This window comes from Nelumbo lutea, chromosome 5, assembly GCF_056320005.1.
Source record: "Nelumbo lutea isolate HS-2025 chromosome 5, American lotus-T2T, whole genome shotgun sequence".
In the NCBI taxonomy this organism is placed as follows: Eukaryota; Viridiplantae; Streptophyta; class Magnoliopsida; order Proteales; family Nelumbonaceae; genus Nelumbo; species Nelumbo lutea.
The window spans coordinates 34,116,980-34,189,068 of record NC_142688.1 but is presented as its reverse complement, the minus strand read 5'-3'; the positions used below and the strand labels follow the sequence as shown (position 1 = coordinate 34,189,068).

The window sequence follows — 72,089 nt, the reverse complement described above, 5'->3', positions numbered from 1 at the left end:
TCTTGTCCTTTTTCCATGTGCAAACTCAGGAGATGCCAATTTATGTAAGGAAGCAATGTTCTGGAAGCCAGAGAGGGGGCATCAGAGTATCAGACTGCTAGGGTTTGTGTTTCCATCAATCGTGGTCCAAAAACGGTTTACGGTTCTACCGTTTTCACATCTGAAAATCAAAATCACTAATTACTAGAAGCACAAGAAGTCAAAACTCTTATGATATGGGTTTGGGTGAATCAAAATCATATCGGACTGGACGTTGACCCAACCTGGTTTACGGCTCCCGTGGCTGTTGAACAGTCTAACCCATCCGGGTCCGGCCCAGGTCCAGGTCTCAGAAGATTGCAAGAAAGTGCCAACAAGAAAACCTTAGAGGGAAGCACAAACGATTCAAATAAAAGGTTGAGAGATCAGAAGAGACAAATTGACATGGTTTGTCTCATGCATGGAAAGAGACTCAAAAGCTCTAAAAGTCAAAAGCTGAATATTATAAACTTCTTAGTTCAACCCAACCCAACCCAAACTGTTCTCAAATCTTCTCTCAATCAAAAAAAAAAAGGAAAAAAAATGTTAAAAAGATCCAATCCAACGGCTATGCTGACATCAATTTCAAAGGACCCACACTCAAAATCTCTACCCTATTGCCTATTGTCTCCCTATAAACACTATAAACCCATTTTGCCTTAATTAATTAACCTATTCTTCTTCCAACAGAAGAGCTGTTTGGCATTTTATTTACTTCTCATTTTTATTCATTTGTTTGTTAGTTTGCAGAACACGGAAGCGTGTGACATCCTGTCAAAGTGGCCACACCCCACAGGAAAACGCTTGTTGGTGAGGACTTCAGCCTTCAGCTATGAGAGTAGGAAAGCCAAACGCATCCTTGGGCGTTGCTTGTCGGGGACTAAAAAAAAGAGAAAAGAAAAGGAGAAAAACCAAAAAATCACAGCGTAGCATTAACTGTGTTCATCAAATGCGTGTTAAAGCTTATCCTTTTACTGCCACATCAGAAGTGGACGTGAGAGAGACGCGTTTTCTATAAGTAATTCTCTCCTACCAACCGTTGTAGGTTGTCATTTGTAGCAGCACATGGAAGCCTCTTCAGTCCATGACGCTGCCTAGGCCAAAATTGGGCTTTGATTGGCTTCACCATGGCCCATGTCGGCCCCATCCTACATTGACAACTCATAGACCACCCACACCCCCACCCTTGGACCCAACCCCCCTCAACCCAACTTGGCATGCTCACGTGTTGCTGATTCACTGGGCGTGACAGCGGCCCCTCCGGTCCCACCTAAACCCCCTTTTTTTGAATCTCGATCATTAAATTGGCATTTAGTCGTTCCCAACGAACAATCAACCGATCGGGCAATCGCAGCCATTGAAGCAAACATCCAACGGCCATAAGAGAAAGACACCTCGGCTGAGATAGGCAGAGAGGGAAAGAGATTCTTGTTATTGCCAGCCAGACCTAGGATTAGTCGACATGGATGACACATGATTAAGTGGGAAATGGGAATTAGGTTCCCCCCATAGACATCTAAAATTAAGGGGGGGAGTGTATATATACAAGAAGGGGGGGGGGGTGTCACGTGCTGACCATGTTACAGTACACCTTGTCCACATGTGGCTCATCAAATGGGAATTTGGGGGAGCATCATACGGCTACGAAAGTTCCAAATCACCATAGATTTCGTACGTTTTATTTTTTAATTGAAAATAGCTTTATTTTTAATTCCCAGAGACAGATAGGCTTCCAAGGAAAGATAGATGGTTAGATGCTTTTACCCGTTAAAAGGGAAAAAACATAAAAAGGAGAAAAAAAAAAGGATTTTCGGTGGCATCTCCTCTTCATCAACTTGAAAAAGCTGCCACCGAAGCTTTTTAAGGAGTCGACATAAAACTAACTGATCTAAAAATAAAAACAATAAATAAATTAATTAATAAATAGTTGGAGGAGAAACAATAGAAAATTATTAATTAATTAATTGTAACGTGCCACTCTGCCCTAAAAATAGAAATAAACGTGCCACTTAGGATTGACGTTCACCCTTTACCGACCTACCACTCCTTCGCTTTTCAGCTCAAATTACTGGAATGCCCTTGAGGCAAATGCATGCATGTTACTGCTGGATCGATAAAGCTTGGATCTTTTTGGTTGACAAATAAGCCCTTGAAACAAATGAGAAAACCCACTTTCAAGGGTATGGTTGAGCACTTAATGCACAATTAATTCACTCCTTATCATACTCTTGGGCACTAAATGAGGTGTCTTCATCATTTGGGTAATGAAATCAATGAATCCAAAATGCTAAATTTTGTTAAATTAAAAAGATAAGGTATAGAAATCGAAGAAAAGAGAAAGAAATGCCATTTTCATATATGCAGAAATAATTCATGAAATAACTGCACCACTAAGAAATAGTTTGAAAGGAGATCAGATCTACTACCCATAAAATGTTTTTCATATCCTATCCACAAGGCACTACAGTTGCTCATTGAGAATATCTCTCCGTTTGTATGTTGTCATTCATAAAAAAAAATTCTCGATATATGACTAATTTTTCGATCTGAATTCATCTGAAAGACAAGAAGGGAAATATCGAATAATTGGCAAATCACCCAAAAGGTGATTGCATAATTTGTGAAGACAATGAATTCGGATTCCATAATGTATTTTAGACAGCAGAGTAGGTTGCATTCAAACTACATTGATTACAGGCTTGAAAATTAGAAGTAAGATCTTGCAATGTCATTCAATACGGTAGCTCGTAAGTAAACTAAAAGCCGAACCCAATTTCTTCTATGTATATTCATGTAGATATATTTTCCAGTAAGCTAAAAAGAGTCCAAAACCCAAATGGTGGTCGACATCTCCGTAGGTCCTATTTGGCCTCTGTGTATGCACAAGGGCCACAAATTTTCACCCAAAGTGATTCAAGACTTCAGCTCGAGGAGCGAGGGCATTTTGGGTAATATGAAAAAGGACCCAGGAGATGAAATCACTCAAGCCCTCTAAAATTCAATGAATCGATGAAATTATCCCGCAATCATTTGGAAGAATTTGTCATAAAGGAAGGGTATTATAGTAATTGTGCACGAATGTGGCCAAAGCCACTGAAACCCAAGACGCTCTCAAAAAGCAAAGCTGACCTACATGGGCCGGCTTTAACTATATTTAGCTGGACAGACAAAAACCAACTTATTATCACCATCGTCGCTATCTGCAGCTGTAGCCGCTGATGACGAATTTCTCTCTTTTTTTTTTTTTTTTGATTTTTGTTTTTTTTACTTCCCTTCTGCCATTTTCATTACTAGTAAACTCCCAAGAGAACCCAAATCATGCTCTAGTGTTCTAAGAAAAAAAAAGTTAGAATTGAAGATTCGATTACTGGAGGCAGGAAAAGAAAAAAAGAGGTTAAGGGAGATTGAGAGGCTGAGCCCACTTAAATAAACCAACAAATTCACCCCACCCATCTTCACATAAACCTGTTAATTCACCTTCTTTCGTTAGATTTTTCAGCTGTAACTTCCGGCGAGTTCATGTTGGGGGTTTCAGGTTTGATCGGGAATTCGAGTGGTGGAGCCACCGACGGGAATCATGAAGGTGAGGTGGGTGCTGTTGGGTCGATTGCAGGTGGATTTGGACAGGAGGAGAGGGGGAGAGAGGGTGAGCGGAATTTGGCCGGAAATCGGTGGCCTCGTCAAGAAACGTTGGCGTTACTGAAGATACGGTCTGAAATGGACGTTGCTTTTCGTGACTCCACTCTCAAAGGTCCACTGTGGGAAGAGGTTTCTAGGTAATTATATATTCGCTTATCTAGCTAGGCAGCTTTTGATTTGTTTATAGAGCAATTTTCTTTTGGGTTTTTCGTCAAATGCTTGTTTTGAAATCCAACGTAGTGGATGTTTTTCGTTCGTTAGGACGAATTCAGCGACAAAACCCAAGTAGGAGAAGGAGAATTCAAAATTGAGGCTTTTGTTTGTTGTTTTCTGTACATTTTCCTTTTCTCTCTTCGATAAGATCTATAAAATTTTGGGTATCGAAAGATGGGTTTCAAATTTTTTTTCTTCTCCATCCCAATTTTCATTTTTCGGCAGTGGAATTCGAAGCAAGATAACAGAAAATTCAGTCCTTGTTGCATGGATTTCATTTCTTCCTTTTCCAAGTCTTCGCTTTTTATTTGTTTGTGAATCTTGGGCTGATTTATAGCAAGTCTAGGACAGAAGCAAAATTGTACTCAAGAAACCATCTTGGCTTCAGCTTTCTTCGCTTCTTAAAAAGCAGACTTGTCTCAGTCTTACAATCATAAGTTCATGGCGTAGTTTATGATGTTCTGATTTTTTAATCCAACCACACTTCTCTTTCTTTTGGGTTTGACGAAGTTATTTTATTTGTAAATCTTTGTTTTTAGATTAGATTTTATTGGTGGTTTCGAGATATAAAATTAAAAAAGAGAAACGGAAATGGAGTTTTTCGAAACTGTTGTTATCAGGAAACTAGCAGAGCTTGGGTATCACCGAAGTGCCAAGAAGTGCAAAGAGAAGTTCGAGAACGTGTACAAGTACCACAAGAGAACCAAGGATGGAAGAGCTTCTAAGCAAGACGGCAAGGCCTACCGATTTTTCGATCAGTTAGAAGCACTCGATAACCACTCACTTCCTCCGCTTTCGCCACAAAAAGTGCTTCAAACTCCTACTACGACGATGCCCACGTCGACGACGACAGCGACGACGACGACGACGACGACAACGACAACGACAACGACAACAATGCCGAAGGAAAACCCACCAAACATCACTCAACACATTGTCCCATCTTCTATCCAGAACGTTAGTACTACCGATTTCGTCTCTACCTCCGCCACCTCATCATCATCGACAGACTCCGATGAAGAATCGGAAGGGACGCGGAGGAAGAAGAAGAAATTAATGAATTTCTTCGAGAAACTCATGAAGGAGGTCATTGATAAACAGGAGAGGTTACAGATGAGATTCCTAGAAGCACTAGAGAAGCGGGAGCGCGAGAGGGTGGAAAGAGAGGAAGCATGGAAGATCCAAGAGATGACACGAATGAATCGGGAACATGAAATATTAGTCCAAGAGCGATCAATCGCCGCGGCAAAGGATACAGCTGTGATTGCATTCTTGCAGAAGATCTCAGAACAGTCGAGTCCGGTGCAATTGAGGGAAGTGCAATTGCCGGAGAATCAAATGCCATCGGAGAAAACCGTGGAGCCTCCACGAACAGATAATGTTAATAACGTCGTGGAGACATTCAGTCCATTGAGTTCTTCTCGATGGCCCAAGTCTGAAGTTCAAGCTCTGATCAATCTTCGAACCAACTTGGATCTCAAGTATCAGGAAAATGGGCCCAAAGGACCTCTATGGGAGGAGATCTCATCCTCCATGAAAAAGCTTGGTTACAACCGGAGTGCGAAGAGGTGCAAAGAGAAATGGGAGAACATCAACAAGTACTTCAAGAAGGTAAAGGAGAGCAACAAGAAGAGGCCGGAGGACTCTAAGACATGCCCGTACTTCCACCAACTCGACGCGCTCTACAAAGAGAGGACGAAGAAGATGGATGATTCATTCAATCCCGGATATGGGTTGAAGCCGGAAGACCTAGTGAGGGAGATGATGAGTCTGCCTGAACAAGCAAGACCCCTCCGACAGGAACCACCACGGCCGGATTCTGTAATGGAAGATATTGGCAGCGAGAATTTAGATCAAAACCAAGAAGAAGATGGCGATGAAGACGATGAAGATGAAGCAAGTGGGTACGAGATTGTTACCAACAACAACAACAACCCGTCCTCAATGGCCATGGTTGAGTGAGACAATGTGGAATAACTTTTATCAGAGCTCATGTGGGTGTGTCACTGGGTGTGTCTGATCTTTGGAAAGTGGGTCAGATTTGCAGAGGTTGTCGCATAGGTAAGTGGGTCAGATTCCGGTTGGCTTGAAATGCGGTGGACAAACTTCATCAATTTGATACATAAACATATGGAAATTGGGTGTAGCTTACGATGGGTATCTTATATTTTAAATTTATTTATTATTTTGCTTAAAAAAAAATGTTAGAGAGAGAGAGAGAGAATAAATAAAGGACTAATGCTACATCTATAGACTATAGAGGGGGAGAGACATTGAGAGGGGTACAGAATAAAGAAGGGACTCAAGTGTTAAATTTCTGTTCTCTTTGGCAACAATTTGTGTAGGCCACTGTACTGAGTGTTTATTTTGGTGAGTAAAGACCATTGTCTTGACATTAGTGATCAACAAAATACAATTAACCAAAACCCAAGTTTTCTAATCTACATTCCATTCATATGTGCAGTTTTCTTGTTTGGGGGATCCTAATAAATGCTTGTTCAATTATTTTATGCTTATGGAAGTGACTAGTGAGTGATCTCTATTCTGTGCTCAAGTCTGTCTGCATGGCTGCTCATGACAATCGGGTAGGTTATTAGAAAGTCTGAGAATCTGAATCGAGATATAGCTAGCTAGACCAGCTGCTAGGAAACAGTTACATTCATTTCCCAGGTAAAAAAAAATGGATTTCTTCACTAGGGTTAATTTAACTGATATTTTTTGAAAATGGGTTGGGGTGGGGCCAGGACATGACCATAATTTGATGGTTGTGATCATCTGATTAAGTTTCTGATCTATCCTCAAGTTTGCCTGCCCCCACCAAAGGAGATACCCTAGATAGGGCCAAATTGACAAGAATTGTGCACTTCAAACTAGTCTGCCATTTTCCAATGAGGATGCCTAGACAATGAAAATACCCCAATACGAATCAAGCAACAAGGAAGACAAACGTAGCACAGGTGTTCGACTGCACTTCTCACAGCTCTTAACCAAACCAAACCAAACCAATCCGTTATTGAGACTTGCACGCAAGTCTGATTTGATCAATTTGATACGGTGGTATTGGCCTTTGCATCGAAATGACGATCAATTAAAGATGGGACCCATGTGACGATTACTTCCGGGGTGGGTTTGTTGGTTGTCCTTAGTAATTGCTTGGAGAGATGTCTGATTAATTAATAACTTTAGATGTTTGGCTAATTCCTGCTGCTCTACACAAGGTTTCAGGGTACCCTTGACCTAATTCAGAGGCCAATTTCATCACCAAAGCAACAAGTTTTGGGATCATCAGATCATGGTTGTACATTTCTTATTGGGTGGCCGGACTGTTGCATGCAGGAAATTTTTCCTAGGGATTTCTGTGTTTATTTTATTCAACCATCTGTCTCCCACAAATGCTTGAATCTAATTGGGTTGTAATGTGACAGATTTGTATGATTATTTTAGTTCCTTACATGTGGTGAGTGTGAGGGCAACTTCTTCTACTGCTGCAGATTTACTGTTGGATTACCCAGTTAGGGTTTAGCTTCTGTTGGAGTCATGTGGGTTGTAATTAATGAAACTTTATCACTTAAAAGGATCAAAACTATATATAATATATATATGCAGAATATATTATACTGGTTTGCTTAATGTTCACAGTGGAAGCATATCATGATGTAAGGGCTGTTTGGATGTCATCGAAGTGGAATGATCTCATTATGGTTTTCCTTTGGATTTTAGCTTGCTAGTTCAATTTATGTAGTGGAATCATTCCAATTGTTAACAGATTATCTGAGAATTTGATGAATGGATAAGTCTTCGGGCGTTTTTTTTTTTCAAAAAATTTTAAAATATATATATAGGAAGAGATCATTTCGGGGTTTCAAGTAATTAATATTGTTATTATTTCCTAATTTTTATTTAAGGCGAAATTAATCTATTTCGAATGATAAAACCATTGACTTTGAATACTACTGAAAACTAAAATGAAAATATTTCATTTGTATTTGTATGAGTTCAAATTAATATATGATCAAAATGTTCCAAGTATAACAACATATAACTGAACTACTGTTAAGGTATGGGTCCATATTTAGTTTTTCTTTCGTGTTTTTTTTTTTTTTGGGACATGCATGGTGGTTAATTAAATTGATTGGCCCATTGTTACACATTGAATAAAAAAAAATTCTAACATTGAATGAAGAAATATATAATATTATATGAGTTTACATATCATAAGTAGTAGTTAAGGCAGTGTTTGGTTGCAATGCAAATAAATTTGCACTGATGCAAAACCATGGCTGTGCAAATGATTTGAGTGTAAATTCTGACCTATTTTTGTTTTAAATTTTATCTTGTTTTGTTTGATTGCACTACAAATGAGAAGTAAATTAAGTCATGAAGTAGAATAAAATAAAATCCAAAACAAAATTAAACAAGAATTTGCATTTTTTCATTTGCACTCCTATGCATTTGTGCTAGTGCAAATAAATTTGCAATGCAACCAAACACAGCCTAAACTTCCCTTGTTGATCTAAATGTGATACACAGAAGCTAGCTAGTTTTGCATGCAACCATATATATGCAATACTGAGAAAGCAAAGGCTGCCGGTTTATTTTGTTTGTCTGGGTGAGAGAGTGACCTTCTTAAGGACATAGCCAGTTTAACTATGGATCTCACTGTCTTGACTCTCTTAGAGGGTTGCTCATGTGCAGAAAGTTTGTGACTAAGGGATCATTTGCTACGTAGCTGACCAACACACCAGAAGCCCTTTCCTGGGGGCTAATATGTTTGAAGCCATAGGACTGATGGAATGAGATGTGGAAAATCTGGCTGTTTAGCCTTTAAGACTGAAATAAATTATCAGGCTTATAGCTAGCCAACATTTTTCTGGCTGTTTGCCTGCACTGCTTCTCAGAAATTCTGCAACTCGAGAAGAAATCTATTCTTTTCTTTTTTCTGGGGAAGGGGGACGTGTGTCATTTACCAAGAGGTCAATACACCAGAAGTCCTTTTTCTTGGGGTGTGTCAAAAGCCTTAGGACTGATGGATGGCAAATCAAGCTGTTTAACCTTTAAGACCGTAATACAAATTATCATGCTTGGCACTGGCAGCCAATAATTCAGTGGCTCTCTTCTCTTTCCAAGCGACTTTGGTATGTCAAAAACCCTGCTACTAATTAAGACTGATGGAATCCCAACAATTTAGGGTATAAATTGGAAAGGTCTACTCCTATAGGTTGTTTGGTTCAGACAAAAATAGGAATGAAAATTAAGGGAATGACTGGAGAGTGCCATTCCATCAAGAATGAGAATGAGATTCCGATTCGTTCAATCAAATGATTGAAATTGGAATAACTCTGATTCTGACTTTAGACCCTATTAATCACGCAAACCAAATGGGCCCTTAATTAATTGCACTGATTTAGTCTTTATGGTTATAACCAAGGAGGACCCATTCTCATAGAAGGATTGTCTTATTGCCTATAAATTGTAGATCAAGAAGCTGGAGTTGTGGGTTAGGAGAAGCAGGCGCGGCAAGGGCTAGAGAAAAGCTATTGGAGAAAAACAGACCCACCATCTCGACAAAGCTTTTGTGATTGTGAAAGAAATGGTAGATGGAGAGTTGGCAAACAAAAAAAAAAAAAAATGGTGGCAATTACGTTCCTGAACTAAGTTTTTTCAACCCACCAGCTTTAGGCCTGAGAATTGTCCCTTGTCATTTAGGAAATGCATTTCCATATGTCACTTTCACAGGAGTTCTCTATATATTCATCAATGGGGTCGTCTCTCGTCTGTATATATCAAATACATGCAGAGTGCCTAAGATAAAGACAGATGGCTAGGGCTAACAAGAAGAGGGTCATTCTTATATCAGCGAATCCCCTGAAGTCTCGGCTTTAATGCATCAAGTTGATGAAGTACCAGTGCTGCTGTGCACAGATGTGTGGCTTTCATTCAAAGCAAGGTGTGCAAAGGAGTGTGTATTAGATGCAGATCCGGGTTTAGCTCAATTTGGTTTCACCATGATTCTAGGGGCAAACTTAGCATTTGCTATTAATCTGTGTGGGGCTCTTGCTGATGAGAATAGGGTATATAGGGTCCAAGGTAAAAGTGGAAACTTCAGACAATGGTCATGGATGTTGAGATTTCATAAGTCATCAAGTGATTTTCTACGTAGATAGCTAGTGTTTTAGAAAATCATCAAAAAAGTAAAGTCCAAAAATGGTTGAACTAGGGTAGAAAAGGGTCACCAAATGCAGGCAGCTGGGTTGAAATAGGACTAAACAGACTCCAGCTTGGAGTACTTAAAACAAGTAGAGAACCGACAATGCTTAGGAGAGGATCAGTGTGGTTAACTAGGTCTTTTCTTGAACTGGCTTGGTGGGTTTATTCGGCTGGGACTAGCCCACCACTAGGAGCTGGTCTGTCGAAAGTTGAAGAATCCACCACACTCTACTGGTAGGACCATCCAAAAGCTTGCCCAATAAGTGGTGCGAATCCTTTTACGGGTGGATCATATTGAACTGTCAAAACAATAGACTTCATGTGGCTATCTCAGACAATCTCTCTCTCTCTCTCTCTCTCTCTCTCTCTATGGTAGTGCAAAATATCTCAATCCGAAGTTGCAGTTAGTGTTTGAACTTGTCACCTTTCAGGGGGCAATGGGCCATATTGGAGAATTTTGTGCTCTTAACCACTCAAGTTCATCTCGAGAAGTCCAAATTCATGGGTCCTTTAATCTTGCTTTACACAACTGGGATAATTTTTCCTTTCTTTTCACTTTCCTATAATAGCTTGAGTTGGGTACTTGGATCTCAACTAATTAAGGAGATCAATTTCATACTGTAACTCTTTTAATTAACATTTTGTTTTCCTTTAATTACTTTAGTCATGGACTCATAACCATGATCTCTGGTGTTTCTGTCATGGCTCGATTTTACATAGCAGTAGAACCAGTACTGCTTAATTTTTCCATGGAGGCATTTGAAGGCCAGGGTCCAAGTATGGGCCAAACTGCCAAAGCCCCAGCTTCCATACATCACCATGGGCAGGCTTCTAGCAGAGTTGCATGGCTCAGGCTCATATGATGAAGTGATTTTGGCCACTCAGTCTTGTATTGTAGCCCAAAGTGGATCTTTTGTATCTCTATTTTCAGAAATATTTTTTCAACTTTATGCCATGTTACGGGTCCTTGGCATCCTAATTGCTACTTGGCCATTTGGGCCCTATGTGCATGGCCACGCTTACTCATCCTACACCATCAACTTAGAATCTGCAAGAACATGTAGGATTCCATTTACTATGCTGCATTTTTGTATCTGGAAAAGGAAGTGGTAATTGATTGTGGTGAATTGGTGATGTAGAGAAAGAAGAATCATCTATTATAAAGTGGATATAAGACTTAGCAGCGCATATATATTGAAAAGGACTTAGGTGAAAGTAATAAAAAATTATTAATTTAGTAGGTTTTTGGCATCGGTGCTGGGAATACCATACCATTTTCTCATAAAAATAGTGTTGGGCATGTGTAAGTTATAAGCATCATTTTGCTTTTTATTTTTTTTTTTGTTTGAAAGTGGTGTTGCCACATAGGTTGTTTTCTGGGAAAACAACAGTTGTTTTGTTTGGTACTAGTGCTGTAGAACCGTTTTCAGCATTAGTCATATTATCCAATGTCTAAGACGATGTTACATCATTGCATGGCTGGCAGTAGTGAGCTGTTTTCTGAAAAAAAAAATGTCAAATTTGGCATTGCTTCATATCACACTTTCTCGATTTCTAAGACATGGTCTGAAGCAATATTTTTTTATGAAAAAATGATAACAAATAAGATGCCGTTTTCTGAAACACCACCTTTTCTTATGTGGCACCTACATGGTGCCATTTTCTTAGTTGGGACAAGGCTTACATGATGATAATGACAAAAATCAATTTATTTTTGCCTTTTGAAAGAAGAACGGAGTCCAGGAACGTGTTTTTTGCTGATGTGGAAATTTCAAAAACAAATGAAAACAAAAAACATTCATGATGTAAAATACCCTCTAAGGGGTAGAAAATAATCTTGCTTTAAAAATCAATTGAAATATACTTTTTCTTCTTTTACATACTGAGGAATCTTTGTATTCTAGCCATTTTATATTGAAGCTATCCTCCTCCTCCCTCTTCTTCTTCTTCTTCTTCTTCTTATTATTATTATTAGGGGGGTGTTAGCTCATCCTCTTCCCTTAACTTGGGTGGCATCCACTCAACGAGTCAAAGAACCTACGAACTGAGCCACCATCAATTAGCGAAGCTATTATACTGTGTTCTGTGGCACTAGCACACAATTAACCAAAAACCAACAAAATTGGAAAAATTGGGGATTGTTGGACAATGTAAGTGGTTTTGTCTTTCAAAACAAAAACAACTGCCATGTTAGCAAACACCCTAGCCCTTAATGATTCATTTTCCATTTTCTTACTGATTAAATGTCATTTTTAAGCAAATGAGTTGTGTTCATTTTACGTGCAACAAAATAAAACCTCAATTCGGAGGTGGGGTTTGTAAATATGTATGACTTTGATTTTTGACGAATGACCCCTAAGACTGTGTTTAGTTGTAGTGCAAATCAAAACTATGGTAGTATAAATGATTTGAGTGCAAATTTTGGTTTATTTTTGTTTTAATTTTATCTTATTTTGTTTTATTACAGTACAAATGAAGTAAAATAAGACCAGAAATAGAATAAAATAAAACCCCAAACAAAATTAAACCAGAATTTATATATTTTTTTCATTGGCACTCCCTTGCATTAATAGTTTTGTACTAATACAAATAAAATTGTATTACAACCAAACACAACCTAAATTTAAAATTGTTATTTTTTGAGTTATATTGGAGAGAGTGAGCTCATATCTGTTGTGAGCACCAGACAGGATTCAATAGATCCATTTTGCCGTTCAGCTATGACATAAATCAAAAGAAATGCCAAGAAGAGTGGACTTTTGAGCCGTATTTTTTCACCAATTCCATGAAAAATGGAATCGCGGAATCCGTGTCTCGTTTCCGCTTCCGCTACAATCCAATTCCAAACACAGCCAAACAACAACAAAAAAAAAGGGTTTTCCTAAATTCCATTGGAGCTTGCTTCTTGCAGCTGCTGGTACTCGGTGGTCGGTAGTCCAATCCAATGTCAAACACCTTGAGCCCTGGGGAGGGTTGGAGCTTGGCGATTTAAAGAAAAGTACGGTTGACACCTTAGATTCCAATTTGTGGGCTCCATTCGTGGGCCCCACACGAAGATTCCAATTACTTCAAAAGCAAAATAGTCGTATCAGTTTAACCACTAATAAAAAAGAAAAAACAGATTTTTGACGGTCAGAAAACGAAAACGAGGGAGGGTACTGGGTACTGGGGGCGAGACGGTTCAGAGTTCAGAGACCGATCAATTTATGTGATGATGAAGGGACATTCAATCAAACTGCATTATTTTGTTGTCCCAGCCGTTTGTCATATGATGTCAGCTGCTACTTGTGTACCCTGGTTCAGCTTGTCGCAAATGAAGTCGAGACTCTTCCTCCCATACGACTTTGTGGTACAAGGACCCTGAATGTTTTCTTTCTGTCCTTTGTATATATATTTTTTGGGACAATCGACCCGGACTTACCCGTTAGCGGGGTTGGAAGTGGATTCGTAGCGGTCCAAGTCGGGCGGGCTGGGATGGGTTTATGGTCATTCCAAGCCCAACCCTAACTTTTGAGCCTAAGGCCCGAGCCCTCGAGCTCAATTCCGATCTTTTTAACCCAGTCTAATTCGTATTTTAATTTGATGCATTCGAGTTGGTCAATGAATTTATACAAAAATTACACATGTATGTATACATATATGTATATGTATAAGGGCGATCATTCTTGGCCCGACCCAGCTTGTAAATTTTTGACTTTGGGCTTGAATTTTTGTGTACAGCTTGGCTTGGGCCCAGCCCGGCATCAAGCCTGAAAATTTTAGTCTTATTCCAAATCCCACATTGCCCAAAAATGAGAATGAAGGCCTTGCCTTCTAGTAACCAAAGCCAAATCAAGTCTAATAATTAAATGATGCTCATGCCTTGTTTTTTGTGCCATAGGCCTAAAGCCTAGCTAAGCCTAATTTAACTTTGCCTTGTGTAATTTTTTTATGTATTACATTTACATATTATTTAATTTAAATTTTAAATAAATTAAATTCTATTATTTGATGTCATGGGCTTAAAGTCTTTCCTTGTTAGGCTTGGAAAGCCTGTAAACTCGAACCAACCCCGTGTAGGACTGGGCTTGGGGGCTTGCAATCTAGGCCCGAGGAGTGGGCCAGGCTGGGCCTAAACCTAGCTTAAAGTCCTAATCATTGGTGGTAAGCCCAATCCAGCCCATGACCAGCCTTATATACGTATATTTATGTATAAGGAAATTGTCTAAAACTCAGCATGAGTTTTCAGTATTTCTCTTAAACTCACTACAACTTTTCAAAATGTCTAAAGCTCACCATGTCACTAACTTGACGTTAAGTGTTAATATATTACTGATGAAGGAAGATTTGGCTCGACTCGTAGTTACGCAACACGTGGCAAAGGCAACAGCTCGGCACAACAACACGCCTAAGGTGCAAGCACCAAAGGGAGGAACCAGTGGTCCGAACTCCCTACCAATAGTCCGAATTCCCTACTAGGAGCCCAAACTCTCCCTTAGGCCCCGAGCCTAACCCAAAGGGCAGTTAGCTCGAACTGGCCTGCCCTATGACAGTTCGGGACACACACCTCCAAACTGGCCTGCCCTATGATAGTTCGGGACACACATCTCCGAACTGGCTTGCCCTATGGCAGTTTGGGAGACACCTCCGAACAGGCCTGCCCTATGGCAGTTCGGGACACAACTCCGGACTCAAGACTTCACCTCGCTCACCACTCCAGCACTTCGCCTCTAGGATGCCAAACTGAACGGCGCACCTGACTAACTTGGGATCTGATGCTTGACAGCCGCACTTCAAACGGCCACCTGCCACCGCCACTTGCCACCGCCTTCTCCAGTTACAGAGACGGCTCCGACAAGGAGCAGTGGCGATTCTGTCCCAGCAGAAGGGATGATACCCAAACTGGCAGAAGCACAGAAGTGATCATATCCGACCTGACAGAAGCCTCGGAGTGAGTGTGCGAAGTGGTTATAAAAGGCCCCCTACCCCCAACAACAAGGTATGTGAACTTTGCGCCATTTGGTCTTTATCGGGTTCCCCACTGAGTTCGGAGCTATCTTACCGGGTTCCCCCCTGAGTTCCCTCATCTTCTCCATTTCAGGCTCCCCGTTGCTCTAGTCAGAGGCAAGGTCGTTGACAGCTAGGACCGGCTGGATTGCGCACCATCAATTGGCGTCGTCTGTGGGAACGCTTCTAAAAGCCTCCCTCTAAAACTTCCGTAACCTCCTCTTCTTCCAAAAACTCCAACGCCCACGGCTTCCTCCAATAATGCCAGACATGGCACAAAAATGACCACCACCGGGGAACAACTCCAAGTTCCCGTGGTGTGCATCGGGCAGTTCACCATCCCTCTTTCAGTGGATGGGATCCCTAGCTTGAATGCGCCACAAGCAGTGGCGCCCCTGAACCTTCTTGCCTTGAACGTCCCTCTTCCACTCCCTATCGAAGCAACCTTCGCTGAACCAACTGTTGTCCCATTGGCGACCTGCCAGAACCAGCTGGACGACCTAATGCAATGCATGTGGGCAATGCAAGCCCAAATGCAACAATTCCAGCAACATCAACTCCAACAGCACTAGGTACTACACCACTTCTCCCAACACCATTATCAGCAACAGTTCCCTCAGCTACCCATGAACCAGTCACTGCTTTCACCTCGGCATCCTATTCTGAAGCCGGTTAAGGCCTCCCCTCAAGGTGGACGCCTTTACCGAGGAGAAGCTTCCCAACTCCAGAACCCCCTAATAGCCAGGCCTCATCTCCAAGCCGAAAGCAAAGAAAAATTACCTCCACCTCCACCTCGCAGCTCGCAGGTGGGTCGGGAACCTCGCCCACAAAGTCAGCACCTCGGCGCTCCAAGCCTGAGTTCCCACTAACGGAGAACCGGTTCAGCGCCCAAGCAGCAGACCAATATTCTGGGCCCATCAAGCTCGACAACATAGAGGCCAGCAACGCCAGTACCAGGCTCGCTCAACAACGAAGGCTCCAACGAAGTTGCCGAATTGCTACCCGTGTCCTACCCGAGCTCAGAGGCAAGGAAGAGACGAGCTCAGACGAGGTAAAAACTGCCCCAATTCTCTCAGTTCCTTCTTCCCGCGCATCAGAACTCCTGGCAGTCCCCATGCCTAGAGACTTCAAGCTTCCATCTTTGGACAAGTATGATGGGTCCTTTGACCCCAACGACCACGTCGATGCTTTCCAGTCACAAATGCACATTGCTAGGGCCAATGAGTCATGCATGTGCGTGGCCTTCACCACCACCTTTGGGGGGTGGCCCGCACCTGGTACCGGAACCTAGTCCCCGGGTCAATAAGAAGCTGGACCCAGTTCGTGTAGGTCTTCATCGCACGCTTCGTTACCAGCAAGCAGTGCCCCATGACCGAGGAAAGCATCTCCGGAGTAGTCTAGAGGGAAGGAGAATCCATCAGTGGCTACATCAAGCGGTTCAATGAAGCATGCTTGCAGATATCGCGATTGGACCCCGTAGTACAACTCACGGCGGCCAAAAGAGGGGTAACGCACAAGGAGTTCAAATGGCACATGGTGGCTAGCCAGCCAGCGACCGTGGCCGATTTCCTAAAGCTCGCGGACAAGTTCATGAGAACAGAGGAGGAAATCAACCAAAGAACCGAAGGCAGGGTCGAGAAAAGAAAACGGGAAGGTGAGCCCTCCAACCCAGGCGACAGAAGAAACAAGGCCCGGGAGACGAAGGCAAGTTAGCCATCCCGAGCCCCCTTGGCAGTTCGAATGGATTACACGCCGTTAAACACAAGGCGGACTGATATCTTGATGACGATCAAGGACGCCCCCTACGTAAAGTGGCCACCTCGCCTAAAGAGTAATCCAAACGAGAGAAATAAAAATCTATACTGTAGTTTTCATAGATATCACGGTCATAGTACCGAACAATGTAATAATCTCCGAGATGAGATAGAGGGACTCATCCGTCACGGATACTTGAGAAATTTTGTACAACATAATGATAATAATAAGGCAGGTCGACAAGGGGAGCACGAAAAGGATGCCCCCGAGTCCAGCAGCAGACTGGCCGAAGCCTTGCAGCGACTGCCTCCAGAAGAGAGGCCAGTTCGGGGAACCATCCATGTAATAGTGGGAGGTTCGGTGGTAGCAGGGTGCACTTCGGCAGCAGCACGAACGTCAGTTCGCGAGGCAGCCCGAGAAGAACAGAACCCTCTTAAGAGGACGAAGACAGAAGAACCGATCTTTTTCACGAAACTAAGGATCAACGACTTTGAAGTCTGGCGCGTACTTGTGGACTCAGGTAGTTCGGCAGACATCCTCTTTAATTCGGCGTTTGACCAACTACAGTTGCAGAGAAGCGAGTTGAAACCCGCAAACACTCCTCTCGTGGGCTTCAACGGAGAGGAAGTCAGGCCCCTGGGGCAGATCACAGTACCTGTGGAAGTCAACACATGGCCTTGCGCGGTCAGGCTCAACCACGATTTCCTGGTGGTCGCGACCCCCTCCCCATACAATGCCATAATAGGGCGGCCAATTACGCATATTCTGCGGGCAATGGCCTCCACCTACTATCTGGCAATGAAGTTCCCACGGACTTCGGTGTGAAGGTAGCGCGGGGCAACCAGCTTGAGTCCTGCAAGTGTTATGTTGCCGCCCTGAAGGGAAAAACAAAGGCAGCCGACGATCTCGAACTGGAGCGGCCTACGGAGCAGGGCGAGGAACGAGCTTTACCCATAGAGGAAACGGTCGCGATTTCGACCTCGGCTACAGATCCGGCTTGAACGCTACAGATCGGTGCTTCCATCAAAGAGCCTCTATGAACTGAACTGGTGAGTTTCTTACTTCAAAATTTAGATATTTTTGCATGGTCTGCGGTCGATATGCCCGGTATTGACCCTGACCTTATAACTCACAAACTTAATACTGACCCTGTAGTCAGACCCATTAGACAGAATAAATGCAACTTAGCCCTGGAGCGCTGGAGGGCGGTTGACGAGGAGGTCGAAAAGCTCCTCGCAACGGACTTCATAAGGGAAGTTCATTACCCTAGCTGGGTAGCCAACCCAGTGCTGGTGAAAAAAGCAAACGGCAAGTGGTGCATGTGCGTCGACTACACCAACCTGAACCGAGCTTGCCCAAAAGACTGCTTCCTCCTTCCCTGAATTGACCGTCTAGTGGACGCGACCTCGGAACATGAGTTGCTAAGCTTCTTGGATGCCTACTCGGGTTACAACCAAATCAGGATGGACTAGTCCGATGAGGAAAAAACCAGCTTCATAACCGAGTTCGGCCTGTACTGTTACAAGGTCATGCCCTTCGGACTGAAGAACGCTAGGGCGACCTTCCAAAGACTTGTAAATAAGCTTTTTTGGCCCCTAATTGGCACGAAAATAGAATGTTATGTAGACGACATGGTTGTCAAGACGCAGTTCTCACAAGAATTAATACAAGACTTAGATTCTGTCTTCCAAATTCTAGGTCAATTTAGCATGAAACTGAGCCCCAACAAATGTGTCTTTGGTGTCACATTGGGTAAGTTTCTAGGGTACATTGTCAACTGGCGCGGTATTGAGGCCAACCTGGACAAGATAAAGGCCATCCTAGATATGAGACCACCCCGAAAAGTAAAAGAGGTTCAGAGGTTAAACGACCGCACACCCGCTCTGAGCCGCTTCATGTCCAAATCGGCAGACCGTTGTCTGCTTTTCTTTAAGGCAATCAAAGGCAAAGGGTTCGAATGGACCCAAGACTGTCAGCTCGCATTCGACGAGCTGAAGAGCTACATCGCCACTGTGCCAACCTTAGCCATGCCCGAGGAGGGCGAGGTCTTAGAACTGTACCTCTCATCGAGCGACGAGGTGGTCAATTCGATACTAATAAAAGAAGTAGATAAGGTCCAACGGTCCATCTATTATGTTAGTAAAATTCTGCAGGGGGTAGACGCGAGATACCCGCAGATAGAAAAGCTAGCATACGCACTAGTAATTGCAGCTCGGAAACTCCGCCCATATTTCCAGGCTCATATCGTCGTCGTCTTGACAGACAAACCTCTGGGGCAAGTCTTACTCAAGCCCAAGGTTTCCAGTCAACTGACGAAGTGGGCCATCGAGCTCAGCGAGTACAACCTCCAGTACAAGCAACAGACTGTCATTAAGGCCCAAGCCTTAGCAGATTTTATCGCCGAGTGCACGTTTAGCCTCGAAGCCCCCGGGCCGGTTGAGCCCGAGATCCCCAATTCGGGTGAACCCAGAGCTCCCAAGCCAATAAAGTCTGAACCCCGTGAAGTAGAAGCTAGTGTGGCATCTCTCTTGGTTAGGCCAAGCGCGAACTGGGATGAGGAGCCCTGGATCCTTCACGTAGATGGCTCCTCGAACCAATAGAGCAGCGGGGCTGGAATAGTCCTATGCGGCCCGGGTGGCGCAAAATTGGAATACGCACTATGCTTTGAGTTCGCGGCATCCAACAAGGAGGCGAAGTACGAGGCACTGATAGCCGGGTTGGACCTAGCGCAAAAGGTAAGAGCAAAGCAGATAGTCATCTGCCGTGATTCCCAGCTCGTGGTCAACCAGGTTACGGGCGAGTACGAAGCGCGCGAGCTCTCTATGATCGCAAACTTGGCAAAAGTAAAAGAGGCTCTACTCAACTTCCGATCACACTTCATCAGGAAAATCCCGAGGTCAGAGAACACTGAGGCCGACGCCCTATCCCGGTTATCCAGCATGAGTCACAACACCATGAGAACCGTGTACATAGAGGACTTACCTCGGCCTAGCATTCTCGGTGGGGTAGAGGAGGTCGTTCTCGTCCTTGAAGCAGAGCCGAGCTGGATCGACCCACTCGCGAGCTTCTTGGTAGATGGAACCCTCTCTGCGGACCACAACGCAGCCAACGGTCCTACATGCTCCCCTACTTGCGTGACGAACAGTTGTACCGACGGTCCTACACGCTCCCCTACTTGCGTGACGAACAGTTGTACCGACGGTCCTACATGCTCCCCTACTTGCGTTGCCTGTGACCTATCGAAGCCGAGCTTGTACTCCGTGATACTCATGAAGGTCTGTGCGGCGAACACCTGGGGGGCAGAGCCCTTGCCCAAAAGGCACTTCGACAAGGATACTACTGGACAACGATGAAGACAGAAGCTGTCGAGCTTGTCAGAAAATGCGAGAAGTGTCAGAAGCATGCCAACATCCACCATCAGCCTACTTTCGACCTCAAATACCTCACCAGCCCATGGCCCTTTGCACAATGGGGCATCGACCTCTTGGGGCCATTCCCGCCAGCAACATGTGGGAGAAAGTTCCTAGTGGTGGCAGTAGATTACTTCACAAAATGGATAGAAGCTGAACCTCTGGCAATAGTAACAACCCGAAACATACAGAACTTCTTTTGGAAGAGCATAGTATGTCGCTTCGGGCTACCTCGGGTATTGATCTCTGACAACGGGAAATAGTTCGAGGACATCAAGTTCCAAGAATGGTGCCAAAATATGGGAATTCGTCATAACTTTACATCGGTCGCACACCCGCAGGAAAACGGTCAGACAGAAGTAATGAACAGAGCCATCCTGCGCGGACTGAAAGCACGTCTAGACCGAGCTAAAGGGTTGTGGGCGGATGAGCTACCAAGTGTTTTATGGGCTCACCGGACTACAGAAAAAACCACCACGGGAGAGACCCCCTTCAACCTCACCTACGGCACTGAAGTGGTAATCCCAGTGGAATCGAAATACCTACACTACGGCTAGAAGCATATGACGATCAAACAAATGGAGACGAGTTACGTACAAACCTCGACCTATTGGATGAGGTAAGAGACCTCGCGCACATCCGAATAGTGGCCTACCAACAACAAGTAGCTTGGTACTACAACGCTAGAGTAAAGAAGCGGAGCTTCCGAGTCGGCGACCTGGTCCTCCGTAAGATTATGGTGCCCGAACCCGGTGTGGGCAAACTTGGACCAAATTGGGAAGGGCCCTACAGAGTAAAGAGAGCGCTCGAAGGGGCATATTAGCTCGAAACCTTAGAAGGCAAACAAGTACCCTGAGTGTGGAGCATCGTCAACTTGAGGCGATACTACCTATAGACCGCCAAGCGAAGTGGACGAAATCGCTACAAGAACCTAAAGGCCAGGATGCCAAGCTAACGGAGGAACCTCAGCATAGGAAAGCAAAGAAAAGTCAGCCAAAAGACTTAGGCGAAGCAGAGACTAAGTATTAAACACCGAAACAGGTCGTGCGAGTGAGTTAGCCAAAAGACAAGCAAAGAAAACCCGAGCAAGAAACAAATCAGGGATATTATTAGTTCAGAAAATATGTCAGTTCGGGAGAAAGAACAACCAACACTTAACTAAAAGAAAAGCCCATTTCATTACAAGATAAGGAAGAGTACATTTGATAAAAAAAATTTACAAGCCTGGAGATACTTCTTCCTCATCAGAAGGCACTTCAACGACACCCGAAGGTCCTGCCTCGCCCTCGAAATCCGGCTCGCCATTAGCTGCATTGGCCATCTCCTGTGTTATGCATGAAGTGGATATGGCACTAATATCGAGCTCGGGGTACGTGTTCCGGATCATCCACCGGCTCAGTTTAAATCCTCTTCTGTACGAGTCCACCATCAGGTCGTCAAAGTGCGGTGAGGCGATGTACTCATCAACGGCCTTATTCTTGGCATCTTCGATACCTTGGGAAAAAATCTGCGTCCTCTCCCTAATGTCCTCCTAAAGGTATTCGACCTAATGCTGCAGATCCTGCCTCAGGTCTTCCATATGCTTCACAACTACCCCCATGGCCTCGGCATCCCTATGAGACCTCGCCTGCCTGGCCATAGCAACATGAGCTGCCGCATCAGTAGCGCGGGTAGTCGCCTCGGTAGCACGGAAAGCCTCTTCGGCAGCTCGCACCTGCCTCGAGCTCCTCTCCACTTGGGCCGCCAAGGCATGAATAGAAGAGTTCACCTACCAAAAAGAACAAGTGATTAAGAGAACCACAACAAGAGGGATAAAAGCAAAGCCCAACAAAAAATCTAACTCACCACCATGGCATGAGTAGCAGCACAACAGGCGACCTGGTTCAAAGGAAGATCGGTCCACGCCGCGATCTCCTTGGGGAAGGTGGCCTCCCTACTCTTCTAAAGAGCGTAGTTCGGCGACAGCACGCTCCTGAACTCCCCTTGAGCTCCCGAGCCTAAGGGCCCAGCTCGCGTATGAGCAGACCCAGAGTAAGCGGGAGCACTAGAGTAGGCGGGGGCGCCTGTGTGAGTAGTCTCGGCATAAGGGGCCCCTACCGCTTCTTGCATTGAAGAAGCCACCTCGGGCTCCCTGGGTGGATCCTCCGACGTGTAGCCTGGTACATGAGGCTCCGCATCCTAGGGCAGCTCGGCACGAGTTCGCTTGGAAACCCACTTTATCCTCTTCATGCCTTGGAACAGGTGCCCATCGCGAGTCTTCTCTGAGTCCATCACACCTGCAAAAAAGAGTTCGACATCAGCAAAAACGAAAGAACAAAGCGAAACAAGAAACCTCTGAGCAAGGAACCTACCTGAACTCAGGCCGGCCGCAATGAGCTTGGCCTCTGTCAAGTACTGATGGCATTTTAGCCCTAGATGTGCCCATTGCCGGGGGCCCTTCACCGTCGTTTTATCAAGCGTGACACCGGAGTCAGGGGCGGCCATCCCCCACCCAGTCTGGAAAGGCCACCCTTGTACACTTCGCACCCCGAAGTAGTCCCGCTTCCATACCGAGACCTTGTTGGGAAGTTCGTGCAAGAGCTTATAACCCAGACGAGGAGACAGGTAATACACCCGCCTACCCGTGGGAAGATGACCCACTTGTTTCCTAAGCATTAAAATAGAGGAGAATATCTCCAAGTCTTAAGGAAAGCCCTATTCGCAAAAAAGGGAGATTGTCCCCACCAAGTTACGAATGGAGTTCAGGTGAAGCTGGGTGACGGTAACACCGAAGTGGTTTATGACCTCGACAAGAAGGGGGGTGGAAAGGCAGTCGCAGCCCCGCAGCGAGCTGCTCCCGGAATATCACGATCTCTTCAGGACCATGTTCCCAAGGAAAGCTACCCGAAGGAATGAAATAGGCGTACTCCCCAGGCAAGTTGTAATAGGTAATAAGGGATTGGAGCCCCTCAGGCGTCATGGTCGAAGGACCAAACCTGTCTAAAGCGACCCGGCCTACATTCTCAAGCTCTTCCTCAAGTTCTACCTCAGGTTCGATAAGGCCATCAGGGGATGCAACTCGGTTCGTAGAACCTGCATCTGACCCACTTGAAGAACTGTCTGAGCTATCCAAGCTAGACATAGAGGAGAAAAGATGGATTCCAGGAAAGTACTCACCCGAAAAAAGGTTTGAACAGAACTTCAAAAACCAAAGGAAGCAAAAAACCTTGAACGCGAACTGAAAACCTGGACCGAGCTAAAATTTGGACGCGAGCTCAAGAAGCAAAATGCAGAAGTGACAAAGCGACTAGGGTCCCCTACTATTTATACCCACAGTAACCAAGAACCAATAGTGCAGATCAGAGCTAATCCGACGGCCCGCATTCGCGCTAACCGCACATCCCCTGAGACCGAGAAGTGATTGGCGCACGTCTTTCTGAAACTGATGAAACGCCAATGCACATCTTTCTGAAACTGACGAGACGACGACGCATGTCTTTTCTGAAACTGATAGAGTGGCCAGCGCACGTCTCCTCACCTTTCAAACGGCAGCGGCGCGTCTTTTCAAAATCAAAAAGACCTGCTATCACGTCTCCCAGCGGCGCGCTTTTTTGAAATTTGAAATAAGTGCGCGCCGCCATGTCTGTCAGCATTTGTAAGCAGGTAGGCGCGTCTCTTGCCTTTTGGGCACTCGAGAGACCCAAGGAACCCCGACAACGCATCTCGTGCTATCAAGATTCAAAGTACGAGACAAATCCACCTACCACCTTGCAAACTCCCCGCGCCAGGGCAAGACCCTTAGCGCGAGGAGTGGGGGGCAATTGATGAAGGAAGATTTGGCCCGACCTCATAGTTACGCAACACGTGGCAAAGGCAACAGCTCGGCACAATAGCACGCTTAAGGCGCAAGCACCAAAGGAACCAGCGGTCCGAACTCCCTACTAGGAGCCCGAACTCTCCCTTAGGCCCCAAGCCTAACCCGAAGGGCAATTAGCTCGAATTGGCTTGCCCTATGACAGTTCGGGACACACACCTCCGAACTGGCCTGCCCTATGACAATTCGGGACACACATCTCCGAACTGGCCTGCCCTATGGAAATTTGGGACACACCTCCGAACAGGCCTGCCCTATGGCAGTTCGGGACACACTTCCGAACTCAAGACTTCACCTCGCTCACCACTCCAGCACTTCGCCTCCAGAATGCCAAACTGAACAAATCGTACCATGCTTGACACCGAGAAAGTTCATATCCAGGGGCGGCGCACCTGACTGACTTGGGATCTGATGCTTGACAACCGCACTTCAAACGGCCACCTACCACCGCCATCTCCAGTTACATAGATGGCTTTGACAAGGAGCAGTGGCGGTTTTGTCCCAGCAGAAGGGATGATACCCGAACTGGCAGAAGCACAGAAGTGATCATATCCGACCTGACAAAAGCCTCGGAGTGAGTGCCGAAGTGGTTATAAAAGGCCCCCTACCCCCAACAACAAGGTATGTGAACTTTGCGCCATCTAGTATTTATCTTGCCTTTGAGAGAATACTAACTTGAGTTTCGGAGCTATCTTACCGGGTTCCCCCCGGAGTTCCCTCATCTTTTTCATTTCAAGCTCCCTGTTGCTCCAATTAGAGGCAAGGTCGTTGACAGCTAGGACCAGCCGGATTGCGCACCATCAATTACCATTTTAACCTTCATAGAAAAAAATAAAATATATACAAAATAAATTAAAGGTGTTTATATATTACCATTTTAATATTTAGACATGAAGAAAGGAAAAAGTTCAAAAAATATTTTTAAATATAAAATACATAAAAGTTAATACATATATAAAATATTATAGAAATTGCAAAAAAAAAATAAAAAAATATTTTCAAATTATTGAAACTATATAAATTGAAAAACAAACTCAGAAAATAAAAATTGTAGAAAAAACACAAAAAATTATAGAAAAAAACAGAAATTATAAATAAATAACAAAATTACAGGAAAATTTATAGATTGTAGATAATAGAAAAATGTAAAAATAAAACAGAAATTATAAAAAGCATTCAAAATTCTAACAAAACACTAAAAATGGAAAAAAAAAAAGAATTGAAAACTGAAAAAGACCATTTTCCCTCTAACTCACCATTTAAGGGTAATTTGGTCATGAAAATTATTGTTTATGCTAACATGAACACCTTTGTAAAAAAGCATTAACAGTGCACTAACGGAAGGTGAGTTTTGGAAAATAAAAACTTTCTGACATGGTGAGTTTTAGACATTTTGAAAAGTTGTGGTGAGTTTAAGAGAAATGCTGAAAACTCATTGTGAGTTCTAGACAATTTCCCTTATGTATATATCTAAATACATATCTATATATGTATGTATGAATGTGTATAGTTGGACCAGGCTTGGGTTGTTACAAGTTTGGGCCGGGCTTGGATTAGGTTTGAACTACCTAAGGGATAGGCCCAAGCCTAACCCCCCCCCCCCCAAAAAAAAAAAAAAAAGAAAAAGAAAAAATAAAAGAAAACTTGAAGCTTTGTATCAAGCCTAGCCCGAGTACTGAAAATCCAAACCCAACCCATGTAAGATTTCAAATTGGATTGGTTTAAGCTTGAATTGGGTCCACCCAAGTTGCACCCATATGTATTAGGTATGGCAAATTTTCCCATAAGGCAAGGCCCTGATTTGTAAATGAGGCTGGTTTTATTTGTTCTTTAATAGGAATGGGACAAGGATGGGTATGCATATAATCCCCAAATAAAATTTGCTTTAAATTCATTGATAAATTATTAAAATATCTCTAAATTTAATATAAATTTCTAGAGTACTTACAATATTAAGGTGACTTAGGGTTCCCATAATCCTAATTTCACAAAATTCTCAAAACCCTAGGATCCACAATCCATTATCCCCAAATTCTCATATTCCCATTATAAGTAGGTGGGCTCGAGAGAGAGAGAGAGCTGATTTCCTCTAGGGCATGTGGCCTATTTATGCTATTTTCCATCATTCTAGAATCTTTTAGGTCTGTGCGGTCTGTGCAAATGGCTCCAACCAAATATGGACTGTCCTGAGTTGGATCGGTTCGGCTTGATTTAGGTTCAAGTTAGGTGAATAAGTGAACTAGGTCCCAGGTCTTTTAGAAGCAGACGGTCTTACACCCATTACACATTTACACCCACTTCTAAAATGCCCATTTTTTATGTATTTTTTTGGTGGTTGCCTTGGGGGCAGGCCAGCAGGGAAAAGTTGAGGATTCCCCACAGGGAGGGGGTTTTGGCTATGGGGTGGGGATGGGGTTCCCCACCTCAAACCCGCCCCATTATCATTACTAGACTGGGCCAATACTGGTTCCAGTTTCACTGTGGGAAGTTTATAAGCTTGACAGACCAACAAACCTAGCTAGCTAACGGAAGGAGCAGGAAGAAGAAGCCTTCAGATATTCCGTGAGTTAATTATTATTTGGGTTGATGAATAAAAAGGAAGACGAAAATGGTGGTGGTTGGTGTTCTTCCTGCTGTTCTTGGCATTCGTCAAACAAAATGCATGAACGTCTCCTTGGTACAGTGAAGTCATTATTGCAGAGACATTAATTCTGCAGTTGCTGATTGCTGAGAAGCAGTAGACCAGGCGGTTGAGTGTTGACTCATACTTTTCTGGGATTCATTAGATGGTTTTGGTGGTTCCAACTTCCAACTTTATGTTTTTGTGGAAGGATGCTGCTTGCTGCAAGCATTCTACAGATTACATCTTGCTCATCTGTATTTTTGCCAAATGAGTTTGTCGTAGCAATTAAGAGCTTCCATATATGCAGGATCGGTGCCAGATAAGTTGGCTCTATTAACTGCAGGGAGTAAAGCTATCACTTATCAGCTTGAAATGGGGCTGTCAAGTTTGAACACAGAAAAACTAAACAAAATTCCCAGAAAAGAAGAATCCTTTGCCACACACACGTCGCAGTTCTATAATTGCACAACATGAGACGAGAAGACTCTTTGTTCCCAACTGCTTGCTTGCATAGAAGATGCTCTGCAGATGAGGAAGCAAAAAATTGCTTAAGACTGTTTTTCTTCCAAGTAAAGCAAATTTATGACCCAAACGATGGTTTTCTGTGTTTCTTTCCTGTCGTTCCAGTAATACTCAAATGTTTTTTACTGGGTCCTACTCTTTCTACACGATCAAAACCTGTGAATTTTCTTGTTATTGGAACCATTAATCTAGCTAGTAGGAGCTGTGTGATATATGAGGCCACGCTTGGTTGGTTTAGGCCAACCACAGCCTCTACCTAGATGGTTAGATGTTTCAATCATTTTTTAGTGTGGGTCCATTTTGGGGTACTTCAGCAACAAAAAATTACCATTGGGTGGGTCCTTGATCAAGCTCCAAATGGGCCGGTGCAGCCCAAACGGCTAATTCTTCAAACAGCAATAAATTCTCCACCAAAAGCTATTTAGGAAGAAATTTGTTGTATTGCTTACTAAAATATTAATTCCTTTTAGACTGCTAGTGCTAGATGTAGAAAACAAAAGACATAAAAAGAGGAAAAAAAACAAAAAACAAAAAACAAAAGAAAGAATGAAAAAGAGAAATTTCTGTTGCTGATACAGTTTTCTGCCAATTCACAGAACAGTGAAACAAATGGGGCCTCAATATTTTTTGTTTCTATCCGAAAATTGTCTTTGTTATAATAGCTTCCATGTATTTATTCTCTTGTTTTGAATAAAACATTAAAACATCTTTTCCAACAAATATTTGAATAATCTTTTCTTGAGAAATGTTCCTTGTGAGTGAGTAGTAGATTCATATATACAACAGGCCAACTTTGTTTAGTTTGTAGAAACCTCCAAAAACTGCACACAACCGAAAAGCTTGTTCAAATTACAGTACAAAAGTGAAAATTTTTGACATTACATTTCTCCTATCACTGAGTACTCTAATAAGCCAAAAGAAAAAAGAGTACTCTAATAATATTTTACATACATTTAATTCTGTGCAGGTGTGTGGGCTTTATGATTTACACTGTTAAGCTTTCATTTTATTATAAGTAGAGGAGTGAGCACTTCTTCCTTTCTGCAGCTAACATTCTTATGATGAAAAACAACTGCATTGGGGGGAAGGAATCCTTCATATTCTTTTCTTCTCTCAAACTTCTTTCTACATTGTTTCTTATACTTTTATGACTTTTCCAATTTCAGACTTCATTTTCAATTTGTCCATATAAACTCTTGATGAGAAGTGGACCATAATTAGAAACAAGTACCCTTAGCCCATATAAGAGAAGAAAATTTTGGTACATTCTTTCATCTTAGAGTTTTCCTTGACTGGATTTTTTAATGTATCTTTCTTGTTGAACCAAGTATGTATACAAATTCTTTGCACAGAATATTTTGATTTTGTCATAACCAAATTGCCATGTTTGGAAATGCTACCCTCCTAGCCTTACAACACATGAAAGGTTTGCAATCCTTTGTGGTACAAAACTACAAGCAGGCTAAAGAAAGTTGTTTTATGTTAGAACATGTAGTGGTGTTGGTTTTCTTAACCTGAAAATCTCTAGTGGCTTAATCACTTTGTGGTGTAGTGGGTGGTTTGGTTACTAATCTATGAGGCTAGAATTTAGTTATCTGAGTATCATGTATCTTTGTTGAGTAGGTTCCATTCTGATGTTTGATGACATGATTGCACTAGGATGTACTTGATAGAATCTAGGCTATTTATTTTATTTTCGTTTTTCTTTCTTTTGTCCGTTTGCTTCTCTGTGAAATGGACATAAGCTTTTTCAGACTGAAATATATTAGTTATTATTATCATCAAATAACTTTGCTTTGTGTTGTGGCTTATAATCTATTTTGGTCTGTCTTTAGTTGCAAGATACGGATATGAATTTTAACTTAAAAGCCAAACTTAAATGGTAGGAATTAGTGCATGGATGCCAACAAGATTTAAAAAAGACGACATACTTTGATAATGTTTGAAAAATGACTTTGGAAAATCAGAGTTTTTGAAAAGGGTTTTGTTTTTCATTCCCTACTTTTTTTTTTATGTGCAATCAAAGGGAGGCTTGATGTGACTGCCAAGGAAAATAAAAAGTTTTCATTATTTTGTTAACACTTACGCCTGAAGAAAAAATTGATCCATTTTACATAGAAACAAATGAAACAGCCTTTATTAACACCAAAAAGAAAAAGGTCATATAGTTTAATTTTCTGAAAAAATGTGACTTTGTGACTTTGTGCTTTCAAGAAAAACTGTGGCTGATGTTAATCGACAAAGGTAGACGCCTATAGTTTTCTGATAATTGACACTTCGAATGACAGTGGACAGCAAGATTGAATTCCCCACCCTCAAGTTGTGATGTTAATTGCCAATACAACTGGCTGGCTATCCTGTCCCAAGATTGGTGGTTGAGCCATTCTCTTCACTAGCTCCACCTCAGCAAGTTGTGACAGGGCTAAAGGCTTTCAAATAAAATGGCTAGCCCCTATGTCCCATCTCTCTCTCTCCATCCATCTTTCCCCACCCATAAGTCTCAGTTTGGAAGGAGTAAAATACAAATATGTAGATTATACAAAATCTTGTATTTTATATTATTTTGTATGTATTTATATTGTATATATTTGTATTTGTATTCTTTTCAAACCGAGCCTAAAGTGTAATAATCAAGAGTTTGTTTGGCGTGTTTTACCGTGTGGTCTTTCGATTGTTTATAAGTCGGGTAGATCGATTTTCGGTCTACTCCTCTTTGGTTCGTGGAAGATTTAGCCGTCAAAAGCTAGAATGCCAAAAAGACACGAAAAGCCCATTTTGGGCTGATTTTGAGAAATTCCAAATGAAAAATTTTTACGTCTTTCGCGTTTTATTCTTGCACAGAAAGACATGGAAAGACGCACGGAAAGATATGTATCTGCCAAATTAACTTCAGGCTGCTCAGATCTTCATGCAAAAGCTCAATGTATCTTTTGACTATCAAAGCTGGAACAAGATCTGCTCCTCACACATCACAGGCACATCCACCGTGCATTGGGAACATCTCCTGTGAATAATATTTTATAAGTACAAGAAATGTTCCCAATGTAGGGTAGAATGTGCATGTGAGGTCGGTGTGAGACACCCAATGTGAGGAGCAGATCTAATCTCGTCAAAACCATCAGAAGATCTTTCCAAAAAGATTTTCCAAACGGACCCCAAATAGAGCAGAGTCGAACTTTGGCATGTTGGTTCAATTAAAATACTGTTATGTTTGAATTTGGCTTTTGAGAAACTAATACATTTTTATATTTTATAAAGTATATTACTTTTATGCTTTTATAGGAAGAAGAAAACCAAGCTGAAGCTCTATATATGTGAGTTGCAATGTCTTTGGACTTGGAGCTATAGCTAAGAAAAATGGGTTCCATTCTGATCTTTTGTTGTGGTTTCACGAAAACTGAGCCCCAAGTTGGTCTTCGGACACATGCTTTCAAAGCAAATATGAACACAAGATATTGGTTATGCAGTGTCTTAATGTTTCTTTCAAAATGAACACATGTTCAGTATTTTGTTTGCTAAAGCGTACAATATTCAGTCCTCTAATTGAATCAATTTTCATTTTTTTTTTATTGTTTTTATTATTTACTTGCACTTTATGTTATGGGCTCGGGCGTAGGATCTCATCACGGGTCGGTTTACGGGGAGAACCTCTTGCTTCCCCTTACGTCTTCTCTTGCGTGTAGACTCTATTGTGAAAAACCAAATGGTGATTTGTCCAAGAGACCACCCGAACTCTCCTCACTCTTCTCTTGACTGAAAACTGAATACTTTATTCCCAAATCATAGCTCCTTAAATAGGAGATTACAAGAGGAGACTCCTTACTCCATTCGACTAAGCTAGGACAATCCAACTTTAAATCAAACTCCTACTTCTAACAGAACTCAATTCTTATCTCTAATAGATAAGTAAGAACAGAACTAGATAAGTAAGAACAAAACTCCCACTTCTAACCGACTTCTAATAGATAAGCTGGAATAAGTAAACTATTAGCGAGCTGGCAAGAAGAGTTGACGTGGCAAGATAAGATGCTGTGTGGGCCTCCCTCTCTACTGCTGCTGGCGGCGGTAATTCTTCCCATGAATGCATCCACAACATTACTGCCCTTTTGGACTATGAGCTTGTCCTCAAGCTTGAATTTAGGATGGTTGTCGGGAAATACTGTCAAAGGAATCCCGGATAGGTGGAATGACCTTGCCCTCCTAGATCGGGTTCCAATGAAAGGGGTTCATCCTCATCTTCCTCTTGTTTCACCAGGAGGCAGAAAAGTCTTTTGCACTTGTGCCCTGCTGAGTAGAGTTCATCGCAATTAAAACATTGCCCCCCGCCCTGCGCTTTGCCATCTTAGCCCTGGACAAGTGCTTAATAGGGGGTGTAACGATGCTACTCCCCACACTGGATGCAGATCTGGAATTGGTGCTCATCTGTGGCTTCTGTCCTTGGCTAGCTGTTGGATACAGAGCCATTCCGAGTGGTTACGGGGATGCCCATGGTAATGGAGGCTGCCCCATACTGAAGGTTTCGTGATTGAGTTGCAGTTTGCGTTCGAAGGCGCGTGGTAGGTTCATGGCTGTGACCAGGTTGGGAGGGTGTTGCATCTCCACGTCCACTCTTAGGGGTTCTGCTAGCCCCACGGTGAACATATCTGATGTAGCGCGATTCGGTCACTCCTAGCTGGCACTTGAGTGGCTCTTGAGAGAAATCTGGAACGAGAGGGAAGAAGAAGAACTCCTGGGGGTTTGCCCAGCGGGAACACTCCGATGATTAAGTCAGTATTTTGTGCGAGAAGCAAAGGGAAAACAAAGGCTAAGAGTGAAGATTGCGCAGGTGATTCGAGATACCTTGTTCCTTGAGAATAAGCCCCTTATAACTGAATTCCGTTGCTTCGGGCCATTTGCTTCTGACAGGGCAGGTATAACCGCCACTATCAGTCTGCCACAGCCGTTACTGGCAAGGCTGAGGTGGCATGCGCGGGGCCGTCATTGTAGGGTACGTGCCTGTCAGGTGTGAGACACCTTTCTGAAGGTGACAGACGCGGTGCTTTCTGACGAGGGACAGGTCTAATGTCCACAGATTTGTCAGGTACGACGATCGAGCAGAAAGCCTTCCTACGGTATGCTGAGCTACCCTTCTGCGAATTACCCTGAGCCGGGCTGTCTCTTGAATGACGAGCTGCCCGTAGCAAGTTATGCCGAGCTAGCTGACCCGAGGTGTCCATGCCTCGGGGTGTCTAGAGATGGATCGGTGTGTTCCTGTTTAGGAGTGACTCGAGGTCCATTGGGGGGAGCTCGGGCCTTTAGACAAGTCAGGGTGCCCCAAACTCGGGACCCCCCGAAGTGCCTTAACCTCGGGGAGGAAGTGCGGGTAAGACGGCTTTCGACGAGTGGCTTACCTGCCCAATTTTCGAGCTAAGCTCGGTGGGACTTTCCCTCCGAGTTGTGGTCACGTGTACCCGTGCTGCGAGGTCGGGCCAAATCACCCTCCATCAATTGCCCCCCATGCAGCGATGACCCAGCGCGGGGAGGTCATGATGCGCCGGGTGGATTTGGCGTTGGTATTCACGCCGCTTTGTCGCGCGCTCCGTCTAGCTGGACCGTTCTAGCGCCCGGTTTAATAAAAAAAGACTCAAGTCGTGTCTGGATTACGTGCGGATCTCATGCGATTTGGACTTCACGGACGTCAAAAACGCGTTATTCCATTTTCGCCTCGAGGAACCCGTAGCTTTGGATATGAATAGGGGGACCATTGGCCATTTTCTTCGCCACAAAGCTCTCGTCATTAGTGTTTGAGCTCTCATCGGAGGCCTCTTAGCTCGGGTCTTCCGATTCGTCCTGTTCTCCCAGTCCAATTGCGTTTCTTTTGGTGAGTCCCCCTGAGCTTCCTTCCCCTTTTCAATTTGTTTCTTCCCTTTAGTTCGCTATGTCGTTTAGTGTAGGCAGCCTTATCAACGAACCCGAGGTGGGTACCTCGGCTCAGGGTGACTCCTTTGCTGCCCAGCCATCCGAAGTACGGGTGGCTTTGGGTCATCTGGCATCCACTTCCCACCGAGGTCGGGAACCAGATAGTTTGGGCCTTCTATAATGACTTCGGAGAGGCTTCAGGACCTCATACAGAGGTTCCGCCTCCCTAAGGAATACTCATATAGCCTTCCCACCGGCAACTTCCCATGGGAGCATAGTCCTGGTGAGATCATGATCTTCAGGGAGCAACTGATAGCCGGGCTCTGACTTCCTCTTCACCCTTTGATTGTTGAGGTGTTGGTAGACTTTAACATCACCCTGGACCAACTCCATCCAAACTCCATATGGAATGTAGTGGGGTCCATATCTCTTTGCTTTGATAGTTCCCTCTCCATAGATTTAGATGTTCTTAGTACAATTTTGGCTATAAAGAAGAGCGCTTCAGGCGCTCTCCCTGGGTACAGGCGATCCTACTACCTGTCCCCCCGCCCGGGTTTCAAACTCATGCACAAACTCCCGAGCAAAGACCCAGCTTGGAAGCGGGATTACTTCGTAGTCCGGAGCAGTATGGGGTGGCCCTTCCCCACCAATTGGAGGATAGCCGTTCAAGACCCCGGTGTCATCCTAGACGGGAAGACCAAGAAGGTGCTCTAGTCACTGGCCCAGCTCGGGTTGAATTATAAAGACTTCACTTCTGAGGAGAAGCTCGAGCCCGGGTAGGTTTTCCTCCATTTCGGCTTTCTGTTCGTATGTTCACTTCGGGTTGTTGATGTCGTGTTTCGCTGCAGGTCCCATGGAGGCGGAGAGAGTAGGCAACCAGAAGCTCTTCCACCAGATGAAGAGAAAGAAACGCGTAGCCAAGAAGGCGCATGTTGAGTCTCCACGAGCTTCAGCCGAGCCCCAACCTCTGCAGACTTCTGCCTCGGGGCCCGAGGTGGTAGCCGCGCCTGTCGTCGACTTGGAAGAAGGGGCCGTGCCTAAGAGGCCCGAGGTGATGGCAGAACATGCGGTTAGGCCTACCGAGCCCACTGCCAAGCCCACCAGACCTGCTGGTGAAAGCGTTGCCGAGGCCATTTCTGCTTTGTTTTTGGTTTTTTTTTTCTGATATTGACATTTTCAAGAAAAAAAAAAAAAACAGAAGAACAAAAACACAAGCTTCAAAATGGTAAAACAGTTCCAATCTTCATCAACATAAGATGCATCATAAAACGGATAAAAGGGATACAAGAACAAAGTAAAAGAGATCGAAAGGTCAAATGTTTCAAGGAAAATAGTCGGTTCCAATTCGGCCAGTTCATATTTATTGGGGGCTAAGTTTGACTTATACCATTCCGTTCCAACTGGGACCCACAACAAGCTCCACATCATGATGATGGGTGGCATTCATTTGGCACATAGCAAGGAGAAAAGAATCCGACAGTCTACAACAGGACAACACACCACTGAACGTTATTATTGATTTATTGCCCCATTTTTTCGGAATAGATCATCTTTCAACCTGAAACCCAACAAAATGGTCGGTCAAGATTGGACAAGCAAAGACTTTAATAAAAAGAATGCCAGATCCGACGATCGATCAGCTCCTGGAAAGGGCCACCAAATGATCATCAAAACAACAGGTGGGCCCCAAAACTCTGAGTCCCGTTCAGTTGCTCCGTACTTCCCCAACTGAAGTACTGAACTGAACTAAAACTGTGCGGTAATGAAATTAGGGGGGAGTACCACCACCACCATGAGTCATGACTCATGACCACCGTTTCTTTTCATTCTCCCTTCACTTTCGACTTTCCCTCTGAAGCTAACGGTCCCCAAATTAATAAGGGTACTCCACCGGAGCTTTATCCGAGGGTTTGAGATTGGGGTGCATTATAACAACAGTCGGCCCTAGGAGTACGAAGTTACCGTTGAAACGGAACATTCCGTCACGGCACAGAACACGATGAATAAATCATTCTTTGTATGAGGAGTTTCTTCAATTTTGGGCCACTAAATAATGGGTCCCAGCCCAATCGTCAGCCCCGGAGGCCCAGACATGTCGCAGAAACGAGTCCGTAAACGGTACACGGTTCCAACTTCCGAGACGGTATGAACGCTATCAAAGATGAAGGATTGTACCGATGTAGATGGGGAATGTCCTAGATGTCCGTTAATGAGGGCTGCGGCCCACGCACGCAGCGAGACAAAAGCTGACCTAGCTCACATGTCCTCCTTTATCGTGCGCGGCATCCGATGCCTTAAACCACGCTAAACTGCGCCTGTCAGTTTCTACCGCAGGAATCTTGAGAGTTGTGCCCCTTTTGGGCCATCCACCTGATCTGGGGTTGCATGTTCTTTTACGCGGTCTTTGGTCCTCAACATGTACACGTGGCAAGTTATGGCTCAAGAATGCTTACTTCATGCACGGCCCACTGGAAGGTTATGTTTGTTTGCTAGTATTTAATGGTAAATTGAGTATGATTGCCACGTTCATGTGCAGTTGTATTGGGTTTTATAGCAATTGAAGATAGAAAGTATCAATTATTTGGGCTAATGATACCCTCGTGCAATGCAGATAAGCAATTTACCCGTGTGTTGCCGATAAAGCTCTTTCCCTTCCACATCTCTTTTTAGTCAAATAACTTACGGAAAACCTATAAATATTTAAATTGTTAAATATTCCATTTTATGCACCAATGTTGACCTATGAATTGCTATCAATTTCGAATCGGCACCTACCCCCAATTATTTTGAGTCTAAAAATTCTGACCCTGCTGAATCGTCATTCTCCTACCAATTTATCATACAAAAATGCTGAAATCTTATTTATCTAAACAATTTTTTTTTTATCTAAAATACATTTACCGAGATAAATATATATATTTAAACAAGTAGAAACAACCGATGGTATAAATAAAATGATGATGCGGTGTGTGTTTTTTCTGCTGCCGTTTGAACAAAAGACTCCGATTCAATTTGTGTTGCAGCCATAGAGGGAAAATGAAGATGAAATATGGGCTGGGCTGTGGGGCCTGTGTGTATGCGCCATGAAAGAATATTTTGAGTGGACTAAAAGGAATTAGTTATGAATTTGGGTCCAATTGGTTATGATTCCATCCGTGTATTGGTGGACACAATAACTTCATGGAGACGTGTGATGCATATAGTCAATTCATTGCAAATGATTACAGTCATCCAATCGCCCCATTTTTTTCTTTTCTTTGTTACTACAACTCTCTGCAACAGGGAGATGGGTCAGTGATGGGATTCAGTCACTGCAAGGCCCGCTTGAACAACCATCATAGCTGTTTTCGATGCAATGCTGTTCGAACAGTGTTTGAACGGGCCTCGCAGTGACTGAAGCCGATCTCGATGGGTCATGGAGTCAATGATCATGGTTGCCTCTTCTCGATCACTTTTGGTTTGATGCTTAATTAGTGGAAGTTTTGGTGGCGTGGTGTCTCTGATTTGGTCCAGGTCCAGTTGCTTTGGTGCAACAAAGATACTTTTATAGTTTACAGCGAAAAAAGTACAAACAGATGGTATGCAACTATGCATGCTAGTCCAACACCTTGATTCAACCATTTCGATGGATCCAAAATATGGAGAATTGTTTATTTTGGAAGCAGGTTTTATATGGTCTACTGTCGACAACTTTCTCTCAGACTCTTCTTCTCACTGTACCTTCTGCATAATATGAAACAAGAATTGTATTTGGATTTAATTCTATTTTTTGTTTGTTAAACGTTGCTGCCAGATAGGATATTTCCTGGGGCAATAATAACAACTTATGTTTTGTATCATCTATTTTCAGCACTTGTATCCATTATAGGAAGTACATGTCACTGTCACATTATGTTATCGTTGGTAGCAACAAGCTTCAAATTGAGAAAACGTCAAATTTGATGTTTCCCCATATCACACCTTCTCAATTTTTAAGACATGGTTTAGAGCACCGTTTTTTATGGAAAAATGGTTCAAAACATGTTATTGTTTTCTGAAGCACCGTTTTTCAACGTGGTGCTGATGTGTCACCGCCATAATTACCAAGCACGCTAATACTAATATTTTGATGGTTTTGTCTACTTCCAATGAATACACCCAATCTTTGCCAATACACACTATTGGATTTTTTCTTTGGTTGAAAGCTAAAATTCATTTCACCTAGGCTCCGTTCATTTTTCGGTAAGTTATTGATTCGGGTAAAGTGTATTTACCCATGTTCTTTTATTTTTCAAGTAAATAAGATAATAATCATTTTAGCCATAAAGATTCTATTATCAAAAGGGACAATTTTATCCCATCCAAGTGTTAACAACTTTCCCTTAAATGGAAAAATTAATTTATCCACGTAAGAGACGTGTATCACTTACTCAATATCATATCTTTTCTATATCACTTTTTTTCCACTAATTGCGATTCTCTATTAGACCACCTTCTTTGGGATTATGGACTTAGCCATGATATATGCAGAAATTGGTTGAGCCATCCGTTTAACCAAAGTTGTTCCATCTTCCATGTGCAATTCAGCTAGGATTATTAGATTGTTGTTTTATACTTTTATTCTGCACTTAGATTACCATCTTCTGAAAAGTTTCAATCTTTCTTTTTGCCAATTCATAGCTTGGTTCCGGGATATTATCCTCATTTCCACCCTTTTTTGCCATTTTTTTTTTTAATTTTTGTTGTGGATATTTATGCTGAAAATATTAACTGCTTACTCATATATGGTGATATCCCCTTTACCTCTTGCTGGCAAAGAGTACTGACAAAGGATTTCCATAGGTGGGCCCTGTAGTAAAAGTAAGGATGGTAATTCGTATTCTCGTGTCGTGTTAAGGTAGGGAAATTTAGATCGGCATGAATATGAACATTTAATGGTGTCAAATTTTAAAACATGGATGAATAAAATTGTTCAATCCAATTATAAATAAAAAATAAATGGCATGTTTTACCTGAATTTGGAAAATAAAGATTTAATAATCATTATTTAAACAAATTCATAAAAGTCATTTAATAAAATCTTTACCTACTATGGTAATATTTCATCTAGATTTAATACTTGGAAGTTGGAACTTTGGATCATAAATAGATCATTTTCGAGTTAAATGAATCAATCTGAAATTAATTGGATTAATCATTGTGCTACAAATTTAACACGAACAAGATTAAGATAAACTGAAATCCACTAATTTTATTTATGAGGAAGTCCCATGTTAAATATTGCCGCCACTACTAAAAAAGGAATCGTCCAAATCTTCCATGCGGCATGCGCGTCAATTTAAGTGGGACCATTTCACCGTCAAGCTTTTGGGCTTTTGGCCCTATTTTATCGAATTTTGGAAGCTAGCCTTGGGCCCTGGCCCTTGTCACGTGAACCATTAAAAGCTCAAAACTCAAAAGAGAGGATAGTCCACTCCAGAGTCCAGACTAATAACAGGGAAGGCCTCTCCGTTTAGTCATCACTCAATAGTTGCTACTTACTTGGTACCTAATCGCAGGATCCTTTGCTTTTCTGGATCCCCAGATAGGAATGCAAAATTTGAACTGACGCAACAGTCCTGCCCTTAAAACCCTGGAAGGTGGTCTACTTGTATTAAGAATCCAGCAACGGATCCAATTCATAGGTAATCCAGGGCCGCAGGGCCCAAAACCAAAAGCAAGCAGTCAAGAACCTTCAGTCTTCAGAAACGAAACCCCCACACAACTCAAAGTCTCGAACAAACATTTTGGGTTTTCCATCCATCTCTGGCTCTGCTCCACCTTTGTCTCTTCCCTACATCCACCCACCCACCCACCGCACTTATTGGGTGGGAAAGAAGAGGTGACTGACTGACTGGTGAGGGGCCAGCACCCAGCAGTCAGCAATGGCGGACTATGAACACCCGGCAGTCCCAAAAGAAACAGCGCTACAAGCTCTAAACACCATAATCCAGCTCCACTTCGAGAAAACCTTGGAGAAGAAACGGGCCGTCGATCTACAAAAGAAGGAGCTTTGGAAGTTCTTCCAGTTCTTCTTCCTCTTCCTGGGCCTCGTCTTCGTTGCCCTGGTCCAGTCCCACCGGCTACAGTGCCGCCACTGCTGGGTCCCCATCGGCCTCCTCACCATGGCCCATCTCATCTTCTACGTCTCCGTGGCTCAGACTCTCCGCTGCATCAATGGCTTCAAGTACCAGCGGCGGTGCCACAAGCTCACGCTGGGGCTGGCGACGGAGAGGTTGAAACAGATCAAGATGAGGAGGAACAGCGAGCTGGCGGGCGAGACGGATGACTTCGAGATTCACTACCAGGAGCCTCCCGAGAGCTATTTTGGTAAGTTCAAGAGGAACTGGGCCATGCATTTCGGATTCCTGATCCTGATATACGGCTTCATGGTCTCTTCCTCTGTTGTCCTTCTCTGTTTCTGATCCAAACCCCACTTTCTTTATGAATGTTCTACACCGTCCCGGAATTGGACTCCTCAACGTCGGAAGTGGTGGGGATGGTTGTGTCGCCGGTGTTTTATGTGTGTAATTTCTGTAACGCCAAAACTTCAGTCTACAGATTCCGCCGAGTGCCGTCTTTTACGGTTTCTTCACGGCATTTTAATTTTATTTCCTCCATTTCATGGATTCTCTTAATCTCGTCCAATTCCATGAAAATCTGTACTGCTGAGAGAAATTCGGAAAAAGATAACTTTGATTATTAATCCATTTGAAATTTGGAAGTAAGTTCATTGTTCATAGTTAATACGCTCAGGAGCTGGAACTGACAAGGATTCACGAAGTACTAAACGATTTATTTATTTGTTTGTATGCATTTTTAAAGGGAAGCGATTTGGATTCTGAACACACCCCATTTATGATAAGCGGAGCACATCCCTCCGTTGTTTGCAACGATGAAAGTCAAAACATGGATGCGTCCAAATCACTCCCCTTAATTGGACCGAAGCAATGAAACTCCGTTGTTCCCCAGTCCCCACTGCTACTTCTTCTGCCAATGACTGGTTTACCAGAGAAGAAAGGTGCAATGAATGTGGGGGTTTGTGCAGAGACTCATTATGGCTTGCACAGTAGTAGGACTCCATTAATAAACCCAGAGAATCGTCTTATCATCAGTTGAACCAATTATATAACATTTTGATCATCCGACAAAGTGATGGCACTGCCTTATGGGTACCCATCTCTTAAATTATGAGTCTTTTGTTTTTTTTTTCCTTTTTGAATAAAACTGCTTTAATAAAAGAAAGAAACTGAAACCAACACACCCAGACCAGTCCCCAGCAGTAGAAAGAGACCTTCCGGTTTCAACAAGCTTGATGCTTTGGAAAAGAAAGATGAATGCATGTAATGGTGACAGATGGCCTTGACTTGTCTGATCCCTTTGCTTCATTACAATTGAATTTATCTTCATGATATCACATGGAGGAGGTAGCCAACAAAAGAAAGAGGATTTGATCTCATTTGTCACCAAGGGGATCTTTTTCTTTTTCAAAGTATAATCCTTCTGCCCTTCACAATGAAATTGTTGGCCTCTGTCAATGTATAGATTTGAGGATGAATTAAACTATCATGATGTTTGAATGGGTTAGCTTGTATTTTTAAAAGGGATCATTTACTAGAAGTCTACAACGCCTCTTATAGTTTTACAGATCTATAGTTTTTATTTTACTAAAACACTTTTATAATTTCACCAATTTTATATATGTATGATTTTGTGACCATTTATTAAAAAAACGTTCCACATCAGTGCCACATAGGCATTAGTGTTTATTGTATATGAAATCACTGTTTAGTTTCACTATTTATCAAATAAACACTAAAAAACTGAAACTTTTTTATTTATGTGCATGAATAATTTGAGGAAACGTCAAATGCCGATAAAGTGCACTTTTTATGAGGTGGAAAACAACTTTATGGGGTGTTACTTGAAACACCCATAAAACATGCAACCAAATAGAAAAAGCGAAAAACGTTTAAAGTAGCATTTTTCAGATAAACATTTATATAAAAAAACACCTCTGAGGAAATTCCCACTTAACCAAATAGATGCGAATCATTTTACATGATTGTTTATTCCAAAAGTACCCCTACTACCACGTACTTATAGAAAATAAAATTGACGAAATATATTCAAAGAGTGGTTGATGCTCGTGTCTTATGAGGGACAAAAAAAAAAATTTATTTTACTTTCTTTTGACTAAATTGATTCAAATGGACATTAAAGTCAAAACAGTTATTTTGCAATGTCATCTAATAAAAAGTGGATTAAGTAAATTAATTACAAACTATAGGGGTGTTTTAATAAAATGCAAATTATATGATAATTTTTAATAAATTCATCAAAATATAGGGGTGCTTTAGTAAATGACTATTTTAAAAGCCTACTCTTTTTTCCCATTATTTCTTGCTATATTTAACTTCCCACTTCTCAAATTTGGGGCCCTGCCATAAAAGCTCCATACCTAGCCATAAAAGCTCCATAAATTAATAATCCATATCTGACGGTGATGTTTTATTGTGCAGTGATTTGGCAATTGCATTTACCTGTTACAAAAATATCAACTAGTTAACCAAGAATTGGAAGTGGTCCCTGTTATTGCTTGTCAAATTTAGGCTCGCAAACAAAAGGGTCTGTTAAATAGGTAATTACTGGACAATATGTTTGAAAAAGAGTATTAGTTGAGATGAATGAATGGCAAGACTGGATAGCTTTGGATCTCTTGCCCACAAACTCTTTTCACATCTCCATCTATGAGGTGTGCATTGAGAGAATCTCTCCCTTATCATTCAGTAAGAGGAATTCAGATCTTCTAATCACATGTCATAGCAGTTGTACATTAGAAATATATTCTCATGAATGATAACATGCAAATATGAAAGATATTCTCAATATAGAATTATAGTGAGGCATGGGTAAGATATTCAAACTCCACCGAGAAAGGTTGCAAATACGTGGTGATAGTGTATTGTGGGTGGGAATGTGGGAAGAGATTGTGGGTAAAAAATCGTTAGTGAAGACTGGAAGGGACAGGATAGGAAATGAAAGCATTAGAAGGGAAAAGTTGAAGAAGAGTTGGTTGACTGAGATGGTTTGATCATTTGCATAGACATCAATGAAATTGTACATAAGTCTCTGAAAAAGTAAGGTAAGATCAAATAAAATATCATTATTTGATAGAAGACATGGCTTTTGGTAGAACCAGAAAGGTGGGAAAAGATTTCTCTAACTGACACAAACACTTGGGATTATGATGAATAACGCCTTATACATGTTTTAGAGCATCAACAATCGTAAAATTTAATTGAGAAATAGAGCTGAACCACGTAAATCAGTATGTATTTTGTGCCTCTTATTCTTCTTGTGTTTTGATATCTTTATGAGTTTGTTATTGTTCCGTTTCTTAACGATAAAGTAATGCTAACGATTGCATTTATATCTATATATTGAAACTGGGCCTGCCATGTCAGCATGTCTTTCATTTATTGTTTACCATTTATCTATTTTGTGTTTTTTTTTAAATTGAACAAAATAATTCAACTAGCTAATCAACTTTAAATCTTAAAGACATCTTTCCTCATTAACTAGCCATTAATTCTCTCTTTTCTTTCTCGTTAAGTCTTTTGATTATCTCTCTTCATAAAAAAAAAGGATTATCTTTCCTTATTAGTCATTCCATTAACTCTCTCTCCTCTAATAACTTACTCTATTAATGCTTTGTTTCATATTTTTATTTTTTATTTTATTCTCTCATCTCTCCTTATTAATCTAATAAACCAAAAGTAATTTTCTTAGGGGTGATCATTTTAGTCTAGTCTATAGGCTCACAAATTTCAAGACTAGTTTGGGCCCAATCCAGCCCATAAACAAATAACAATTTAAAAATTATTTAGTAAAAATGTCATAAATAGTTAAATCACCTAAAAAGATGAGAGAGAGAATATGATAGGTCCTACCCCTTCCATCATTAACCTATTTTAGCATATTTCTATAGGCCTTTTCCATTATTAGCTTATTGTATTTCAAAGAGAAAGAAGTTTACTCTCATCCAAATTCCATTTATTTGTTTCACATTGAAATTCTATTTAATTGGTTAATTGCCAAAGATTATAATTTGAACCAAGTAACTAAAATTATTAAATTTAATAAAAATATTAAGTTTTAGCAACTCTAACAACTATTAATAATTAAGAATTTTAATTATTTTTAAAAATAATTAATATTAATAGAATAATTAAAATTAATAATAAAAAGTAAAAATCTTATTAAAAGTAATAAAATAAATCATTTGTGTTCCTTATAAAAATTAATTAAAATAATAAAACAAATAATGCAGCAATTAGAAATGTCATAAGACTCCATCTCCTTAGGGATGATTATTTATAATTTAGCCTAACCTTGTTAGACCTACACATTTTTTAGATCAAGTTACTATTTTCTTCTGAGCTAGGTCTAGCTCAGATCTGCACCAAGCCCATACATAATGTAGACAATAGGGTTGTAAATGGATCGGATTTAGATAAGATCATCCAATTACATATGCATCTGCATTTGATTATGAAATCTCTAAATCCGCATTTGCATCCAATTATTAGGTCAAGTTTGGGTTTAATTCACTACTATCTTATTGTGTTTAAAATGATCAAAAAAATTAAAAAAGTTTAAAAATTTTATTTTTTAAATATATATGTATACAAAAATATTAAATTTATCAATTATAAACTTTATATAATTATACATAATATCTATATAAATAAATAGTTATACTATATATACATAAAATAATAATTTTTTATTAGACTCAGATCTAGCTGCCAAAAGACGTTGCACCGAAAAGACGTGCGAAGCCCATTTTTAACGATTTTTGGAGTTTTTCGTTTTTCTTTTCAACTCGTGTTCACACGAAAAGACATGTAGAAAGACATGTCTTAACCAAATGGTCTTCAACCTGTAACAATCTAAATGCAAAAGCTCACTACGTCTTTTGATTGTTAGCGCTTCCGGAATATCTTTCGAAAAAGACTTTCCAAATGGCCCCTAACTTTATCCTCACTATTTACATATTGTCTTAGACCACCCCTAATGCTTCTAATAATTGCCATCATGGTGGAATTGTAATGGGAATGACGAAATGTCCCTTTTGCCCTTTACTATTTGTCAAATTTTCAAAAGTTTTCCCTCCACCAAGAGAACAGAATCGAAAATCGGAAAGAATTAAGGAGGCTAAGCTCCTAGACCTCGCAAGTGTTGGTGACCCCCTTTTTCAGTCTTGGGCTGAGGACGCTCGTTGAAGAACACAATCTGAGGAGGCTAATGCTCGCAGACCTCACAAGTGTTGGCGACCCCCTTTTCAGTCCTGTGCTGAGGACTCTTGTTTAAGAACACAACCCGTGTGTTGTTGATAATGTAGGTCTGAACACAGCTACTCTTGATAAGCAGCATGTAGACTCATCATGCCTAATGTGGCAACCATCTGTTGGGTTGCATTGTCACAGGGGATGAAATATCTGACTGAGGCAACCATCTGCATCGTCTTCTGCTTTGGTGGAATTAACAACACACCTCGACTTCTTCAAGGAACAGCTCCACAATCTTGATTTGAACCATGGGGCAGCATCTCCAAACTCTATACAAGCCATTCTCCCCTTCATGGAATTAACAGTTTGAGGTAATGATACTCAATTTGAAAGGGGAGCTAATAGAGGATCTCTGCCCGACAGTCTTGCCTTCAGTATATTTATGAAAATCAGAAGATTGACCCAGATTGATCTAGATATTTGAATCGCTAGGAAAGATAATTAATAAAGAGAGAAGATGGATCCAGATTGATCAGAAGATGGATCAACCCGATCAGATTGATTCAGAAAGTTTTAAACATTAATAAGAGAGAGAGAGAGAAAAGAGAGAGAGAGAGAGAGAGAGAGAGAGAGAGAGAGAAGAAGAATCTCTCTATGAGAGGTTTCTGCAACAACGAAACCCATGAGGATGCTGGGGTTTGGAACGGTGCACATCTTTATGTGCCTTGAATGTCCTGGCAAGCACCGCGGTCTCAGTGTTCACCGACTGCTGCTGCAACTGGAGATCGGTGCAGCTTGATACTCACATTTACTGTTTCTGCTACCACTCGTACCAGTCCAGATGCAGAGGTTTAATTTGAACGCAGTTCTTCACTCCACAGGTTTAGATCATTGACGACATAGGAAAAGCCGATGCAGATTTTGAATAAAATTTGATGAAAAAAAAGAAAAGAGAAACAGAGAGAAGAGACAACACTTCGATCTCAGTCATGGTAAGCTACAGATCAGAGCGTTGTCGATACTCTAGCTTGGGTCATTGGAGGAATGGAGTAGGTGCTGAATCGGAGGGTGGATGAAGGTGATGGTGGTTGTCTTCTGCAAGAGGGAGATCAGAGCCACCGCGTTCTGATCCTCATCGACGGAGTGGATGGAGAGATAGAGATACAGGGAGGGAGAAGATAACAGACGAGAGATGCATTGGTCCTTGTTACAGCCGGGGGTAACAGTCCCGCTCACAGGCGGTGATTCCTACCCGGATTACAAAAGTGGAACGAAGGGCAGTATTGGATTTAAAAAAAAAATTACGTCACGTGGTATTAATGTGTAGGTATTTTTGACAGAACATTAACGGATACTAACAGGGGTAGAGCTGGTAAATTGTTAGAAATAGTAGGAGTGGTTTATAACAATTTAAACGGTTCAATTTATCAATTACAATAGAGATAATTTAAGAAAATTTCCCTTTATTTTATTCTATTTAATTTTTTTTGTTCATTAGATTACATAATGGCGAAAACCATCTCTCATAGCTTCTTTTACTTCAATATTAATAATTTTTATCTAAAATAGAATAAAACCCTAAAAAATAATGCATCTTCTTTTGGTTTCGTCTAATTATGAATGTTACATAACTCTTACGGGTGCAACTTGGGGGGTTGGGTCAAATTGGGCATCAACCAAAGCTCCACTCGAAAGTCTTAAACCTTGATCTTATGCTTAGATTAATTTAATTTTGATTAGAAAAGTTAATCTATAGATTAATTTAATTATGATTACAACCTAATTTTATATATTTACTAATATTTAAGTAATATTTACAAAAAGTTGTAATATTTAATCATTAATAAAGTAAAAGGAATAAAATAGAACACTAATAGATATATAAAAAAAAATAATTATTTTATGAAGTAATCCAAATTATAAAATTATTTTTGTAACAAATTATTAAAATAAAGATTAATTATTTTAAGCAACATTGCATTCCTTCTTTATGATAGTTATCAATTTCTGTTATTTCACTTTCCTTTGACAAATCCCATGCATCATACAAGTCCCTACAAGTTTACTAATATTTGTGGGCTATTTACATGGAATTTGATAAAAATACCTCAAAAGAAGAAAAGCTATTTTTAGAGCAAAACTGCTTTTTTTTTCTTCACTAGCAATGAGAATGGTCAATAGTATTTTCATTATTTTATTGGGCTATTAATGTAATGTCGAGTCTCTTATTGGTTTTCATTAATCTCCTACTTGGTCTTCTCTGAACAAGAAGAAATACACGAGACAAAACTTTAATCTAAACTAATAGTGAAAATTATGATTTACACTCTACCTCACAAATTTTTATTTTTTTTTTTATTTTAGAGTAAATTGCTGAAACCTTCCTTGAATTTCTGGTTGTTACTGAAACCTCCCTTGAGGTTTGGTATTTGAAATCACCTCCCTTGAACTTTCTAGCATAATTGCAAGTAGATTCCCCTCTAGTAGAATTTTCTAAAAAAATGCATAAAAATGTCCAAAATACCCATGCAATTACTTTTAACAAAAGTGTTTGTTTTCCAAATTTTCTCTTCATATGAATCACTAACCAAAACTTTTCTAATTTTTTTTCTGAAATTGATTTATTTTCCAAATTTGCCCTTCAAATCAATCACTCAAAGGTAAAAACTGAATAAATTCTCTTTGTTTTTGTTGTTTATAAAGTTTGTATTCTTTTTTTCCAATAGAAACCAGCCTCAATAGTAATTAGATGGCTATTGTGAACAATTTCATGCCTTTTTTAGAAGATTCTACTAGAGGGGATCATTTACCATTGTATTGGAAGGATCAGAAACTTCATGGGAGGTTTCAGAAACTTACCCTTGATTTTTATTTTGCAAAACTCCCACCTATGATACATGTACCCTCCCCTTGTGTTTTATCAGATTTCTACACCTGTCACTATTACAAACAATGAGAAAATTTGTAAATTGGGGGATCAATAATTTGACCAAGTAAATAACCAATGATAAATTTTGAAAAAAAAAAAACTAAAGTAGTAAAAAATATGAAGAGTTGACCAATCAAATCAAATGAAAGAAAGAACTTGGGAAACTCATTGGATTCCATTTATTTTGATAAGTAAACCAAGTAATTCATTAGGGAACAGAAAAAAAAAAATACAGTGAGAACTTAGGACATCTACAAGGAGGGAGCTGGAATCATGCATGCCAAACCAGCTCACGGCTTTAGAGTATAAATTAGAGAGAGATTCAAAACAAAGAAACAGAATACCTATTAACTTGATCCTATCTACCTTGCACAAACACAATATTGGTCCGTGAATGGTAGGAAACCTTTCCCCACCACTCAATAGATAGTGAGTACCAATTAGTTGGAAACCCCCAATAGAACGCGGCATCAGCATGTTAATAGAATGCAACTACTGTCTTGCCCTTGAAACGCTGGAAGGTTTACTTGAATTAGGGATATCTCGCAACGGATTCAACTCATAGGCATTCAGGGCCCCCAAAACACCTTCAACTAACACGGAGGAAAATCACTCAAAACCCAAACGACTCAGGAGCCATCTCTGCTCCATCTTGTCTCTTCTCTGCATCATTCCACCGCACTTGTTGGGTGGTAACTGGGAAGGAGGAGGTCAGGCGCCAGGACTCGGCATGCAGTTAGCAATGATGGGCTATGAACACCCAGCGGTCCAAAAGGAAACAGCCTTACAAGCCCTAAACACCATCATCAAGCTCCACTTCGAAAAAACCTTGGAGAAGAATCGAGCCGTGGATCTCGAAAAGAAGGAGCTTTCGAAGCTCTTCCAGTTCTTCTTCCTCTTCCTAGGCCTGGTCTCCATTGCCCTGGTCCAGTCGCCCAGGCTACAGTGTCGCCACTGCTGGGTCCCCATCGGCCTCCTCACCATGGCCCATCTCATCTTCTATGTCTCGGTGGCTCGGACTCTCCGCTGCATCAATGGGCTCAAGTACCAGCGGCGGTGCCACAAGCTGACACTGCGGCTAGCGGCGGAGAGGTTGAAACAGATCAAGATGAGAAGGAGCAGCGGGCTGGCAGAAGAGACGGACGACTTCGAGGTTCAATTCCAGCAGCCTCCCCTGAGCTATTTTGTTAAACTCAAGAGGAACTGGACCGTGCATATCGGATTCTTGATTCTGATATACGTCTTCATGGTCTCTTCCTCGGTTGCCCTTCCCTGTTCCTAATCTAAAATCCACTTCTTCACATGTGTTCTACACTGTCTGTCCTGGAATTGGATGCCTCCGCGTCGAAGGTGGTGGTGATGGTTGTGATGCCGGTGTTTGTCTGTGTAATTTCTGAAACGCCAAAACATCACTCTTTTCAGAATCTCCCGAATGTAGCCTTTTCCGAATTTTGCATCATCGCCCCATAGAGCGCTCCCTGTAGTTCACTCCAACCAGAATCAAGATGCTTCCGATGCAGGTTGAGATGTGATTGTGGAGTTTGAATCTGCCCTCACAAAGCGTGCCTCACGAGACGGGAGGACGCCTCACACGGAACGGGATCTGCTCCTCCCACATGGGCGCTCACAGGCACATCCACCGTGCATGTGAGGTTAGATGTGTATGTGAGGTCGATGTGAGGCGCCCTATGTGAGGAATAGATTCCAATTCGTGCCTCACACCTACTTCACACCTTGTTTTAGCCGTGCTCCTGGAATATATTCGAAATTATAAATTTTTAATCATGGGAGATGTTTCCTATGCACGGCAGGAAAGTGCTGTGAGGTGTGAGGTGCGCTCTGTGAGAGCAAATCCAAACTCATGATTGTGGGGCACTGATCCGAACTCGTGGTTTCCGGTTTCTTATCAGCATTTTAATTTTGGGGTAAATTGTTGAAATTTCTATTTAAATTTTTGACCTTGCTGAAATCTCTCTCCGAGTTTGATAATCGCAAATTTGCAATCACCTCCCTAAAAACTCTCTGATACAATTACAATTTGCAAGTAGATATTCTTTGTTAGAATCTTCTAAAAAGAGGTATTGTTGAGGTTGTTTTCTACAAAAAAAAAAAAACTAAGTCAATATGAATTTTATAAACAACAAAAAAATGGAGAATTTAAATTTGCAGCTTTGCCTTTAAATAATTGATATGAAGAGAAAATTTGAAAAATAAATCAACTTCATAAAAGAGTGAAAGGGTTTGGGCTAACAATTCATATAAGAAAATTTGTAAACATTTTGGTCAAAAGCAAACTGTATGGGCATTTTGGACATTTCCATGCCTCTTTATAGAAGATTCCAACTAAAGGGATCAACATGCAACTATGAAAGTTCATGGAGGTGATTGCAATTACTAAAATTAAGGGAAGGTTTCAGCAACAATCAAAGCTTTAGGGGAGGTTTTAGCAATTTTATTTTTGATAAATACAAAGATCCCTTTGTACTTTGTAATTTGCAACAAAGAGCCCTTTGAACTTTCATATGTTACAAAGACCTCCTAAACTTTCACTTTGCCACAAATACCCTTAACCATTAAGTCAATGATGGAATACATTAAATTATCAAAATGTCCACCTAAACTTATTTCTTTTCCTCACCCTTTTCTCTTAAATCCTAATTGACTAAAAATACCTCAATTTCTCCAAATTAAAAGAAACCAGTTCAAATAATAAGAATTATGTCATTGGCATAGAAAAAAACTTTTTCTTCTTAATTCCTAATTCATTTCCTTGACATGAATGCCTTCCTTCGTCTTAAAATATGAAAATTACCCACTCTACCATTTCATTTCTTATTGAACCTAGTGATAGCTATAAATATATAACCCTAGCAAGTGCACTATTTATCAAGTAGTATAATAATATCGTTTCCACGGGGATTTAACAAAATAAGTATTAGAATCATAGTTTTTCCTAATTATTTGGACAATAAAAAATCAGGATTGAGCAAGAACTACTGAAAATAAAATTGGAACAAAGAAAATAAAAACAAGGGTGATCACTAATCGAATATGCAAATGGTGAAATCGCTAGGACTTTTGGTCCACCTAACCAATGTAATGAATATTGATGGGTCTGATTATCCAAGACTAATTGTCATTCCCATAAGCTGTGATTTTTTCAAATTTATTTAATATTTTCTCTCGAGATATACTAAACCTACGCCCATCAGGTAACCCTTCGATCTCTCGAGTAGAGCTCTCAAGATGGAAGTGCATTAAGTCCAAAAAAACCATTAAATTCAGATGATTCATGTATATATATATCTCTATATACCATTCAATTCACACTATGAATTATTTTGTCAATTATGTGAATTCCTTTCTCAATTCATTCACATAACACAAATCAATTAAGAGGTGACCAAGCTCTTAATTGCAATAAGCACAATAATTCATAGACTATATGGAAATCACAATATTGGATAAATCTAGAAGATAAAAATATATTCATTAGCATGGTTAGGCTTTTTATAGCCCTAGCAAGAAACAAATAAGTTTATGATGGAAGAATTAAAGCAAACAAATGGGAAGAAAGAACTCTTGAATTCGCCCATGGTGTTGAGATCTCCTCTTCTTACCGCCACCTTCTTCTTGAAGTTTCTTGAATTCTTGAACCTTTCTTGAACCCTTCTTGACTAATTGCTCATTGCTTCTTGATTCAAATCAGAAATTGAGTGATTCAGTGATTCAGTGATCAAGTGATCCCTAAAAGCTGGTCCACCCCCTCCTTTATATAGATTAAAGGGGAGGGGGTGGTCTCCTAATTTCTCTTGAAGTTGATCTTTACAAGAAATAAAAAGTCCTATCCTAATTCTAATATTATCTATTTATCTATTGAACTCAATCCCTTTTTCACTCTAAGATTATATCAAGAATTTGGATCTAGAAGGATTCTTCTTAGTTTCTTGTTCTTAGATTCGTAATAGACCTCCTCTGCGAATTGGGCTTCAGCCAGACTTTTCTGCGAGTTGGGCTTCAGCTGCAGATTGAGCCTTCCTATGAAATTGCCACGATTTCGGGTCTAGATTTGACTTCGATGCAGGCCGAATCTAAGAAAGCCCAACATAAAAGCTGTGGCTTTTTCTCTTATCTTTCTAGTGGATCTTGAATCAGCCCATTCGGAGTTCGGAGACGCGAGTTAGGCCCAGATCACTAAACGATGTCGAAACTGTGAAAAATCACACGATTTGTCTTTCTTTGCTCTTGATGCCTTCTTTCATACCCTATATCAAAATACAAGAAATATGAGTCCAATTAGATGCTAATTTAGTATAAAAGACAAAATAATTGGGGATAAAAATATTATAAATTCTATTCTCATCAAATCCCCCACACTTGAACTCTTGCCTGTCCTTAGGCAAGACAAAACTCAAAACAAAATTAAAACAAGAACAAACTAACTAAAAGATTTGTTTTGGATTTCTTTCAATAGGGTATTTGTCCTCCTGCAAGCCTTGATCAGTATCCATGCTTCTTCCCTTCGTCCACTTTTTTTCCTTTTTAACTTGTTCGAGAATAATCTTAAATCGCTAATCCTCATGTCCCTAAGTGAGATCGACAATCAAGGGGAGCAGGCATCTCTTCACATGAATAATTTAGGACTAGAGTAAGTCATTTTTGTTTTCATAATCACATGTGACAAGATTCAAAAAATACCCTCTCATGATTCTTTAGAACGAAACAAGGAATGTTATTACCATAAGCTTGCTCATGTATCACATCTCCACCACTTATCATGAGTGCAATGCATCAAAAGGTGAGTTAGGGTTTGGGATCTAGGGATGAGTGCATTTTATGCTCCATCTCACCCTTTTATTCTTTTAGTGTGAGTGCATTTTATGCTCCATCTCACACTAACTCTTTTTTCTCTCGGTGTGAGTGCATTTTATGCTCCATCTCACATGAATTTTTTTTATAACATGTTCCAATACATGAACTCTTTATCGTGGTCTCAACATGCCTACCAAAACAAGTTCTTCAATAATCAAACCATATTTGTCCATTAGAAACCAAATGCTCACAAGGGTCAAATCTATATTGCATCTTCAGCTAGATTATCCTACCTAAGCACATTATTTATGGTGGTTTATAATCATTCAAAAAACAAGTGATAATTAGCAGAAATTTCAAATGAAAATGTTAAAAAGTGATGATTAAAGCGTGGTAAGAGTCCGATAAATTTTTTCAACCCCTTAAATATATAACTATAACAAGTGATTATTAAAGCATGCTAGAAGTTTGCAAAGGTTTATTAGAGCAAATGAGAGGAATTCAATGTTATCTCCCCTTTTGCAAAACGGAATCTAACTATTTTAGCATTATATCAATGAATTGCACGTGTGAACAATGCATGAGAGACAAATATCTTTCCCTCCGTTTGCATATATAACGCGTGTCACTCTGTTTCTCCACTTCTCTCCTCGTTGCTCACCTCGCGTTCTTTCTCTCTCCTGATTTCAGAACTGCCGCTACTTCTGTTCTTCGACTACAACACTGTCATAGGACCATTCTATAGATATTGAAACCCTAGCCCCAACCTGAATTGCTCAAGGACAAGGGCTCACTTTCGCCATGGTGAGATCAAGAGATATCCATCCCAGATGTTTCTTATCCTTCTCTCTGCCATGATTTTAGCCTCCATCTCCTTACATGATACACACGTATCCCCATTCTCTCCTTTCTTCCCGCTCTCCCCATCTTGTCTATAAGCACTAAACTTGCCAAGACAACAACCAATACAACGACCCCGACTAAACTACCTAAAGAAACCCAAAAGAAGAAACCAACTATAAAAAATGCTAGCAAACCTTAAAAGCTTCTGCCCCTGCCTTTTCTACGTCTCCCTCTTGTGCTCTGACTCTCTGAGACCCACTAGGAGGAGGAGCATAGCAATCTAGCACTGGTTTGGACTTTCTGCTCCCGGGAGAGAAAGGAGAATAGTCAGGTGAGTACCCCGACCATGAACATTCGGTCTCCGCTTCTATTTCCGTCTCGTTAGAAGGGTCAACCCGGGATGGGCGAGCCTTCAATTCCTCAGCGAACTTGACTTTAAACCAATCTCAGACTTGGGTTTCTTCGTTCGTTGAATACGACACCCCTAGAAAGTTTCCAAGAAACAGAGAGCCATTGAATGCAGCGCTTCCCAGACCTGATGACCTCTCTGGCAAAATGCAAGATCCAGAGTTTGTAATGGAAACATTATTGGATTGGGTTTCATAATTGCCCCCTTCACGATGCAAATCTTTGATTACCTCAAAAGAACACCAAATGGAGCTCAAAGGGACTACTCCTTGAGAGAGAAACAACGTTTTGGGCTTCAATACAAGCCAAGACGAGCTTCCGGCGACCCTGGCTACGACGACACTAGGTCCAACGGGTCCCCCTCTGGCGCCGGCAACAGCAACAAAAACCCGCCTGTCAGTTTGGAGAGGTTTTGATCCCCAACCTCTACTACAAACACTGGCGACCCCGACTCTGCCTGAATCTTCCTATCCCTTTCCTTTGTTCCATTTCCGTGCGACGACAAACCGCTTCTTCTTCTAAACCATTTCCTTTTCCTTTTACGGTGGTTCTTCTTGAAATTGGCCTCGGTACAACCATCGTGACGAGATGCGTACCTCGAGTCCCAAGCCCCACCAAACAGGGTGTGGCTTCCTCCTGAAGTTACACGAAATAGGCAACTGTTGGATGGGCTCCCTGATACAATTGCATGCCTGACCTCATAATTCATAATTATGCAACACGTGGCAAAGGCAATAGCTCGACACAACAGCACATCCAAGGCGCGAGCACCAAAGGGAGAAACTAGCGGTCCAAACTCCCTATCAGTAGTCCTAACTCCCTACTAGGAGCCCGAACACTCCCTTAGGTCATGAGCCTCACACAAGGCAATGATCCGAACTGGCTCGCCCCACAATAGTTCGGGACACTCCTCTATCCGAACTCAATACTTCAACTCGCCCACCACTCCAGTACTTCGCCTCCAAGATGCCAAACTGAACAACCGTACCTCGCCTAACACTGAGGAAGTCCGTACCTAGGGGCGGCGCACCTGACTGACCTAGGATCTGACGCTTGACAGCCGCACCCAAATGGCCACCTGCCACCGCCACCTGCTACCGCCATCTCCAGTTGCAGAGACGGCTCCGACAAAGAGAGCAGTGGCGGTTCTATCCCAGTAGAGGTGATGACACCCGAACTGGCAAGAGCGCAGATAAAATCATACCCGACCTGACAGAAACCTCGGAGTGAGTGCGCGAAGTGGTTATAAAAGGCTCCCTACCCCCCAAGAACAAGGTATGTGAACTTTGCGCCATCTAGTTTTATTTTGCCTTTGAGAAAATACTAACTTGAGCTTCGGAGCAATCTCACTGGGTTCGCCCTAGAGTTCCCTCATCTTCTCCGTTTCAGATTCCTTGTAGCTCCGTTCAGAGGCAAGGCCATCGACAGCTAGGACCGGCCAGATTGCACAACATCAATTGGCATCGTCTGTGGGAACGCTTCTAAAAGCCTCCCTCTAAAACACTCATAACCTCTTCTTCTTCCAAAAACTCCAACACTCATGGCTTCTTCCAGCAATGCCGGACGTGGCACAGAGACGAACACCACCGGGGAACAACTCCAAGTCCCCGTGGTGTGCATCGGATAGTTCACCATCCCCCTTACGATGGATGGGATCCCCAGCTTGAATGCGCCACAAATAGTGGCACCCGTAAACCTTCCCGCCATGAACGTCCCTCTTCCACTCCCTATCGAAACAACTTTTGCTGAACCAACTGTTGTCCCCTGGCGACCCGCCAGAACCAGTTTGACGACCTAATGCAATGCATAGGGGCAATGCAAGCCCAAATGCAACAATTCTAGCAACATCAAATCCAGCAGGACCAAGTACTATACCACCTCTCTCAACACCACTATCGGCAGCAGTTCCCCAAACTACCCCTGAACCAGTCACTGTTTCCACCTCGGCACCCTGCTCCGAAGCCGGTTAAGGCCTCCCCTCAAGGTGGACGCCCTCACCGAGGAGAAGCCTCCCAACTCCAGAACCCCCCTAACAGCCAGGCCTTATTCCCAGGTCGAAGGGAAAGGAAAATCACCCCTGCCTCACAACTCGTAGGCGGGTCGGGAACCTCGCCTGTAAAGTCAGCACCTCGGTGCTCCAAGCCAGAGTTCTCGCTCATAGAGAATCGATTCAGTGCCCTAGCAGCAGACTACCAACATTCCGGGCCCATCGAGCTCGGCAACACAGAGGCCAGCAGCACCAGTACCAGGCCCACTCAACAACGAAGGCATTGGTGAAGTCGCCAAACTGTCACTCGTGTCCTGCCCGAACTCAGAGGTAAGGAAGAGACAAGCTCGGACGAGGTAAAAGCTGCCCCAATTCTCTGAGTTCCTTCCCCCTCGCATCAGAACTCTTGGCAGTCCTCATGCCCAAAGACTTCAAGCTCCCACCTTTGGACAAGTATGATGGGTCCTTTGACCCCAACGACCACGTTGATGCTTTCCAATCCCAATTGCACCTCACTAGGGCCTGTGAATCATGTATGTGCCTGACCTTCACCACCACCTTCAGGGGGGTAGCCCACACTTGGTACAGGAACCTGGCCCCCGGGTCGATAAAATGCTGGACCCAGTTTGTGCAGGTCTTCACCGCACACTTTGTCACCAGCAAGCGGTGCCCCAGAACCGAGGAAAGCATCTTCGGAGTAGTCCAGAGAGAAGGAGAATCCATTTGGGGCTACATCAAGTGGTTCAATGAAGCGTGCTTGCAGATACCGCGATTAGACCCCGCGGTACAACTCGCGGTGGCCAAGAGAGGAGTAACGCACAAGGAGTTCAAATGACACATGGTAGCCAGCCAACCCGCGACCGTGGCCGAATTCCTCAAGCTCACAGACAAGTTCATGAGAACAGAGGATGAGATCAACCAAAAGACCGAAGGCGGGGTCGAGAAAAGGAAAAGAGAAGTTGAGCCCTCCAACCCAGATGACAGAAGAAACCTGGCCTAGGAGGCGAAGCCAAGCCAGCAGTCCCGAGCTCCCTTAGCAGTTTGGACGGATTACACGCCGTTAAACACGAGGCGGACCGAGATCTTGATGACGATCAAAGACGCCCCATACGTGAAGTGGCCACCTCGCCTAAAGGGGAATTCAAACGAGAGAAATAAAAATCTATACTGCAGTTTTCATAGAGATCACGGTCATAGTACCAAACAGTGTAATAATCTCCGGGACGAGATAGAGGGACTCATCCATCGCGGATACTTGAGAAATTTTGTACAACATAACAATAATAATAACAATACGATAGGTCGGCAAGGGGAGCATGGAAAGGATGCCCCCGAATCCAGCAGCAGACCAGCAGAAGCGTTGCAACGACAACCTCCGGAAGAGAGGCCAGTTCGGGGAACCATCCATGTGATAGTGGGAGGTTCGGTGGTAGCAGGGTGTACTTCAGCAGCAACCCGAACATCAGTTCGCGAGGCAGCCCGAGAAGGATAGAACCCTCCAAAGATGCCGAAGACAGAAGAACCGATCTTCTTCACGGAAGACGATGCGTGAGGTGTCCACTACCCCCATGATGACGTGCTTGTCATAAAACTAAGGATCAGGGACTTCGAAGTCAGGCGCGTACTTGTGGATTCAGGTAGTTCAACGGACATCCTCTTCAAATCGGCGGAGAGGAAGTTAGGCCCCTCGGGAAGATAACAGTACCTGTGGAAGTCGGCACATGGCCTTGTGCGGTCAGACTCAACCACGATTTTCTGGTGGTCGCGACCCCCTCCCCATACAATGCCATATTAGGGCGGCCAATTACGCATATTCTGCGGGCAGTGGTCTCCACCTACTATCTGGCAATGAAGTTCCCCACAGACTTCGGTGTGGGGTTAGCGCGGGGCGACCGGCTTGAGTCCCGTAAGTGTTATGTTGTCGTCCTGAAGGGAAAAACCAAGGCAGCCGACGACCTCAAGCTGGAGCGGCCTACGGAGCAAGGCGAGGAACGGGCTTCTCCCACAGAGGAAACGGTCGCGATCCCGACGTCGGCTATGGATCCGGCTCGAACGCTACAGATTGATGCTTCCGTCAAGGAGCCTCTACGAACCAAACTGGTGAGTTTCTTACTTCAAAATTTAGATATTTTTGCATGGTCCATGACCGATATGCCTGGTATTGACCCTGACCTTATAACTCACAAACTTAATACTGACCCTGTAGTTAGACCCATTAGACAGAAGAAACGTAACTTAGCCCTAGAACGTTGGAGGGAAATCGACGAGGAGGTCAAAAAGCTCCTCGCAGTAGACTTCATAAGGGAAGTTCATTACCCGAGTTGGGTAGCCAACCCGGTACTAGTGAAACTGGCAAATGGCAAGTGGCGCATGTGCGTCGACTACACCGACCTGAACCGAACTTGCCCAAAAGACTGCTTCCCCCTCCCCAGAATTGACCGCCTAGTGGACGCGACCTCGGGACATGAGCTGCTAAGCTTCTTGGACGCCTACTCAGGCTATAACCAAATCCAGATGGACCAGTCCGATGAGGAAAAAACCAGCTTCATAACTGAGTTTGGCATGTATTGCTACAAGGTCATGCTTTTCGGACTGAAGAATGCTGGGGCGACCTTCCAAAGACTTGTAAATAAGCTGTTTCGACCCTTAATTGGCACAAAAATAGAATGTTATGTAGATGACATGGTCGTCAAGACGCAGTTCTCATAGGAATTAATACAAGGCTTAGATTCTGTCTTCCAAATTCTACGTCGATTTAGCATGAAACTGAACCCCAACAAATGTGTTTTCAGTGTCACCTCGGGTAAGTTCCTAGGGTACATTGTCAACCGGCACAGTATTGAGGCCAACCCGGACAAGATAAAGGCCATCCTAGATATGAGACCACCCCGAAAAGTAAAAGAAGTTCAGAGGCTAAACGGCCGCATAGCCGCTTTGTGCTGCTTCATGTCCAAATCGGCAGACTGCTATCTGTCTTTCTTTAAAGCAATCAAAGGCAAAGGGTTCGAATGAAACCGAGATTGTCAGCTCGCGTTCGACGAGCTAAAGACCTACCTCGCTACTGTGCCAACCTTAGCTAGGCTCGAGGAGGGGGAGGTCTTAGAACTGTACCTCTCGACAAGCGACGAAGTGGTTAGTTTGGTACTAATAAAAAAAGTAGATCGGGTCCAGTAGCCCATCTATTATGTTAGTAAAATCCTGTAGGGAGCAGAGACGAGATACCCACAAATAGAAAAGCTAGCATACGCACTGGTAATTGCAGCTCGGAAACTCCACCCATATTTCCAGGCTCACACTATCATTGTCTTGACTGACAAGCCTCTTAGGCAAGTCTTACTCAAGCCCGACGTTTCCGGTCGGTTGACGAAGTGGGCCATCGAGCTCAGTGAGTACGATCTCAAGTATAAGCCACGAACTGCTATTAAGGCCCAAGCCTTAGCATATTTTATCGCCGAGTGCACGTTCGGCCTCGAAGCCCCTGGCCGGTTGAGCATGAGATCCCCAGTTTGGGTGAGCCCGGAGCTCCCAAGCCAATAGAGTCTGAACCCCATGAAGTAGCAGCCAGTGTGGCATCTCTCCTAGTTAGGCCAAACGTGAACTGGGATAACGAGCCCTAGATCCTTCACGTAGATGGCTCCTCAACCAGCAGGGCAGCAGGGCTGGAATAGTCCTATGCGGCCCAAGGGCACGAAATTGGAGTACGCGCTACTCTTTGAGTTCGCGGCATCCAGCAATGAGGTGGAGTACGAGGCACTGATTGCTGGGCTGAACCTAGCGAAAAAGGTAAGAGCAAAGCACATAGTTATCTGCAGTGATTCCCAGCTCATGGTCAACCAGGTTACGGGCGAATTCGAAGCACGCGAGCTTTCTATGATCGTATACTTGGAAAAAGTAAAGGAGGCTCTACTCAACTTCCAGTCACACTTCATCAGGCAAATCCCGAGGTTAGAGAACATTGAGGCCGATGCTCTATCCCGGTTAGCCAGCACGAGTCACAACACCATGAGAACCGTGTACATAGGGGACTTACCTCGGCCTAGCATTCTCGGTGGGGCAGAGGAGGTCGCTCCTGTCCTTGAAGTAGAGCCGAGTTGGATCGACCCACTCGCGAGCTTCTTGCTAGATGGAACCCTCCTTGTGGACCGCAATGCAGCCAAGAGGGTGTAGCGCCAGGCAGCCAAATACGTCATAATAGACGAACGGATGTGCCGATGGTCCTACACGCTCCCCTACATGCGTTGCTTGCGACCTGCCGAAGTCGAGCTCGTACTCCGTGACACTCATGAAGGTCTGTGCTGCGGACACCTGGGGGGCAGAGCCCTCGCCCAAAAGGCACATCGACAAAGATACTATAGGCCAACGATGAAGGCAAAAGCTGTCGAGCTTGTCAGAAAATGCAACAAGTGTCAGAAGCATGCCAATATCCACCAATAGCCTGCTGTCGACCTCAAATACCTCACCAGTCCATGGCCCTTTGCACAATGGGGCATCGACCTCCTGGGGCCATTCCCGCCAGCAACAGGTGGGAGAAAGTTCCTAGTGGTGGCAGTAGATTACTTCACAAAATGGATAGAAGCTGAACCTCTGGCGATAGTTATAGCCCGAAACATACAAAACTTCTTTTGGAAGAACATAGTATGTCGCTTCGGGCTACCTCGGGTACTGATCTCTGACAATGGAAACCAGTTCGAGGATATCAAGTTCCAAGAATGGTGCCAAAATATGGGAATTCGTCAGAACTTCACATCGGTCGCACACCCGTAGGCAAACGGTCAGACAGAAGTAATGAATAGAGCCATCCTCCGCAGACTGAAAGCACGACTAGACTGAGCTAAAGGGTTGTGGGCGGACGAGCTACCAAGTGTTCTATGGGCTCACCGAACTACAGAAAAAACCGCCACGGGAGAGACCCCCTTTAACCTCACCTATGGCACTGAAGCGGTAATCCCGGCAGAAATCAAAATACCTACACTACAACTAGAAGTAATGAATAGAGCCATCCTCCGCGGACTAAAAGCACGACTAGACTGAGCTAAAGGGTTGTGGGCGGACGAGCTACCAAGTGTTCTATGGGCTCACCGAACTACAGAAAAAACCGCCACGGGAGAGACCCCCTTTAACCTCACCTATGGCACTGAAGCGGTAATCCCGGCAGAAATCAAAATACCTACACTACAACTAGAAGCATATGGCGCTTAGACAAACAGAGACGAGTTACGCACTAACCTCGACCTACTGGATGAGGTAGGAGACCTCGCGCACATCCGGACAACGACCTACCAGCAAAAAGTAGCTCGGTACTACAATGCCAGAGTAAAGAAGCAGAGCTTCTGCGTCGGCGACCTGGTTCTCCGTAAGATCATGGTGCCCGAACCCGGCATGGGAAAACTTGGACCGAATTGGGAAGGGCCCTACAGAGTAAAGAGAGCACTCGAGGGGGCATACGAGCTCGAAACCTTAGAGGGCAAACAAGTACCCCGAGCGTGGAACATCGTCAACTTAAGGCAATACTACCTATAGACCGCCAAGCGAAGTGGACGAAATCACTACCAAAGCCCAAGGGCTAGGATGCCGAGCTAACGAAGAAACCTCAGCATAGGCAAGCAAAGAAAAGTGTCAGCCAAAGGCTCAGGCGAAGTGGATACTTAAAGTATTAAACATCAAAATAGGTCGTGCGAGTGTAGTAACCTGGGAAAGAAACAAATCGGGCATATGATCAGTTCAACAAATACGGTCAGTTCGGGAGAAAGAACAACCAACACTTAACCCAAAGAAAAGTCAATCGATTTCAAAATAAGGGAGTGCACATTTCGAAAAAAAAAATTTACATTTCACAGGCCCGGAGCTACTTCTTTATTATCAAAAGCCACTTCAACAATACTTGAAGGTCCTGCCTTGCCCTCGGAATCTGGCTCACCATCAACAACGTTGGCCATCTCTTGAGTTATGCGCGAAGTGGATATGACATTGATATTGAGCTCGGGGTATGTGTTTTGGATCATCCACCGGCTCAATTTAAAATCCCTTCTGTACGAGTCCACCATCAGGTCATCAAAGCGCGGCGAGGCGATGTACTCATCAACGACCTTCTTCTTGGCATCTTCAATGCCTTGAGAAAAGATCTGCGTCCTCTCCCTAATATCCTCCTGAAGGTATTCAACCTGATGCTGCAGATCCAGCCTCATGACCGCCATGTGCTTCACAACAACCCCCATGGTCTCGGCATCTCTCTGAGACCTCACCTGCCTGGCCATAGCAGCGCGAGCAGTTGCCTCAGCAGCACGAGCAGCCGCCTTAGCAGCACAAGCAACCGCCTCAGTAGCTCGGGAAGTTGCCTCGGCAGCACGGAAAGCCTCTTTGGCAGCTCGTGCCTGCCTCGAGCTCCTCTCCACCTGGGCCGCCAAGGCATGGATAGAAGAGTTCACCTACCAAAAGGAAAGAACAAGTGATTAAGAGAACGACGGTAAGAGGGATAAAAGCAAAGAAGCCCGATAAGAAATTTGACTCACCACCATAGCATGAGAGGCAGTATGACAGGCGACCTGGTTCAAAGGAAGATCGGTCCATGCCGCGACCTCCTCGGAGAGGTTGGCTTCCCTATTCTTCTGAAGAGCGTAGTTCGGTGACAACACGCTCCTGAATTTCCCTTGGGCTCTCGAGCCTGAGGGCCCAGTTCGCGTATAAGTGGACATAGAGTAAGCGGGAGCACTAGAGTAGGCGGGAGCCCCCGTGTGAGTAGTCTCGGCATAAGGGGCCCTTGCCGCTTCTTGCATTGGAGGAGCCACCTCGGGCTCCCTAGGCAGATCCTCTAACGGGTAGTCTAGTACTTAAGGCTCCGCATCTTGGAGCAGCTCGGCATGAGTTCGCTTGGCGACTCGCTTCTTCCTCTTCATGCCTTGAAACAGGTGCCCACCGCGGGTCCTTTCTGAGTCCATCACACCTGCAAAAAAGAGTTCGGCATCAGAGAAAATGAAAGAACAAAGCAAAACAAGAAACCTCTGAGCAAGGAACCTACCCGAACTCAGGCCGGCCGCAATAAGCTTGGCCTCCATCAGATACTGATGGCATTTTAGCCCTAACCGTGCCCATTGCTAGAGGCCCTTCGCCGTCTCTTTATCAAGCGTAACACTGGAGTCAAGGGCGGTCATCCCTCACCTAGTCTGAAACGGCCACCCTAGTACACTTTGCACCCTGAATTAGTCCCGCTTCCACGCCGAGATCTTGTTGGGAAGTTCATGTAAGAGCTTAAAACTCGGGCACGGAGACAGGTAATACGCCCGCCTACGCCCGGGAAGGGGACCCGCTTGCTTCTTAAGCATTAAAATAGAAGAGAATATCTCCAAGTCTAAAGGAAAGCCCCATTCACGAAATAGGGAGATTGTCCCCACCAAGTTATGAATGGAGTTCGGGTGAAGCTGGCTGACAGTAACGCCGAAGTGGTTCATGACCTTGACAAGAAGGGTGTGGAAAGGTAGTCACAGCCCAGCAGCTAGCTGCTCCCGGAATATCACGATCTCTTCAGGACCGTGTTCCCAAGGAAAGCTACCCGAAGGTATGAAGTAGGTGTACTCCCCAGGCAAGTTGTAATAGGTAATAAGGGATTGGAGCTCCTCAGGCATCATTGTCGAGGGACCAAACTTGTCTAACATCCGACCTCGACAAGAGGTAGACACAAAACTGCCCGAGGGAGCTCGGCCTACGGGCTCAAATTCTTCCTCAAGTTCTACCTCAGGTTCGTTAAGGCCATTAGGGGGATGCAACTCGGTTCGTATAACCTGCATCAGACCCACTTGAAGAACCGTCTGAGCTGTCCGAGCTAGACATCGAGGAGAAAAGATGGATTACAGGAAAGCACTCACTCGGAAAAAGGCTTGAACAGACTACGGGAACTGGAACATGAGCAAAAATCCTTGAAGGAGAACTAAAAGACTGGACGCAAGCTAAAACTTGGACGCGAGCTCAAGAAGCAAAGCGCAGAAGTGACAAAGCGACTGGGGTCCCCCACTATTTATACCCAAAGTGATCGAGAACCAACAATGCAGATCAAAGCCAATCCGACGACCCGCAGTCGCGCTGACCACACGTCCCCTGAGACCGAGACATGATTGGCGCACGTCTTTTTGAAACTGATAAAACACCGGCGCACGCCTTTCTGAAACTGATAGAATGCCAGTGCATGTCTCCTTGCATTAAAAACGGCAGCGGCGCATTTTTTCAAATTCGAAAAGACTCGCTGTCACGTCTCCTAGTGGTGCGCTTTTTTAAAAATTTGAAATAAGTGCGTGCCGCCACGTCTGCTAGCATTTGTAAGCAGGTCGGCGCGTTTCCCATCTTTTGGGTGCTCGAGAAACCCAAAGAACCTTGACAACGCACCTCGCGCTATCGAAATTCAAAGTACGGGACAAATCCACCTGCCACCTCGCGAACTCCCTACGCCAGGGCAAGACCCTTAGCACGAGGAGTGGGGGGCAATTGATGAAGGAAAATTTGGCCCGACCTCGTAATTACGCAATACGTGGCAAAGGCAACAACTCGGCACAACAACGCGCCCAAAGCGCGAGCACCAAAGGGAGGAACCAGTGGTCCGAACTCCCTATCAGCAGTCCGAACTCCTTACTAGGAGCCCGAACTCCCTACAAGGAGCCTGAATTCTCCCATAGGCCCCAAGCCTCACACAAGGCAGCGACCCGAACTGGCCTGCCCCATGACAGTTCGAGACACTCCCCTATCCGAAATCAAGACTTCAGCTAACCCACCACTCCAGTACTTCGCCTCCAGGATGCCAAACTGAACAACCGTACCTCGCCTGACACCGAGGAAGTCCGTACCCAGGGGCGGCGCACTTGACTGACCTGGGATCTGACGCTTGACAGCTGCACTCAAACGACCACCTACCACCGCCACCTGCTACCGCCATCTCCAATTGCGGAGACGGCTTCGACAAAGAGAGCAGTGGTGGTTCTGTCCCAGCAGAGGTGATGACACCCGAACTGGCAGGAGCGTAGAGACAATCATACCCGACCTAACAGAAGCCTCGGAGCGAGTACGCGAAGTGGTTATAAAAGGCTCTTTACCCCCCAAGAACAAGGTATGTGAACTTTGCGCCATCTGGTTTTATCTTGCCTTTGAGAGAATACTAACTTGAGCTTCGGAACAATCTCACCGGGTTCCCTCCGGAGCTCCCTCATCTTCTCCGTTTCAGGTTCCCCTGTAGCTCCGTTCAGAGGCAAGGCCGTCGACAGCTAGGACCGGCCAGATTGCACAACATCAGGTTCTCTAACGGAAGCTAAATCAATTATGTAATGCCTCTCATAATGAGCTCTGTAGTTTTTGGTATATCCCGAACCCCTTTTCTCCAAACCAGAAGAGGGAGTGAGTCAAGGTTCTCCCAAGCAAGTATTTTTTGGTCTGCAAAGATGAAACCCCTTATTGCATCGCCAATTTCTTTGAACACAATTAGTCATTAGGCCGAGAGCGGAACACCAAAGACTAGGATCCACCACTTACCGTTGCCATTTCTCCGACTTTCCAAACAACCTATCGGATTCTAGGGCTACAAGGAAAATTGCATTCCATTTAAGAATTGATTTCGTGAATGAAAAGCTCCACAAGCTTCTGAAGCAAAAATGACAAACCACCTGTTTCCTTCCAGTCTTTTCACCGACGGTTGTTGTAGATGTCGTTAGAGGAGGAGCAACCATTGATTCACCTCCTCACTCGACGGACAACCATCTGTCATTATTTGACATTTGTGTAGGAACTCCTCTCACAATTCTGAACAACTTGGTCGGCCACCACAACCTTTATCAATTGACCAAGTACTCGAACTGAAGCGAGCCCTTCCTCAACGCCAAAATCTGCCATATTTTTAAATAGTTTTCAAAAGCGATATTGGTAGCTACTCAATCAACGAAGCGGAGGCTTGGGCAGCTTAGGGATTTAAAAACAAAATATTGACAGACCTCTAATGGAGGGGGGCTTCAATGTCATTAGATGTTCGATAGACCATGTGTCTGACCACATTCAAAAAATTTTTTTCTCTTAAAAAAATTAAATGGTCAAATCGAAACGGACCCAAAATGGTCTAAGAAATTGCTGAACTGAAATACACAATGGTCAAATCGAAACGGACCCAAAATGGTCTAAGAAATTGCTGAACTGAAATACACAATGTGCTGAATGTACATTCTATTATGAAGTCCTCCAAGACTTGGGCTTTGATCGCTGGACGTGGCTCGAACTGGATGCCGTATTTTCTTAGCTCGATGGACCACTTCATCAACCTACCTGACTGTTATGGTCACAACATCCGACAGCGCATTATGGCGCAGTCATAGGCAGCAGCATACACAGCAGGCCGCACAACAGCAGGCACCGCCTGGTAGCACTGCACAACAACATGCACCGCCTGGTAACACTACGCATCAACATGCACCGCCTGGCAGCGCTGCACAGCAACACGCACCGCCGGTAGCGCGCAACACGCACCGCCAGGCAGCAGCGCATACCGCACAGCAGCACAGAAGCACGCACCGCGCACACGCCCGACACCGCACAACAGCGACACCATGGCACGCAGCACGCACCGCCAGGCAGCAGCTTGCACCGCACGCACTGCATGGCAGCACGCACCGCGCACACGCCCGACACAGCATGGCAGTGGCACCATGAGGCACGTGCACACACTGCGCGGCAGCAGCACTGCGCGCACGCATCGCGCGGCGGTGGCACCATGAGCCGCACGCACACACCTGGTAGCAGCAACAGAGCGGGGCCGACACGATAGCTCATAGGGGTGGGCCCACCCTTATCTGGACACGTCAAGCCAACTCGCCGCTAGCTATCTTATCCCTTATCCCTTATCTTATCTTATCCTTATCTTATTTTAAGAGTTATGAGTTTTAGTTTGAGTTGGATTACCCTAGCCTAGCCAAATCTAGCAAGGAATTCCCTTCTGTAATCTCCTATTTAAGGAGCTACGAATTGAAGTAAAGCATTCAGTTTTGCAGTCAAGAAAAGAGTGAGGAGAGTTTGGGTGGTCTCTTGGACAAATCACCCCAAGGGAGAGTTCGGGTGGTCTTTTGGACAAATCACCCATTCAGTTTCGCAATAGGGTCTGCACGCAAGGAAAGGCGCAAGGGAAAGTAGGGCTTTCTCACTGTGGACCGACCCGTGACGAGATCCTACGAGCGGGACCATAACACTGACACCTCAGGCTTAAGAAAAATGTGCCTTAGAGGTCTATTGGTGAGGACAACAATGGTATGGCATCCTACAAAACTTTACTTACGTAGTCGACAGGTCGTTGGACCCACTCTACTTCTTTGATTAGTACCGAGCTGACCACCCCATCACTCGCGGAGAGGTACAACTTCATCTCGTTACCTTCCTCAGGTCAGGTCAAATCCGGTGCAGTACTTAGGTACTTTTTTAGCTTATCAAATGTGAGCTAACACTCTTCGGTCCATGACCCACCGATTTGGACATAAACCGGTTTCGGGTGGCTACCTGGCCTGTTAGTCTTTGGGCCTCCTTTATCTTCCGGGGCGGTCTCATATCTAATATGGCCTTAATTTTATTAGGGTTGGCTTCGATGCCACGTTGGTTCACTATGTAGTCGAGGAATTTTGCCCGACATGACCCTGAAGACACACTTGTTCGGGTTGAGTTCATATTAAATTTTCTCAGAATTTGAAAAATAGAATTTAAATCATCAACTAAAGAGTTTGAAAACTGGGTTTTCACGACCATGTCATCAACATTACATTCAATCTTATTACCGATCAATGGTTCAAAAATTTTATTTACAAGTCGTTGGAAAGTTGCTTCAGAATTTTTTAAACCAAAGGGCATGACTTTGTAATAGTACAACCCTAGCTCAGTTACAAAAGCAGTCTTGTCCTGGTTGGCTATGTACATCCTACTCTGGTTGTAGCTGGAGTAGGCGTTCATAAAGCTCAACAACTCATGCCCCGAGGTCACGTCTACCAGGCGGTCTATCCTGGGAAGGGGAAGCAGTCATTTGGGTAAGCTCTGTTCAGGTCAGTGTAGTCGACACACATGCGCCACATTCTATTGGCTTTTTTCACCAGCATAGGGTTGGCTACCCAGCTCGAATAATGGACCTCCCTTGATGAAGTTTGCGGCGAGGAGTTTCCCAACCTTCTCATCGACTACCCTCCACCACTCCAGGGCGAGGTTAGGGTTGTTCATAAGAAGGCCCAACTCGACCAAACCGACCAACCCGAGTTGGTCGGGTTTTCATCAGCACTGGTCGGTTTTGGGTTGTACAAATTCATAAGCTGATGGTTTGGGTCGGTTTTGGAAACCGAAACCAACCCGAACCGAACCGACCTAGTTCCTACTTAACTAAAAACTGAAATATCTGAAAATATATATTCCAATATATTTGTATGTATATTTTTGTTTATATATATATATATTTCTAAAATACATATTTCAATTTTAAATATATTTCCAGAAAACTAGGTGGCCATGGGGGGCATGGGTGAACTTAGAGCCGAAACCGACCCAACCCGACTCAAACCAACTAGGTCGGTTTTGCTTAACACTGGGTCAGTTTCGGTTTCCATCTCAGGTAAGCCGACCAGGTCGGTCAGTTGAAAAAACCTTAGTAAACCGGCCTAACCCAACCCCTGAACAGCCCTAGGCGAGGTTGTGTTTTCTTTGTCTAATTGGCCTGACTAAAGGGTCCACACTTAACTTGTGAGTAATCACACTAGGGTCGATGCCAGGCATTTTTGCCACAAACCAAGCAAAAACATCTAAATTATTAAGTAAAAAACTTACTAGTTGTGTTCGGAGCAGTTCGCTTATTAGAGCATCGATCTGGAAGGTCTTGGTCGGCTTAGTTTTGGAAATCGGTATATGGACTATCTCCTCCATCGGGGCAGCTCGCTCCTCGGTGTAGTCTGCTAGTTACTCTAGCTCGACATCATCTGCTAACTTCGCCTTACCTTTCAGTGCAGCAATGTAGCACTTGTGAGACTCAAGCTGATTGCCTCATATGACCCCTACTCCGTAATCTGTAGGGAACTTCATTGCCAAGTAGTATGTTGATACTGTCGCACGTAAGACGTGTTGGATGGGCCAACCTACAATCGCGTTGTAAGGGGACGGAGTCGCGACCATAAGGAAGGCACGCTCGAATTGCACTATGTTTGGCCACGTCCCTGCCTCTACTGGTGCCGTGACCTGGCCAAGGGGTCTGACTTCTTTGTTGCTGAACCCCACGAAGGGTGTATTTGCTGGTTTTAAGTCGCTCTACTTCAGCTGTAGCCTATCAAATGTTCCTTTGAATAGGATGTTGGCCGAACTGCCTGAGTTCACCAAGATCCGCTTCACTTTAAAATCATTTACGACGAGCTTCACGATGAGAGCATCGTCGTGAGGATATTGTATCCTATGCGCATCATTTCGGTGAAATAAATGGGCTCTTCCACCCGAGGTCGCTTCGGTGGGTTTTGTTCTTCATGCTCCAGTTCTCTAACTGAGGTCTTCCCCACTGCTGTGGTGCACCCCGATACAATGGATCCGTTGGTGATCATGTTGGTTATCCCACGGATCGGTCTCTCTTCAGGTAACTGTCGAGGTGGCTGCTCTTTTTGTCTGCTCGCTCCAGAGCATCTCTCCCCTGGTCTCCTTGTCGGTCCCTCTGTTCTTTTTCCTCATGCAAGACGTACTTCTTTAGGTACCCATGGCGAATGAGCTCTTCGATCTCATTGCAGAGATTCTGACAGTTCTCTATACTATGATCGTGGTCTCAATGAAAATGACAATAGAGTTCGGGTTCCAGGTCGTCAGGTATCCCTGCAGCCTAGGTGGCCACTTGAGGAAGGAAGAGTCCTTAATCGCTAGTAGGATTTCTCCTCGCTTCGCGTTGAGGGGGTATAGGTCCTCCTCTCCACAGGAGGATCCTAGTTCGCCGACCCGACCTGTAACTCCGAGAGGGAGACTTACTTCTCAAGCGAGGTGACTTACTTCTCCTCGATGATTTGCTCTTCTTTCTTTTGTGCTTGCTGCTGCTTGTTCCTTCTTCCCGTCTTTTTCTTTTCTCGTCCGGTTGGCTGTCTAGTTTTTGGCCAAAATCTTTTTCCGTGCTTATGAACTTCTCTGCCAATGCTAGGAAATCCATGATGTTCTTCGGGTGATTTACTTCGACGTACCATCTGAACTCCTTGTGTGTAATTCCCTTCCGTGTAGTGGTGAGGCGCACTGTTGGATCAAGATCTGGTATCTATAGGCAAGTTTCATTGAAATGCTTGATGTAGCTCCGAATTGACTCGTTTTCCCTCTGCACCATGTTTAGAAGGCTTTCTTGTGACTTCGGGCACTTCTTACTAGTGATGAAGTGGTCGTGAACATATCCATGAACTATGCCCAACTTTTGATCAAGCTCGGCGTGATGTTCCTGTACCAAATCCAGCTAGTCATTTGAAAGTGGTGGAGAAAGCCACACACAAGGACGCTTTATCTGCTTCGGTGAGATGCATTTGAGACTAGAAGGCGTTTACATGGTCGTTAGGAATGAAAGTTCCGTCGTACCTTTCCAATAGGGGCACCTTGTAGTCCTTCGGCATAGGGACTTCTAGTAGGTCGGGTGACAAGGGGGAGAGTCGGCTCAACAATGTTGGAGCCGGTCGTGTAGCCACCGAGCTCACTTCATCCCTTTCCTTGCTTTGCTTCCACGGTTGGCTGTTTTTTGTTGGCGGGCTATTTCTGGTTGAGGAATGGCGAGTCTTGCGACGTTGGCGCTACTATTTCTTCACTGGCTATGCATTGGTGCTGCTGGCTTCGGTATGATCAGGTACTTCGATTCTGGTCCGCTCTCACTCTTGAACACTGTTGCAAGGTGGATCAGGGTTCCTTCCTCTTGCTTCTTCTTGGTCGTGAGACCGGTGTTGGCTGTTGCGGGGTGTCGAGGGGTCTCGTCTCGAGCCCACAACTCGGGCCCCAAGCTGGCGATCGTCAAGCCACGACTTATGATTCTTAGGCTGTGAGTGTTGTTTTTGACTGATCCTTTCATGTTGGCTGACCTTGGGTTCCCCCTTTGAGAAACTTGGGGGGTGTGTTGGCCGTCGGTCCTACCCCGAGGTGGGGTTTGGCCCCTAGGAGGGACCAGAACTTGTGAGTTTCCCTCACCCCGATGGGGAGATCGGCGAACACTTTGATGAGGCTATTGGTGGTGCGAGTGTTGGTTTTGGATCTGATTTTGGTACTGACCTAGTTGTTGGTTCGACTACAATGGTGGAAACTGCTACTAATACTGCTAATAGACATAGTACTATTGAAATTGTTGGAACTGATGCATCTACTACATCAGAATTTGCATGGTTCTGACACTCTGAACTAGATCATCGAACTAGTGACACCCGATAGTTGGGGCAGTGGGACATTTATCTGCTGACGCGTCTACTGCATTGACACAACGGGGATCCCTGAGGCAGTGAGAGGGATGGTGAATTGCCCGATAGTCACTGAAGGGCCTAGAGGGAGTGATGCTGGGTGGTCCTGCCCCCTAGTGACGCTCATGTCGATGCCCTTTCCGGTTTTGCTTGAAGATGCCATTGAGAGAGTAACGTGATGGATGAGGTGTAATGTTGACCTTTTGATTGGTTCCCACAGACAACGCCAATTGATGGTGTGTTATCTGGGAGATCCTAATTGGAAGATTACCTGGGCATTAGTCGCGTAGCGAGCTGGACCAAACTGCAAGACAAAAGATCAGAGAACCCGTGTCTATCAAGTTAGACCCTATTGTATCATTATTAATCGATTCGGTTTTGAATCTAAAGTTAAATCTCTGTAGGATCTGGTTCAGAAGCGATTCTACAATCTATACTCAATCCGTTTATAGCCCTATAAGCAACGAAACTCGGCTGTTACACTGCTAGTTGAGCCAATGACTGATTACCAGAGAAGAGGTGCAATGAATGTAGAGGTTTGCAGAGATTCATTATGGCTGCACCCGTAGTAGGACTCCATTAATAGGCCCAGAGAATCGTCTCATCAGTTGAATCAATTATATAACATCTTGATAATAAAGAGGGCTTTTGATCATCCGACAAAGTGATGAAACTTGCCTCTTGGGACCCCTTCTCTTAAATTATGAGTCTTCTGTTTTATTTTTTCTTTCTGAATAAAACCGCATTAATAAAACCGACACGCAGATACAGTCCTCAACAGAAAGAGTACTTCCTGTTCCAACAAGCTTGTCGTTTTGAAAAAGAGAAGTGAATGACTTTGACGTGGCCTGATCTCTCTGCTTCAGCACAATTGAATTTATGTTCATGATATCACATGGGCGTGGTAGCCAACAAAACCAAGAGAAGCATAATCCTTTTGCCCTTCACACCATTAACATAGAAATTACTAACAAAAACAAATGGAAATATCGGCATGTATGTATTGGATTTTAGTCTTATTAAAGATTAAATTCAATCGGATTTGATTGATCAATTATATTTAAAAAGAATTAAGTTATTGTTTATCATATATAGACCCATAAATAAAAATAGATAGTTAATAAACAAATATGTTAAAAGAAGAATATAATTGAGAATGGAAAGGTGGAAAGGTGGAAAGAATAAACAAATAAATAAATGCATTAATGGAAGGGACCTGAGAGTGGTGGTAATTAGTAGCTTGCAATCC

General features: G+C 43.4%; 3 protein-coding genes across 3 annotated transcripts; all 3 read left to right on the top strand.

Moving 5' to 3' along the window:
* The first annotated feature begins 3,193 nt into the window (after nt 1–3,193).
* On the top strand, nt 3,194–6,310 carry LOC148851604 (trihelix transcription factor DF1-like). Its single transcript, XM_088946199.1, has 2 exons — nt 3,194–3,794; nt 4,491–6,310. The coding sequence occupies exons 1-2, from the start codon at nt 3,538–3,540 to the stop codon at nt 5,830–5,832; spliced, it is 1,599 nt and encodes a 532-aa protein (XP_088802325.1). The 5' UTR covers nt 3,194–3,537; the 3' UTR covers nt 5,833–6,310.
* A 32,272-nt stretch (nt 6,311–38,582) lies between these two features.
* LOC148851603 (uncharacterized) lies at nt 38,583–39,870 on the top strand. Its single transcript, XM_088944562.1, has one exon. The coding sequence runs from the start codon at nt 39,028–39,030 to the stop codon at nt 39,565–39,567; it is 540 nt and encodes a 179-aa protein (XP_088800688.1). The 5' UTR covers nt 38,583–39,027; the 3' UTR covers nt 39,568–39,870.
* A 7,909-nt stretch (nt 39,871–47,779) lies between these two features.
* LOC148851602 (uncharacterized) lies at nt 47,780–48,789 on the top strand. Its single transcript, XM_088944561.1, has one exon. It carries the CDS (start codon nt 48,096–48,098, stop codon nt 48,645–48,647), a length of 552 nt encoding a protein of 183 aa, XP_088800687.1. The 5' UTR covers nt 47,780–48,095; the 3' UTR covers nt 48,648–48,789.
* Nucleotides 48,790–72,089: the final 23,300 nt, after the last annotated feature.

Bases quoted from the DNA above. Each gene is read 5' to 3' on its own strand.
- LOC148851604 (XM_088946199.1), top strand. From the start codon at position 3,538: ATGTTGGGGGTTTCAGGTTTGATCGGGAATTCGAGTGGTGGAGCCACC. The intron at 3,795-4,490 runs GTAATTATATAT...TGTTGTTATCAG, and splicing joins CTGTGGGAAGAGGTTTCTAG to GAAACTAGCAGAGCTTGGGT.
- LOC148851603 (XM_088944562.1), top strand. From the start codon at position 39,028: ATGGCGGACTATGAACACCCGGCAGTCCCAAAAGAAACAGCGCTACAA.
- LOC148851602 (XM_088944561.1), top strand. From the start codon at position 48,096: ATGCAGTTAGCAATGATGGGCTATGAACACCCAGCGGTCCAAAAGGAA.